Source organism: Dipodomys merriami, unplaced genomic scaffold (genome assembly GCF_024711535.1).
Source record: "Dipodomys merriami isolate MVZ:Mamm:240054 unplaced genomic scaffold, mDipMer1.0.p SCAF_34, whole genome shotgun sequence".
Classification (NCBI taxonomy): Eukaryota; Metazoa; Chordata; class Mammalia; order Rodentia; family Heteromyidae; genus Dipodomys; species Dipodomys merriami.
This window is the reverse complement of record NW_027204937.1, coordinates 10,938,276-11,010,364: the sequence shown is the minus strand read 5'-3', so window position 1 is coordinate 11,010,364 and position 72,089 is coordinate 10,938,276. Positions and strand designations below refer to the sequence as shown.

The 72,089-nt window shown below is 42.2% G+C and overlaps 1 protein-coding gene and 1 pseudogene across 1 annotated transcript; one reads left to right on the top strand and one right to left on the bottom strand.

Annotated features, from left to right (window-relative positions):
- Positions 1-30,097: 30,097 nt before the first annotated feature.
- Positions 30,098-32,769, bottom strand: LOC138803526 (selection and upkeep of intraepithelial T-cells protein 8-like; annotated as a pseudogene).
- A 9,999-nt stretch (positions 32,770-42,768) lies between these two features.
- On the top strand, positions 42,769-66,036 carry Slc5a9 (solute carrier family 5 member 9). The gene is made up of 15 exons (XM_069987284.1): positions 42,769-42,929; positions 46,894-47,095; positions 48,743-48,814; positions 50,584-50,688; positions 50,963-51,127; positions 52,204-52,309; positions 53,139-53,219; positions 53,512-53,717; positions 53,855-53,990; positions 55,005-55,112; positions 56,104-56,254; positions 58,170-58,338; positions 59,762-59,977; positions 61,332-61,500; positions 65,488-66,036. The coding sequence occupies exons 2-15, from the start codon at positions 46,934-46,936 to the stop codon at positions 65,694-65,696; spliced, it is 2,055 nt and encodes a 684-aa protein (XP_069843385.1). The 5' UTR covers positions 42,769-42,929; positions 46,894-46,933; the 3' UTR covers positions 65,697-66,036.
- Positions 66,037-72,089: the final 6,053 nt, after the last annotated feature.

The window sequence follows — 72,089 nt, the reverse complement described above, 5'->3', positions numbered from 1 at the left end:
TATTCTCAGTCCAATCCCTCCATCTCCCTTCTGTTTGGAACACTCATGTTGACAGATTCCTCAGGTTTCACTTTTAGTTCTTCTTCTTCTCTCATGATATGCAGTAATATTCCTCTTTCTATCACTATCCTTTTCTTCATGGTTTGCTAAATATAGATGTCCTGAGGAATGTGAGTTTTAGGCCTGTACATCCACCTGCCTCCTGAACATCTATCAGAAAGCTCCATGTTCCTGGTCCCAAACTGAACTTGTTTCCCTCCAGTCTGCTTCTCCTCTTCCAGCTCAGTTGTTCAGTCAGAAACCTGGATGTCTTTCCTGACTCCTCCCTCTCCCTTACTATTCTAATATCTCTGTAACCACCATGACTTTTTGAATCATAGGATCTTAGAATTATAAATATCCTTATTGCAGATTCTTTTCCCTCCTTACTACTGTTGGAGTCAAGGTCTGACAAGTACAAATCTGGATTACCATACCATTCTTTAACCTAATTATTTCTACTCAGAGCCATGCCTATCAGAGTCTTCCACATTAGACTCTAAGACCTCCTCTTAAAACAAAGCAAAAGAGCACAAGCACTGCCACACCACATCTATAGCCCTTCAATGTCTGCTCCGTGCTTACAGAGGAAAAGTGGATTGAATCATGTCCCTCCCCCCAAATTATGTAGAAGTTTTTAACACCTGCTACCTCAGAATGTGATCTTATTTGGGAATGGAATATTTGAAATTTAACTAGTTCAGATTGAAGTCATAAATAAGTAGGATGGGCCTTTGATTTGGTAAGACTGGTATCACATCAAATGTTGTATGCAAATGAGGCATAGATAGAAGATGGCCATGTGCAGAACAAGCAGAGAACCGAGATGGGTCATCACAAGCGGAGGAATGCCTGGGCTTTCAGAGAAACTGGAAGGGATGAGGAAGGATCCATCTCTAGCACATGCTCTTGCCAGGACTGATTTTGGATGTCAGTCTTTAAAATCTCAGACAGTAAGTTTCTATAGCAATGTATTATGGTTCATTGTGGCAATCTTTTATGAGAAGCTCTAGTAAACTAACACTGCCTTTCCATGATCCAAATACCAATTATTTTTCCAACTATCTCAATTTCCTCTGCCAGTTGAGATCAATCACACTGGATTCAGGACAGTTCTCTAATACACCATATATCTGCACACTTTTGCTCGTGCTTGCTCCTCTTCTTTTCCATCCACCCATCCCTTCTCTGTGGTGTCTTCCCTTTGCTTTGGTAGTACCTTACATGTAGCACTTATGACCTGTCTTGCCCCTGTGGCCATGGTGTCTTCGGGGACAGGCTCTTTGCTTCTCTCCTTTACCCAGTGCCTCATAACGAAGCTGATCTCCCACAGTTCTGGAAGAATAGGTTTGAGTTTGGTCATGGTTTCTCCCAAAGTTTATGATACTGGTGGGTGGTGGATGCAAAGCACTTCTTGCCCACCTCTCCATCGGGTGGCCAAAGAGTGTCCTACCCTGACTTCACCTGTCACTAAGGGCTCATCATTGGGCATGAGGTTTTTCCGGGAAATGGCCTCCAAATCACCCAGTGCATCTCCTTCACGCTGTGGTCCCGACACTGCAGCAGGCCTGAGGAAGGAGGATCCAAAGGAAGAGATTTTTGCATGTTCTTTGAGCCGACGCCTAATCACTACCCCTCTTCAAATGAAAAATGTAGAAAACACTAACCAACTGTTGTTTAGTGACCACCCCCCTCCAGCTTCCACCCCTTTTAAAATAAACAGACTTTTCAATTAGGAAGATTTGTCACCAGGGACAGTAATTCTGTGTCCTACCAAAACAAACACACTTGTAATTAGTTTTATCCAGGAAGAAAATTAACTCTGTTTATCTTAGCATAATTAATCACTGACCTCTTTCTGTACAGGCAGCTTGGGGGAGGGCAGGGGAATGGAGGGGTGTGATCTACAGCAGAGGGGCATTCCGGAGCCCATCTATCTCTCCTCTTAGTTACACAGCTGTCCACATGAGTTATTAGAAATCATATTCCTAGCCAAGAGTAGCAGTGTTACTTGAACAGGGATAGGAGAAACATTAAAGAAGGCTGTGGTTTTATGGCTTCTGCCTGGAGACGTTTGGATAAGTACATATCAGATGGGCATGAAGGCCTGCTGTGGGCCTCAAGATGCACTTGTCTTCTGTGCCTTCCACCTTGACCTCTAGGAGTCCTGGGCCAGGGAAAAGTTGCTGCAGTGGGTCAGGAGAGAGGCTAGTTCTCAGTTAGGGAGGAGAAGCTGTTGGTGTAGTGAGAAGGGCACAGGCTTTGGGGCCATAGAGCTGAGTTCAAGTCCTGACTAACTTCCTATACCTGTGCAATCTTGAGCAAGATACCTTGGTCCTAAAGTTAAAAACAAAACCAATCAACCAACCAACAGACCAAACAAAACCACCACAAAACAGTTAGAAAAACACAACCAGGGTGGAAAATTGGGGCTAGGAATCCGTACCTGTTAGCCTGAGTGAACTGACTGAGACTCCAGGGGCAGAAGGACAGAAGGATGCAATGAAAAGTTGTCCTCTTTATTTCTTTAGATCTACAACTGAAAGAGACCCATTACTGTGTGTTGGACTCTGCAGTAGGCCCTAAAAATAATAAGAGAGATCAGTCATGACCCCTGGTTCTCATGGGGCTCCTATTTATGGGGAAGGAAGAGATAGGAGAAGAGAAGAAGAAAGAGGAAGCAGAGAGAGAGAGAGCTAAATAAATGGAGAAAGAGGGAGAGAGAGAGGGAGAGGGAGAAAGAAAGAGACAGAGAGAGACAGAGGGGGGAGACAGACAGAGAAAGAGAGAGAGAGGAGAGATAAACTGATTATCAGTGCTTTAGTTCTTTACCATAAATGTTGAGCTGAAGGATGCAAGCCAAGATGACAGAGATTCTGATTTCCTGTGCTCTGGACATTGCAGTGGATGAACAATCCGTCACTTCATCTTGAGGATAACTCTAGAGATAAGCACAAGGAAGGTGGACTCAGGGACAGAGTTGCTGCCGCGCAGTGGAAAGGTGCTATGCCTGGGACAGAATCCAGTAGCCTGGGCTGTGTCAGCTTCACCTCGGAAGTCCTGGCTGAGTTTTCATGGCTGGTGTCCTACCCAAAGGCCTTGAGTCATGGGCATGAAAGAAGCACAACCTTAGGTCCTAGAGCAGGAGTTCCCACAATTCACATCCTGGCATCTCGCTCCTTGATTCTGCCTTTTCTGAACCAAGACCTCTTTGCAGGAGGATAATTGTAAACAACTATTAAGCAACTACCTAAGCTGATTCCTATGTTCTGACCATCTGTTAGAGTCATAAAAAGCTACCTGTGCTCATGATGTAGAGATGGCTCTTCTCAGACGAGTACTTAGTGCTTAGTGCTTGTGTGTGGGGGGGTGGGGGAACGTCCTCTGGAAAGGAGGAGAAAAGAGCTATGAAACCAAGGAGGCCACAGTCGTTGCTAAGAGGCATGAGGAGAAGGGGTTGGGCCAAGCCCACTTGATCAGGGTCTAACAGGCTCCCACTGGGCTGAGTTACCAGAGTCAGAGTGAAAGGCCAGGCACTTACTTTGAGTGTCATGGCCCTTCTGGTACCTAGAACGGAAGCTGTGTAGACTTTGGAGCAGTGGACAGCTATGCAGGTCACTTCCCAAAGCAAGAGGAAGCTCCCTCTGCCCATTCCAGACAAGGAGCAAGACAGCTTTGCTGATGCACATGTCATTGGCTGGATGGAACAAGAGTTGGTAAGAGTCAGGTTTAGTGCTACTAAAGACTCTGGGCTAGGAAGCAACCAGCTCTGAGGTTGGATTGTGCTGGCCATGGCAAGGGTGCAGGAGACTCCCCACATGCTGAGAAATCGCAGAGGGAAATGTGTCGGCATTGTATTCTGGGCCCCATGTTTGCTGAGGGTAAGCTGTATGAACTTGGAAAACTTCCCTCCTTTCTCAGGGTCTTAATATCATCAGCTACAAAATGGAGATGACAACATCTAGCTTGTAAAATGTTTGGGAAGGTTAAAAAAAACTACTTTAGATGCATCATCTCATTTAATGTTCTCCTCAGAAATAAGGTTTGTCAAGTTTACTGCCCAGGGAGAGTGAAGGATTCAGGTAAGTTGTTCAAGATAAATTAACTTCCCAGTGGCAGAATCAGATAGGAATTCAGTTCTTCCTGATTCTAGAATGATTGCTTTGGCTGTTTTTTTTTTTAGGAGTAGATGAATGAATGAGTGAATGAAGTAGTGAATGAGAGCTCCCATGTATAAGCATCTACCCTCTGAGGTATTTCTGATACCACCATTGCCTCCTCTAGAAATGACGTAGTTTCCTGTCTACATTTCTGCTGGCTGGGCTGGGGGTGATCTGTCAGAATCCCCTCCTTGCTGCTGGTTCTGGAGACTGTGGTAGCACACTAGTTTCTAGAGTACAGGCTCTAGAGTTGAGCACGTCTAATTCCCGTGTTGCTCAGGAAACCCTTTGGGTGGGAGCACTTTCTGGGAGGGAGATACTGTATGATGATGGGATTTCCTAGGATCTGAGGCTTCTTGGGGTCACATAGGTAAGCCCGAGAAAGGTCCAGAAACTTTCTGAATTTGTTACTATTCCCCCCTTCAAGGCTGTAGCCAAGCAGAGGGGCCACATCACTGAGCCCTTGTGGGAGAGAAAAGGAGGAGGTCTCAGGAATGTTTTCATAATGCAAAATTTCCTGGTAAGAATTTCATAATCAGGATTTAATCCACAGGAAACCCAGGCAGGACTCCTTGCTGTTCTACCCAGCTACTGGCCTGGCTCCCCTGGGGCTCTGTTCCAGTCAGGAAACATTTGTCCAGCAGGTACTGGGTGCCTGACATTTAGCTAAGGATTCAGGGGTGAGGTGGAAGGAGATCATGGGCTCCAGGAGTTTTTTAGGCTGTCTGAAACTGGGTGGCAGGGAAATGTGTGCATGTGTTCACATATATCTGCGCATGTGTATTTATGCGTCTCTGTTTATGTCTGTGCATGTGTGTGCTGGGAGGAAGAAAGGAAGGGCATAGCATGAAAAGGATATCCTTAATTTCATCCCTTAAAGGGATCAGAGACTCCCCCTATTGGTCAAGTCCAGCTGTGGGGGATCCTGGTGGATCCAGACTGAGAAAGGGCATGTGACTGCTCACTGGGGAAGTGGTTTGAGCTTCCCTGGGGAGGGAGGGTGAATCTAGGAGTTGGAATCTTTTTTGAATGCACTAATTGTACACAATAATGGGTTTCATTTAGACACTTCCATACAATTTCTACCCCTTCCCTTAGTCCCATTTCTCCCAGCTCTCCTTAGCTTTCATGTTTTTGGTTTTGGTTTGTTTTTAAAATTTAGATTCTGCGTAAGGGACAAATGTGTGATTTTTGTTTTTCTGAATCTGACTTGTTTCACTTAACATGACCTTCAGTTCCAAGTATTTTTCTACAGATGACATCCTTTTGTTCATCTTGATGGCTGAATAATACAAGATAGTGTGTACCCATGTTTTCTTTATACATTTGTCTGTTAGTGGGCACATAGGCTGATTCCATTACTCCACTATTGTGAATCGCACCACAATAAACATGACTATGTGGGTGTCTCTATTGTGTGCTGACTTTTGATTCCTTATGTATATATTCAGGAGTGGTATACAGCAGATTATATGGTAGTTCTATTATGTAGTAGTTATTTTTTTTTGAGGAACTGCCATTACTCATTAACTATTAATTAACATTTCTATAAATAATGCTAAGGGTTTCAGTTTCCCTACATCTTCACTAGCATTTATTGTTATATTTTTCTTTATAATTGTCATTTTACGGAGGTAGAATTGAGATGGAACCTACATGTAGTTCTTATTTGCATTTCCCCAGTAACTGCAAACATTTTATTTCTTGTCTCTTGGACATTCATTTTTTTTCTTCCTTGAAAGCTGTTTATTTAATTTTCTTGATCATTTATTGTCTGAATCATTCATTCTTTGGCATTTAATTTTTGGGGATCTTTATATATTCTGCATAGCAACTCCTTATCAGATGAATAGATGACCATGTTTTTTTCCCATACTTGTAGACTATCACTTCATTCTGGTAATTGTTTCTTTAGGCAGTGCAGAAGGTTTTAAATTCGATGCCATCCCATTTGTCAATTTTTGCTCTTATTTCCTGGAGCTACTTGAGTCATGCCAAAAAAGTTATTGCCTATGGCTATATCTTGAAGTGTTTTCCCATAGTAGCTTCAATGTTTCAGGTCTCCTCTCTATAAAAGACCCTAAAACACTATTAGAAGATTCATAGATCTTCCCACACCCCCAACTTCAAATATCTGGGTTTGAGGAGCTCAGTCTTTCATACCAACCACTCATGGGAACATGATCAGTCAACTGGAGGCAGTACCAGGGAGCCTGACAGGACAGCATAGGGTGACCTGCTGCTTCAGAGGTATGTGCCAATAGGCACATAATATTCAGACCATGTTAGCATCCCCCTCTGCAGCCCTGGCTGCCATGCTAAACCAGTCACCTTCAGGACTGAGGACGGCAGACTGGGGCCATTTTAACAGATGTGAAGGGATTTATTGTTCAAGTCCAATGTGCGGAAGATTAGGGGTCTCTGACAGGCAGAAGCATGATGGAGAGCCAAGTTTTAGCTTAAAATGGGAGCAACCTTCCTGACAACAAAGGCTTTAAGGCACGGAGCTTTAGACCTGAGACTGCTCCCTAGAGGCCCAGGACTGCTCATCACTGGAGCTGGGAAGCCAGAGAGGGGAGAAAAGCAAACTGCTGCAATTGCTGGAAGGCTGGGGCTCCTGCCTCAGTTTGTTGGCTAAGGAACAGTCTGGTCTTTAAGGATTGGTGAACAAAGGGCCATTTGTGGCAATGATCCTCTCATAATCCTAGCATGCAGAGTTTACAGGTTGGTCCCTCCAGAGGGTACTACGGAATGCATTGCTTCCCTAGGTGGAGGTGTGCATGCTTTGAGTTCAAGCTTTCCTTGCATTATGTGACTTATCAGAAGGAGAAAAGAGAATTCGATGAGGACATAAGAAAGTGGATATGGGAGGGGTAGAAGGGCACCAGAAGATGAATCCACTTCTGACTGGGCTTTCCCTGTATCTTGCACACTTACATATTTGGCCACATTCAATCCTCACACCACTTTCTGGGTTGATGGGGGGTGAGCTGTCTGCCAGTAAGTAAGGCAGGCTTGCTTGCTGGCTAAGCCTACTGTAGGAGTGAGGGGGATGGACAGGGAGAGATGGTTGAGAATGTTGGAAGGGGTGAGATTGATCAAGATATATTGTATTCATAAACCATTTTGTTAAATGGCAACTCCTTGGTACAACTACTTAAAGATAATTTTAAAGAAAAAATTTAAAAAGAAAAAGAAATATAATCATTCCTCTGCAAGAACTCACCAGCATTTGTGCTTCCTTACAATGTCTTTCTGGAATGCTGAGAAAGTCTCTAATGGAAATGAGATGAGAAATAAGAAAGTAATCCAGGAACAGGCTTTTGTATCACATAACTGATGAATTAGTGGATGAGGCCAGGAGGCAGGGGTGGATTGTAGGGAAGAGGGAAGCAAAGGAATAGGTATAAGTAGACCCAGCCCTCCTAGTCCTACTTGGGAAGTCTGTCCAAGTTGCTTTCAGCTATGGGGGCTCAAAACCCTTGCTTGCAGAAACCTGGGGTTGATTTATATCTGTTTTTGTTCATTCTAATGATCTTTTTGATCATCTGGGAAGTTTAAAAACAAACACTGTTAACTGGGCCCTCTCCCTTGAGATTCTAACCTAATAGGACCGAGGTGAGGCTGATATATGATTACTTTTAGCAAAGCTCTGCACTCCAGAGTGCCTCCAAAGGCTGAGAAGGATGAAGGCTGGTTTTCTGGGCCCATCTTGTTCTTGTTTGCCTGTAATTCAGAGACTGTTTCTGAGGAATTCCACTAACTATAATTTGTATCCTGCCTTAGCAGATGATGCTATTTTGCCATTAGGACAATGGGCTGATATTTGTCACCAATAAACCTAAACATAGATCTGGAGGTTTGCATCCATAAAAGAGATCCCAACAACAGGCTAAAGGAATATGATTTATCCCTTATGTCGCTAATGGAATTAAGTATGCATTATAGAGGAAGCTGCACATGGAGATACAAATTAGTAATGGCAGTCTACCTTCCAATTGCCATTTGGTTAAGGCGGCCATTGTGTGATTTCAGCACCTCCAAGCCTCCTTATTCATGTGGCCCACTCAAGTCTTCTGGGAGAGAAAGCACAACACACTCAGGAGGTGATTCAAGGCCTCTGGACTTTGTCACATCCGCAAGCACTGTGACTTCACTCCCACCACTGTTCATTTTCTCCATGTTCTGTGCATGAAATTTAACACTGATGGGGGACAAGGAAAAGGAAAAACAATCTACATCTTAGGCAGCTACACACATACACACACACACACACACACACACACACACACACACACCAAGCGGTTCCTGTAATGGCAGGCATTATTCCTAACATCACCACTCACATAACAAAAGAAAAAAGTAAGGATTCTGAGTCCTGTCTATTTCCACACTTTAGTTGGACACTCTGTCCACTCTGTCCAACTCTCCCTCCGTCTGTCTCTGGCCTGGTCACTGGCTGAGCATTCACAATGAGATTGCCCACTGAGCCCAGGTGAGGCTGGATGACACCAACCCTGGATTGGATTATCAATATGAACAATAACATCAGTAACAAGAGCCATGGTTGATGGAGTCCTACCATGTCCCAGATGTGACTCTGAATAAATACAGATACTGCCACCTTTTCTCTTCATTGCTCTAAGACCTATCTGCCAATAATATCTACCATCCCTGACTTTTCTCCAAAATTGTGTGCTGTGAAGGGTTTGATAATGTTCCCAAATATACTTGGTCTAATCTTGAGTATTGTTAAAGGAATTGAGATTGATGTGCTTTGGATAAATTTAGCCCCTTCTCCCAAGTAGCTAAACCTTAGGCCAATTTGCAAAGAGCGGTCTTATCTAGCCTTAAAGCATCCTGTAACAGCTATTTCATTTGTGAGTGTGTGTGTGTGTGTGTGTGTGTTTACTTTATGATGTTTTGTTTGCAGAAACCAAAAGGAACAACTAAATTGCTCGGAGAAAAAAAATCGAAGGTCTATTTCAAGGTGACAAAATTTCTACCAATTTTGCAGCTGCTGGCAGGTTCTTTTGATGAAAAAGAATGTGAGGCTCTGTCTTCTCTGGCAGTCTATCCTATATGTATGTATACATTCGTGCTTCTAAAAATTTTACAAAGTAGGTGAGTTGATCTCACAGTTAGAAATTTGGATTGCCATCATAATGCTAGTGTAAGCCAGCAATTTCTTTCCACTCTGTTTCAGTCATTGTATTGGGTTGTATAGGAATAATAAACACCATTGTAAATTCTTTATTGTGAGACTATGGAGGAGGCTTTATTATTTCATTCAACATACTGGGAAATCAAATGTCAGAGAAGCTCAGTGAATTGCTAATGTGTCAGTGGTTGGCATAAATGACAGCACCAGGATTCAACAGCACATCTTCCTGACTTCCAAGCAACAAATGTTCACCTGTCCTGAAGACAGCAGGATGTTCTTTTCCAGGCAGTCACATTCTGAAATAAAAAGTAAAGTACATGAGAGAGATGCCCAAGGGGGCCCTGCCAGGGGGAGGGAAAGGGTGGCTACTGGCCATTGCCACCAAGGGCCTAACTTGTGAATAAGAAGAGTCACACTGATGACCACAAACTCTGGCACTAGAAACTACGGCAAAGAAATGAACTGACAAAATGTTAAAGGAAGTACATTAGGAGAATCAGGAGAGGGGCAGTCCTGTGTTTTGCAGTGCTCACAGTAGGCAGAAGCAGATTTGTGACTAAGATGTGAAAAACTTACCAGTCATGTAAGACCCATCAGGCTATGAAGAAAAGGTTTCCTATTACTGAGCCATTTCCAGCTGCAAATTTCTCTCACAGCTTTGTATGGAGCAGTCATCCAACATTCTGTAGTACTAATTACTAAAGGGAAAAGGAAAAGAGGTTCAAAAGTAAACACATGTCTTTGTAAGACAGAGGAGTTAGACTTTCTGGTCAGCTAGGAGCCACTGAAGCAATTGCCTTATGCAATTGCTACTACTAGCATCATAACTATCCTCTGCACCATGCCAACTAGAGCTGGCAAATATTCCAAGGCTCTGCTTTACATCACTACTTTGGGGGCCTTACAGGTGGGCTGGCCAGGGTGGGTACCTGGCCCTGCAGCTCTATGAATCTTGAGCGGAGGTCATTACAACTCTTGCATTCCAAGACGTGAAGTCATGGTTCTTCCTCTTGCTTGCGTCCTCAGTATTAGAACTGACAGATTTGGGGTGGTAGCATGGGGAGTCTTACTTTCTCTAGGTACAGGGCTCACAATTTTTTCATCTTCTTCATCTTCCTTTTTCTCAGGAGCTTCTTTCTCCAAAGTCTGGAGGAAGGCTTAGAGTTCTGACTCACAACCCTGTTTCCTGCCCAGTTGTTTCCCAAGGCCTTTTAAGGTCCATCTGTGAATCTTCTCCAGGCGAGGAGGTGTCATCTCAGAAGAAAGCTCTGTACCATTTCCTCTTTCTTACCTGTCTCCATCCTTGACTCTACTTGAAGTTCTACTGGAGCCATGCAAACCTGTCATCATCATGCAATTCTGAGAAGCTTGCTGGCATTGCAAGCCACCAGCCTGGTTCTCTACAAGGGTTATAAAAATCAGTTCCCTTTCCCAGAACCTGGGCCTTACTAAGGTGCTGGGCAGAGCTGTTGGAACTCACCTACTGGTCCAGTGGTTGTAAAGGCACCTTCAGGAGCTCTGCTTGACCAACCCTTATAAATTGCCCCAGCTGGACTTGCCCAGCCAGTGTCATGTGGCCAACCTCAGGAGCTGCTCAGCCTGGCCTGGAAGAAGGAGCAGCCCTTTCAGAACTTTACCCAGACACCAGTTTCCTGCTGGCTCTGGGTTAGAAAGTAGGGGCAGGGTAGAGGTGGTCAGCACTATTTGTGGCTCTGAAAAAAACAACTGCTACCTTCCTAACTGTGTTTGGTGATCTGTTTCTGAGTTTTCTTCCTAGCCTCAGAGAACTTCTCTGGAAATGTCAGGAATAGCTTCTGTAACTACAGAAGCAGGATTTTCAGGAGCCAACTGACATCTAGAATTGTCTTGGGGCAGGTAGAAGTGGAACAGGCTACTGATGTCTCACCTGATTAAGTTGGTGTTTTATAAGCTGCTGCTGGGTATGTTGCTGGGGAGTTTAGTATGCCTTTTGAGAAGTGGTGTTAATTGTTTTTGTACAAGAAAATAATATTGGGAAGTTCTGTTGCAAGAGTCTGATCTATCTATCTGTCATCTATCTATCTATCTATTTATCTATGCCAGTCCTAAGGCTTGAACTGAGTGGCTGAACACTGTCCCAGAGCTTTTTCCCTCAAGGCTACTGCTCTACTACTTGAGCCATAGCTCCACTTTTGGCTTTCTGGAGAAGGGTCTCAAAGTCTTTCTTGCCTGTGATCCTCAGACCTCATCCTCCTGAGCAGCTAGGATTAAGGCATAAGCTACCAGCACCTGGCTTTAATTTATTTTGAAAGACAAGTTTACTTAGTTGGGATTACTGATTGCCTTATTTTAAGCTGTTGCCTCTAGGACATATTCTAATAAAAGATTTCTCAAAAATCCTCAGAAAACAAAACAAAAGAACAAAACAAAACAAAACAAAAAAGTCCTGTGAAACTGTTTTCACCTCTAGATGGCACTCGGGTACCTTTCTAGCTTGTAGATGCTTCGATTTCAAAGGCACACAGATTGTGGTCGATCTAGCAGCTGTCCAACTTCTTTTCACTGTGTGATACAGTAACAGAGAAGAAAAGTACCTTTCTTTTTTTAATTTATTATTAACTCATTCTCTCAGCCAAAAGAATGATTTGAAGCTGTACTACCATCCTGGCATCCTGTATTATAGATAGATGAGGGAGACAGCAAAGATGCCCTTGGGACAATCCTTCAAAGCCCACTGTTGGTGTGTTGGCCAGTATTAATCAACCATTCATAAACCTTGTTCTCCACAGATACTTGTTCTTTTGTCAGATGAGTCTCCTTCCCAGTTTTCTGCAAGACCTATATCCTCTGTTCTCTTTGAGCCAGTGCTTTTTGATACACCAGCGGAAGACCTCAGGTATCTCTGTTATGTCCCCTTCCATCTCAAAAGGAATAATAAATACACAGAATCCACAAGGAGGTAAGACTCAGAAGTTTCTGTCCGTGTTCTCTTTTAACGTAATCATTGCATTATTCTGATAATTGTACACTGTGGCATAACCAGTCTTAGCCGTAGGCTCCTCCAGTATGGAGTAATATGTATGAAAGGGGTAAAAGTTACTGTCTGCTCTTCAAGGAGAGTAAGTGGACATGAAGAGGCCAAAATGGGAGAAACAACCTGTTGTAGAAGAGATGGACAAATGATGGCAATGACTTTGACACTGTCATAACCGTAGAGGTGGGGAGGGGTTTCTACTTTCCCAAGACAAGGCTGCTATTCCTCCGCTCCCCAGGCGTCACAGACGTGTTAGGGAGACAGCTGATGCTGATTTAGAAAAGATTTGTTGTAATGATAAATCCTGACATGTGCCCTGCTTGTAAACTTGGCTCATTACTACAGCATGGTACCTTCGGTGCTATGTAAGTATTATAAGCAATCTTAGTTTTTTGGCCATGCCTTGAATTTGGTAAGCCCAAACAAGTTTCTTTTCAGACTTAAGGCCAGCAGATATACTAAATTGATCCCTAGTCAACCAGGCTCACAACCATGCTTGCATCTTGTAGAAAGTCTTAAGAGATCTTTGTGAAGCCACTTTCTGCACGCACGCAGTGGCCAAGTGCATCTAGCATAAGTTCCTGAAGTGGTTAGACCTCCTTGGCTTTACTCACTGTGTCTTTAGCCTGCAGCTAAGACCACAACAGCTTTGAGAGACCAGACTAGATTAATACTGATTCAACGAAGCATGTAGTGAGTTGTTATGGATCTTCAGGTGATCCAAGAAGATCTTACCGAGGATCACAGACAAAAGTCTAATGACTGAAGTTTCAAGGGTTTTGATAGATGCACATACTTATGTATTATCTATTTGTCACTGTTCAGAAAGAATTGTACTTAGGTTTCCCTTATCTGCAATAACTAGTATATATCTAGGACAAGCGGAAGAGGTCAAAAGCTATGTAAATATGACCATATAACCTGATGCTAAGTGAAATGAACCCCAAGATTTTGTATTTGTTGATGTTCCTTTTAATGTACTTATAATGTACTGTGTGATTTTTTTTGTTTCTCTTGTATGTTCTTCCCCCATGGTACAATCTTTGTTATCACTGTATTTGATTCCTGTGTCCTGCATCTTGTATATACATTTTTCTAATTTGGGGAGGTGAGGGGAAATAACAAAATGCTGAAATAAGGATACAGGATGACCCATTGTACCAATTAGATGTACAAGACAGTATGTTGAAAATGAACTTTAAAACTTTGCTGGGGGGGGGGGGTTGGAGGGGAGTTGGGGAGATGGGGAGGAAAGGGATGGTAGGGGGAAAATAAAGGAGGGTGTAACAATGTTCGATAGGAAATGGACTCATTACCTTGCTCATGTAACTGTAACTCCTCTGTACAGTATCTTTACAATAAAATATATGTATTAAGAACAAAAAAAGAATTATACTCTGTATCTTACTTATGTAACTGTAACTCCTCTGTATATCACCTCTACAATAAAACAAAATTAGGGACTGGGAAGGTGGCTCAGTGGTAGAGTGCTTGCCTTGCATGCCTGAGGCCCTGGGTTCAATTCCTCAGCACCACATAAGCAAAAAGAAAAAAGCCGGAAGTGGAGCTGTGGCTCAAGTGGTTCTAGAGCACTAGCCTTGAGCTGAAGAGCTGAGGGACAGCGCTCAGGCTCAGAGTTCAGGCCCCACGACCGGACCCCCCCCCAAAAAAATAAATTAAATTAAATTAAATTAAATTAAAAAATAAAGATCACTTTAGTTGTTCCACTTTGGGCAATTATGAATAAATCTGTTATAAACATTCATATGTAAGTTATAGGATAGACCTAAGTTTTCATCTAATTAGAATAAATAGTTAAGAGCACATTTGCTTGATTCTATTCCAACAATGTATTAAGCTGTGAGAAGTTGTCAAAGGACTGTAAGAAATTGTTTTTCAACATGTACCATTTTAAATTCTTGCAAGCAATCAATGAAGAGTCTTATTGCTTCACATCTTTATTATAGCACCCAGTATTGCCAGTTTTTTATTCTAATAGTATTCCATTATTATTTGAATTTAAATTCATTAATGGCAAATGAGCATTTTTATATGCTTGTTTGCCATCTTTATATCTTCTTTGGTGAGATAGATATTCCTTTCTTTTGACAACTTTTAAACTGGGTGATGATTTTTTCATGTTTAATAAGTGTTTCCAGATACTTGTCTATAAGAAATACATTTCCCCCTCCAGAACTTAATCATGTGGTTTTTATTAGTGTATGCTAACTGTGCAACAGTGTCTCATTATATTTCCATACATATGGACTTTGATTGAATTCACACCTACATTACTATTTCTTTACCTTCTTTCCTTCGCCTTTTTAATAGTTGAATGAAAATAGTACAATTACACTCACAAACACAGACACACAGACACACAGACACACATAGAGACACAGACAGACAGACAGACAGACACACACACACACACACACACACACACACACACGCCCCAAAACTTAAAAAAAGAAAACCAACCAAGACCCACTTTTAGCAGAAGGACAGAGTTAGTTCAAGTAGTAGGTTGGAGAACGTTGGTTCTTAGCTGTTATCTATCTGGAGACAACCTTCTGTTCCTTGTGACTCTTTGCAATAATGCAATTTAATCAAAGCCAGCAAAGGGATACATTCCTCTGTAAGCTTTCCCAATCTGGCAACTAACTTCACCAAAGTCAGCAAGGGAGAGAGTGCACTAGCACTCTCTATTAATATATAATTAACTATAGAGGTGAAAGTCCGTTAACAAGGCTGTCTATTGGCTTGATGAACATAGATAGGCCGACCCACACTTGGGGGAGGGATTACACAGGGAGTATTTGCAAAGTGTTGGAGCCTTCATAGGTTTCATCTCAGCACATATCACATTTTTGCATTTCTTTTTCTTACATTGGCAGACCGTAACTTCATTGTTGATTCTTATATGCACACCAATAGTCTTTTTTCCCCCCATACAACTTGAGGTATGAAATGCTCAGGAATACCTGAAACTCGTTAAAAATAGATAGATTCGGAGCCATTTTGTCAAGCTAGGCCTGCTAGGGCCTCTACTTAGCCTATTTACCCTATGTTTAATCCTCAGGCTACTCTTGAAGAAGGAAAAAGGAACTTTACCTATTCCAAGGGCTCTTTATCCATCTTGGGCAGTCATCTCTGCTACAGGTGGCAGAGCATTTGTGGACCTGTTCAGTGGATTGGAGGACATTGTGGCCATTACCAGTCCTCACTGCACTATGGCCACACTCCAAGAGCCTTGCATGAGCTTCTGGCAAAAAGAGCCTGCCCAGGGAGTCCACGCCTTTCATCTGTCATACACTGTGAAAGCTAAGGAGTAAACATTACTGAGTCTACCTAGAGTCCACCTTCTGGTATTGGTTGAGAAATTGTGCAATGAAGATGCTCTGTTCATGCATAGATCTACCTAGCAAGAACTTCTATATTCCTGTTGCTCATTGAGAAAAAGGAAAATTTCCCAATGTAAATACTTGATCTAAAATATTCCACTTTTGAGTTATCATATTGTTCTCATCATGAGTTTTCTGATTTCACAAGGAGTAAAAAAATACTTCCAACATTTTACAAAATGGTTTTGTCTTTCTTTGGACTTCACTAGGATCCTAACAAATCCACAACCATGAAACAAGATTAGGAAAAAGAAGAGCCACCTCTTTAGAGTGCCAACTTAAGCACAGTCCTTGAAAGTAAAATGCTAGAATGAATTGAAAACATTCTGCCTTATAATATACACATTCTTCGTTTAATACCTGTTGATATATAAATTCCTCTTGTTCCCTGGCAAAAAATGAGCAGTGTTTTAGAATAGACATTGAAGTTCAAAACAAAACTTTTTAAAAGAGTGTTGTCCCATTTCTGTCTAATGCTGTGATCTGCTGTGCTAATTCTGATACCCATTCATAGATATAAGTCTGAAGTTGGTGTAGGAAAACCTGAACTTATAATTCATGGAAATGAGTTTATGAGAATGAGTAATTAGCATTAGTTTGTTATCTTAACTTAGAGATATTATTTTACTTGCCAATAATCTTAGATATTGGAGTGAAACTTGAATTGAGAATATGACCAACAGAATGATGGGAAATGTTTTGTTGAGATTTATGAAAAAGGTAGATGACTCTTTGTAAATCCTAACAAGCTACTTCCTCCTGTATAAGGCTCAGCCAATGCTGTCATTTTTCTACTCTGTGATACATTATACTATCATGCACCTCCTGGCTGACTCCCAGAGTATGCTTTTGCCATGGTGCAGAATCATGAATTATGTTAATCTTTTCCATAAATATTTAAAGCCCTAGGAATTTTGCCTAAGAAAATTAGTTGGTAAGGATAAAACAATGTGTTGATTGGTTGTTTATCATACAGTGATGAACAATAATTTTGAAAATTAAGATTATGTTAGGATTAATTTATAATCTTGAAAACCAAACAGATAAATTACCTATTAGAAAGAACTTATCTGAATAAACAAGGACATACAACACATGGCTAAGAAAAAAAATCTCACTTCCCTTAGTCCACCCCCTAGCTATTTTTCTAAACTCCATTCAGCAAAACTCCTACTTTCATCAGGATGTACCTTTTACTATTAATTTCTGACCACTCTGAGCCCGGATTATTTATACACAGAAGAGAAGAACAGATTAATATATCTTTCATACATTTTTAAAAGAGGAAAGAAGCTAGGCACAAGAGCTCACACCTGTAATCCTAGCTACTCAGGAGGCTGAGAGCTGAGGATCGTAGCTTAAAGTCAGCCACGGCAGCAATGTCCATGAGACTCTTATCTTCAATTGACCTCCAGAAAACCGGAAGTGGCGCTGAGGGTCTCAGTCTTAAGCTGAAGAGCTCAGGAACAGCACCCACAGGATTCAATCTCCAAGACTGACCAAAAAAAAAAAAAAAAGAAAAAAGAAAAAAGCTAAGGGACAGCCCCCAGGCCAGTACATTGATGTCACTGTGATAATAACTTTTGGGATATGATTAACATTTATAACTGGAGACTCTCAGTAAAGTAGATTATACCTAACTATGTGAATGGACCCCATCCAATCATTTATAGGCCTTAAAAGAGCAAAGTCTTCCAAGAAACGAAACAAGTCAGCATTTGGACTCAAGGCTTTCCTGGCTATCCATATTGCTGGCCTTCCCAGCAACTTCAGACTTAGCAGCCCCTACAGGTGTGCAAGGTAGTCTTTTAACGCAAACTTGCTTTCTAGATATTGTACACATCTTATTGGATTTGTTTCTCTGAAGAACCTTTCCTGATATAATCCCTTGGAGACAACTGGACTCAGCTCCACGGAAACTACCTCCCTAGTGGGAGTCACTAACTACAGCTGCATTTCCTACCCTACTCTAAACCAAGAGCTAAAAGGCAGTCATCTAGAACTCTGACAGAAATCATTTCATCAGGCCCAAATTTGTCTCTCTTTAGTATTGGCACTATCCAAGCTTTGCAGATTTATTTTCATGTTTTGTATTTTGCTTCTTTGCCCAGCATCTGCTCATTCTTTCACAATGACAATGTTGGCTGTAGCTCATGCATTTAGGATATTGGTATCTGTCTTGAAAGGTAGTCATCAGAATTAGAGCCAATGTTTATGCAATGCTTAACACTCTGAGGCCATGAGTAGATGCTCAGCACATAGGAGCTATTAGCATTCATTACATTTCTGTGCAATTCAGGTCCTTAGGTAACCACCAAAGGCTTTAATGATCAAAAGACAATTCATTCAACACTTTAGTTTTAAATTTTCACCTGAATTCAACTTTGGCTATTCATTGCCACAGCAATGTCTTATAACTTTTCAGTTTCAAAATGATGCCTGCTCCTTAAAATGACACAGACTTACCAAAAACCCATTTTATATATTTCAACGAGGGAAAAGATTTCTTAAAAAATATTCCTGTTATTTCCACCAGAAAGAACTCCCAAACATGAGTCTCTTGACAGTAATGCTTTTCCTATGTGTCTGCTCCTGGCAGAATGTAGTACCCAACTGTATGATGAAAAGGTGTATTTTGCTCAAAGTACTGAAAGCTGAATATTTGAGATCAGGCATCTCCATCTGTCTACAGCACACTATATGGATCATAGTGAAGGGAGCACCTGAAGAGGAATCACATGTTGAGACAGGCTGGGATGGGGTCAATCTTACTCTTTTTATTTTTTAAATCCCTCTTATGAGAACTAGCTGGCATGCCACGAGAACAATATAAATCCTGAGTATGACACTAATAGCCTAAACAAAGATAGGACTCTTAAAGATCCCACTACCTCTATATTACCATACTAGAGATCAAATCTCTGGATATACAAATCTTTAAGGAACATATTCAAACCATATGAGCAAAAGAATGCAAAGTTTGTTATGTATGATGAGTGTTTTAGAGAGGTAATATATAGCAAGTGATGATAGCAGTTCTGTACCAGAAAACTGAAGCTTTCCAAGAAAGATCGTTCTTATGTGTCCTTATCACAGAAAATGGAAAAAAAAAGTTAGTGACAAGAGCCCACTCATGGTGATTATTTCGTGGCATTTATGTGAATAAAATAATATGTATACCTAAAGAGGCAGTTTTAATTTACCAATCATCTACATCCATAAAGCTATAAACATTCCACACTGAATTTTATTAGGTCTTGAGCAGGGATTTTCTTCACTTCTCTCAGGGTTTGGCTGACACATTGATGCTCACAAAAACATTGTGTTTCTGGCAGTTACTTGGTTTGATATGGCTTGCATCTGCTGATTCACTATGAATGAAGCTGGTTACTAGCTCTGCTCTACTCTGATCATTTCTCATGACATAGTAGTATTGATTATAGTGTTTATGGAAACTTGGAGGGAGTAATGACACATTGAAATTTGGGAATTGGTTTAGTCATATAAGGGTGAATAGTCTAATACTTTTCCTACAATATGGTAGTGGCCATCTCAGGTCCTATTCTGTAATCTTTTAAAATGTAATTTTCCCACTATACTGGCTGGTGATCTGCTTTGAGAATGGAAATTTGCCATTGAGTAACTTTGGGAAATTCATACAGATAAACACGTTGACTCTCACTATCAATGCCGAGTGAGCATGAATGTGTTCCATGAATTTCCATCAATGTGTTCTTTGACATTCATAGAAATAGGAGACTCAGAGGAAATGTGTTCACACTGAAGATAAGAATAAGGGGTGCTCCTTCCACTAGCAGACAATGATGTTTCCTTATGGCCAGCTTTATTTAAACTGTTCTTCAGATTTAATGTGCTGCCTTTTTCAGAAATTTAAGAGTTTGGCTGGCAAATAGCAGCTAATTTGGTAGCAGGTCATTATAGAAAAGACACATTTATATCTTACTTATGGACATACATTTATATTACAAATAGGGGCATGTTTCTTAGAATAGTATGCTTTTTTGCTATCTCTAATAGTATTTCAAATATATATTATATAATATATTTGATATAATATATTGTATATTGTAGTCTATATATGTATTATATATTATATATGTTATATAATATATATTTACCTAGCTCCCAATGCAAGCTATGCCTGTAATACCTCCTCAACAAGAGAAAATATAAGCATAGTTACTACAATCTTCTTTCAATAACTCATAAAGCTGTAACTAATATTTATAACATTTTTCTATTCCCTGATCCAGCATCCCCTTTCTATCAGTGGTACCTCAGCTGATTAGGTTTCTTATTGGATAGGGAGTCAAATCTTCCTTCTTATAGTATTGGAGTCTTTACTTTTGTCCAGTTTTTTGTTGCATTACTATAGCATCTAATAAACATTTCTTACCAAACCCGAAGTAATTATATTTGTACAACAGAATCCCCTAGACTTCAGGTATAGTTATCCATGCTTTGTCCATGTCTAACTCTTTTTGCTAACTGAAGATCAATCTTTTTTCTTTGCTTGTTAATTGAATGGCACTGACTGCCCAATTTGGCATTGCTCAATTTCCATGTCACCTAGATAAATGTTGCTTACTCATGGGAAGTTATTCCTTCTTTGGGAAGACATTTAGACCTGACATAATTTAAATATTGAGGGGATGGATTATTTGGCATAATGGTAAGAAACTCCTCACCATGTCTAGAAGCTATGAATTTTGATAATGGAATAAAAAAGCACCACATATTAATCATTGCTTCTATGAAAGGGCTACATCTTTAGGGAGGGTGTTGCATCTTTGTGGATTGTGCACTCCTATTGGCACACCCTTTGTACAACTACTTAAAATAATGTAAAAGTAAATTAAAGCAAGTCTACCCCGGTGGTCTATATGATTATCTAGTTCTGTACAGAGCAGCATATGGTAAGACCTGTCAAGTCAATAAGTGAGAACTCACTTCTATATTTGTTTTGCTAGTTTCTTGATCAGAAACAACTTGATGTGCAATACTATGGTGACAATATGATTTTGTTATCAGTCTGTGCTTGAATTGTTGGCAGAAGTGTTGTAGCCTAAGAAGGCAGGCACATAGACAGAATGATTATCTAACTCAGTGAACACACCTTGCTCCTCTATAGTAGAAAGGGTCCAATATAATGAGTCAATAATGGTTGAAACTCTGAGGTTTAGTGATTAATCAATACCATTGATAATTGTGAAATCTGAGATTTCAGTAGGCACAAAAAGTAGTGGAGAGGGAAAATATATTTTGTTGAACTTTATCACATCATCATACTTGTTTTACACATGATCCCATTAAACAAAACTAGAGTTGTTCCAAACATAGGCTGATTAACATTCACAGGATGAAAGTACATAGTTTCCTCAGGATTAAAGTTTCCTTTCCAATAAGCAATTTTGGATAAGCATATAAATAATTCACAAGTATAATCATACTTTGTGCTCATCTTAAAAGGTATGTTTACATTTCCTGCACTACCTGTCACTCCAAGGTGCTGACAAACTAACCAACCTACAAACTGATTTCCAAGAAAGAGATAATGTCAATCTTCATGCTCATCTAGTATTTTATTATTAGGTGGTTGTATCACTCAGAATCCAGTGGTAATCCAGAAGCTGATTTTCAAAAGGAGAATAGATATTTGCAAATAGTGTTTTGCCTTTTACCTAAAGTTCTTGATACTTACATGATGCTTATTTTTTAAGTGTCTCTAAATAAATTTGTATTGGAACTTTCTCATTGGACTATTGTCTGTTCATGCTTCTCCACTACAAGGACCAGGATGAGTAGTAACACTAAGTAAAAATATTCATGGCAAAATTAACGTAAATATCAGTGCATGTGGTCTAAGTATATTGAAATACCATACTGTACACCAAAAACATGTACAGTTTCATGGTTGATAAAAATGGAAAGATGCAGCTACTTGGGAGACTGAGGCAGGAGGTTCACTTGAGCCATGGAATTCAAGTCAACAGTCAGATCATATCTCCTAAATAAATAATAAATAAATCGTTTAAGGGAATGAAAATGTCAACTACCTTATATGATCATATACACAGTATACATGTATTGAAATTTTATATAGTATCCCATAAGCTTATACAGCTAAAGTCATAATTAAGATGAATATGTATAATTATGTCTGTAATCTAGCATTTGGAAGATAGATGAAAAATGATCATGGGCTGGAGGCTAACCTGGGCCAGATAGTGAGACCTTATCTCAAAAAAACCCCATACAACTTAAAAATAAATGAAAGGTAAAAAGATTTAAATTCTTATTATCTCATCTTTAACGAAAAGAAAGTTTGCTATTATAACAGTAATATGAAATAACTTTAACGATTCAGTTGAAGTAGCAGTTTCCAACTCTAGAAGCTTTCCAGAACCTTCCTTAGGTATCACATTGTCCTCTATAAGCTGTTTTGCTGTGCAATCTGCTTATCCTGAAGGAAAGTAAGAAGCATTTATTTTCAAATGTCACTTATCGAACATTGTGTCAGAATACCTGAAAGAAACATTTTTAAAGGAAGAAAGATTTATTTTGGTTCTTAGTTTCAGAGTCCATGTTTGGCTGGCCTAATTGCTTTTAGGCTTATGGCAAGGTAGAAACGTGGTAGAAAGATATGACAGAAGAATGCTGCTGCCTTATGGCCACCAGAAAGCAGAGAGAGACAGGAAAGAGCTAGGAACAAATTATAGACTTCAAATGTATGCACCTAAGACCTATTTCCTCTAACAAGGCCCTACCTTCTAGTCTCTAACATACCCTACCTTCTAGTTTCTAACACACCCCAATGATGCCATCAAATTGTGAATCAACCCAATAAATGACTCCACTGATTAGACCAGAACACTCATAATGTAATTGTCTCTCAATGATTGGGGTCCAATCCCTCACCACATGAGCCTTTCAGTGGGATACTTCATGTCCAAACCACAACAGTACACCACTGGACCACACACGCTCTTATGCATTGCATAGTGCAAAATGTATTAGTGCACCTCTCAGAGTCTCTGAAGTTCCAACAGTTTCAATATTTCTTGGCCATGGCAGAAGTCTCTTCTGAGACTCAACACAAACTCTTACCCCTGCATTCTCCCATAATAGCCAGGCAGGACAGAGTTGCAGGGCAAGTCTTTGAAGAAGAAATTCAGTTGGATGATCTGATTTTGTGGCTCAATATAAAATAAAACTAAGGCAATGTGCTGCTTCTGTGAAGATACTTATATAGATTAGTGAAACAGTAGAGGGTCAAGAAATAGACCAAATATTTCACACTTCGTGTCTTAGAAAAAAATCAGTAATCAGTACAATTCCATTATTCTGGCTTTATAACACTGTTTTGATTATTACAGCTTTCAGATATACACAAGATTAAATAATGTTAAATTTCCAATTCAATTCTTAAAAAAATCTATATCCTGAACTTGTTCATAAAAGCATGTATGTACGATGTCAATTTCCTTTTGGTATACCTGCTTAGACATTGAGATCAGGTTTATAGAAAAGTCTTGAAAGTAGTTTTATACATAATACAGAATCAATCTATTAACTTGATACAGCTTTTCATTTACATGGGTCTTTCTCTAGTCAAAGTCTGGTAGTCTTCGTGATATAAGTCCTAAATTCTTTACTTACTTTAGCAAGTATAGCTATATATCTAACTTAGCTATTACCAATCTAATCTGACTTAAAGTTATGTCTAGGCACTTTTAGTTGTAGTTAGAATCAATTTCACTACTTGTTCCAGAAGCTTTTTTTAAAGTTTATTTCATTGTAAAGATGCTGTACAGGGGAGTTACAGTTACATGAGTAAGGTAATGAGTACATTTTCTATGGAGCATTGTTACCCCCTCCTTTGTTTTTTCCCTACCATCCCTTCCCTTCCCTACTTCCTGTACTCTTTCCCCCTCCCCGAAGTTGTAGAGTTCATTTCCAGCATAGTGTCTTGTGAGTATCATTGTTGCAATGGGTCATCCTGTGTCCTTGTTTCAGCATTTTGTTATTCCCCTTGCCCTCCCCAAATTAGATAAATGTATATAGGAGATAAATGTATATACAAATACAGAGACAACAGGGGATATACCATAGGAGGAAGAACATACAAAAGAAACAAAAAATTACATAGTACATTAAAAAATACAACTTCAAAGAAAAATCTCTTGTATCCATATCTTGGGGTTCATTTTGCTTAGCATCATCATATATGGTCATATATACATAGCTTTTGAGCTTTACTGCTCATCTGCTAAGATTATCCTAGACATATACTAATTATTACAAATAAGGGAAACCATGGGACCTGTGTCTGGCTTACTTCACCTAAAATGATTTTTTTTCCAAGCCATTTCCATTTCCTAACAAATGTTGCAGTGTCATTCTTTCTGATGGAGGCATAGAATTCCATTATCTATATATACCACATTTTCTTGATCTTCAGGATAAACACAGAGAGCCAGAGAGCTGAGCATTCAGAAGTTGCAAGGAATGCCAGTGAGCTTTACCGTCTAGTTGCCATCTTCTGAACACTGAGAGATCTTGCCCTGTTCTACAGTCCCAATTGCCAGTTTTTTGGTTCACTGGGAAATTCTTTTTATATACTAGCTCCTTAGTCAAGAGACTATTCTCCTCTCTCTTCTGCTGCTTCCAGCCATTAGGAGGTCAGCACAATACAATCAATAGAGTCTCTAGCAAGTACTGGTGTTACTTCCTGTGCCACAGCCCTGGATTGAGGAAGACTTGGCACATGTCAAAGGAATTCTCTCAGTTTTTAAGTTTAATCCCCAGCATTTACTGTAGCACCTCTCATTTACTAATTGAGTGCAGACTGGAAAGAACTAGTGGCATGTGCACAATTACTTTGTTCCTCATTTTTTTTGTCATTCTTATTCTAAGTTGACATTCTGTTCTACCTCCCCATTTACATAAATTCATAGTTTAGATCAGCTTGAATTCATGGGTCATTTTGAACAGGTACATATCATTGTTATATTACTTATTTTAGCTTAAATTAGCCTAGTTTAACTAGTAGGAGCCCTAGATTCTATGTCTTCATCTTATTCTTAGTTTAGATTCATCTTTTCATGCTCTGAATCTGGAATCAGTTATTTGTCCAAAAAACACTGGTTCCATTGAATACAATGCAATTTAGAGAATTGTTGTGTGGGTCCTATGTATTCTCAAAGATGCTAGAGTGCTACTGCCTTAAGGTGCTCTTAGTGGGAAATCTCTTGCTATCTATCTATCTATCTATCTATCTATCTATCTATCTATCTATCTATCTATCTATCTATCTATCTATCTATGTCTATAGTCTATCCATATATCCCTTCACTCACATATTCGTGTGCACATGTAGGTGTCATTACTAGGGCTTGAGCACAGTGCTAGCAGTCTTACATAGCTCTTTGCTCATAGCTACTACTTGAGCCATTTGAGCCACACTCTCAGGTGTGGGTTTTTGTTAGTTCATTGGGGGTAGAGTCTCTTTAACATTTTTGCCCAGGCTGACTTTAAACCACCATCCTTAAGTCTTAGCCTTCTGAATAACTAGGACTACGGGGGTGAGGCTTCGATGCCCAGCTTTATTTGACAATGCCTTTCATTTTAGTCTTATTTTTGCTCATTAAAAAAATGCTTGATGAGTACCTTAGTATTTCACTTATATTTACTTGCTTATTTTCTGTATACAATATATTTCTTTTGTAGGCCCATTTGATTTGGAATTTCTGATCTTAAAGTAGTCTTCACATTGAAGGCCTACGAGCCTGCATTTTATGTGTATAAATTAGGGCTAGACATTGGTGGACCTGGTTTAATAGCAACTACAGAGCAAATATGATTTTAAGCTTATCTTGAGGATAGAATTTACAATGACAGTACTAACTTGAAAAAATTCCCCTGTCTTCCATAAATGATTTTTATTTCAAATGCTTTCTGATCATAAAAGAAAACCACTGGGTCAATTCTTACAACTTTTGTGATCATGGACAGTATCATTGTTACAAATATTCTCTATAGGTTAAAGCCTTTTACTTTATATCTCATGTCTGATCTCCTCTACAGAACTTTAAGCTCATGTTATCTAACTCCTAATCAGCATTTTTACTTCTATGTCTTACATACATGGTCTTATTTCCAATAAGTGATTATTGTATATTTTCCCAAGCAGGCAAAAAGTAATTTTTATTACGCGATTTTATAACTCTGTAAACTTGATTATTTGCCTTTAGTTTTTTTCCCCATACACCAAATCTATTGGTATGTCCCATCAACACTACTTGAAAATATTTTTAAAACCTTACCCACTTTGCAAAGAAATGTATGAACCTGGAAAAAGTTATGCTAAGTGAAGTTAACATGGTAAGTTAAAGTTAGGTTAAGTTGGGTTTAAAGTTAGGTTAAGTTTGTTTTTCTCATATGTAGAAGATAGATTTACTTTATAAATATAAGCAAACACATATAGGTTATATACAAGTACACACAATTATATTGACTAAACTGTGGTATTTTCAGGGGTTGAACTTAAATGGTATAATTCCTTAGGAAAAAATGAATTCATAGTCCAACAAAACAAATACTAGAAAACTAGCATTTGAAATTTGGTGAAGGGGTCAAGAAGAGGAGATAATAGACAAATGAAGAGAGAAAGGGGTGTAGAATGGATTCATAATATTCAATGCATATCCTATGAACTTTGGAAAATGAAGGGGAATAATTGGGTTGGGAGGGCTGGGGGAGAATGATGAAATGAGTGACACTGATCAGGATGAATTGTACTCATAAACTTATTTGTTGAATGGTAACCTTTTGCACAATTACTTAAAGATAATAAAAATGTCATTTAAAATAAACATGAATGCCAGGAAACTAAAACATGTTTTGTTAGCAAGGAGAGGGCAAAGGGAGAAGGAAGCAGATGAATGGACAAAGGGTGGGTAAATAAAGTTATTATATTCAATGTACTTTATACAAAAAAAAGAACCAAGTAACTTGAAGGAATAGATGGGATTGGAAAAGAGGGGGGAGAACAAGGGAAGGGGTAGCAGTGATTAAGAGGCATGGCATTCATAATCTGGCTTGTGGAATTAAAGGCCCGTTGCATAACTACTTAAAGTAGAAAAAAATAAGAGACATGGAAGGGATCTTGTGAGAAGTGAGTCTGTGGAAAGGACCAGGTACCAGTCCAGGTTCTAGTCCCAGACCTACTTCTTTTTTTTTTTTTTTAAATTTTATTTTATTTGTGAACATGCTGTACAGAGGGGTTACAATTGCATGGGCAGGATAATGCATACATTTCTTACCAAGCACTGCAGCCTCCTCCTTTGTTTACCCTTCACATCACTTCCCAGCCTCCCCCCTCCCCCCCAATCCCCATCCTTCTCCTTCCCCCTTTCCCCCTTCCCCCCCCCCCCCGCACCGACGTTGTAAAGCTCATTTTGGACATGACAACTTGTACTTCTCATTGTTGCAACAGGTCCACCTGTATCCTTAAACAACTGGTTTTTCCCCATCTCCTCCACAAGTTATACTGACATCAAATATAGTGAAAGCAGGGGTTATACTGTGGGGGAGGGACATACAAAACAACAAAGAGATAATCGTATAGATGCATTAGAAACACATGCATGAAAGAAAAAAACATTAAAATACATATCTAAGGGTTCATTTTCCTGACATCACATTATCTGACCTTTTCTGCTTGACTCATACATATAGTAGATATTGCAAATAAGGGAAACCATGGGACCTATGTTTCTTTGGGCCTGGCTTACTTCACTTAATATAATTTTTTCCAAGTTTTTCCATTTCCTAACAAATGGGACAATGTCATTCTTTCTGATGGAGGCATAGAATTCCATTGTGTATATATACCACATTTTCTTGATCCATTCATCTACTGAGGGGCATCTGGGTTGGTTCCATATCTTAGCTATGGTAAATAATGCTGCAACAAACAGTTGTGCTGGTAGCTTTAGTGTGGTCTTGTTTGTAAACATTTGGGTAAATGCCCAAAAGTGGGATTGCTGGGTCATAGGGGAGTTCTATGTGAAGTCTTTTGAGGAACCTCCATACTGCTTTCCAAAGTGGTTGAACAAGTTTACATTCCCACCAATGAAGTAAGGTTCCTTTCTGTCCACATCCCCCCCAGCATCTGTTGTTGTTAGAGTTCTTGATTTTTGCCGTTCTAACTGGAGTGAGGTGATATCTCAATGTTGTATTGATTTGCATTTCCTTTATGGCTAGGGATGTTGAACATTTCTTCATGTGTCTATTGGCCATCCTTCTTTCTTCTTCAGAGAAGTTTCTCTTTAAGTCTTTCGCCCAGTTATTTATTGGGCAGTTGTTTCTTTGCGGATTTGTTGTTGGGGGGTTTAATTTTTTGAGTTCCAAGTATATTTTAGATATGAGACCCTTGTCCGTTGTATGGCTAGTAAAGATCTTCTCCCAATCCGTAGGCTTTCTATTGATCTTGCTAGCTATGTCATTTGCCCTGCAGAAGCTCTGCAACTTTATGCAATCCCATTTGTCCAACCTTTCTTTGATTTGTTGTGTTTCCGGGTCTTTATTCAGAAAATTTCGGCCTGAGCCAAGGAGACCTAGGGTTTCTCCTATTCCATCCTGTAATGTTTTCAGAGTGTCTGCTTTGACTTCAAGGCCAGACCTACTTCTAACACCTCCCTGATCTTTGGAAGCTCTTTTTGCCTGTCTGCTTCTGTTTTCCCAAATGCAAAGTGAGTGATGAGGCCAGGGGAGTTCTTATACCAAAGGTCTATGAGGGGACTTAGAGACGAGAAAGCACTCAAATAAGCCACAAGCAAGTTTATTAAAACACAGATTGAGTTTCTCACCTCTGATGCTGCTATACTAAACAAACAAACAAAAACACCTGTACATTGAGTTTGGATGCTGAAAATTTTCTGGAGATGATATTGATGATTTGATAATAATGTAAATATGCTTAGCTACACTGGATCATACATTTAAAATGACTAAAATAGTGAATTTTATGTTAGGTGAATTTTACTACAATAAGAAGCAACAATTTACAAAAATGTTGACTCATAGAAGTAAACAGAAATTACCCAACCTTTCTTACCTCCTCTCTACTATAGCAGAGATCATTATTAAATAAGCCTATCTTGTCAGGGAACTATTAATTTTATATCTCATAAGATATATAATTCATCTAAGAGTATTAGAGAAGTTTTTAAGAGAAAAGCCAGACTACAAAAAGACTCTATGATAAAGTGACATCTGAAGGCACGTTTGTCCCCTGCCCCCTTCACATGATTACTTCCACAATGAACCTTGACTTTGTCCACGGAGATGCTGGCTATGGGTATCTTTGTTATGTAAAAGATGCAGTCTATTCCTGAAAGGTCATCCATCCATCATGCTGAGAGAAAGAGAGAGGGGGGGGGAGAGAGAGAGAGAGAGAGAGAGAGAGAGAGAGAGAGAGAGAGAGAGAGAGAGAGAGAGAGAGAGAGAGAGAGAGAGAAATGTATTTTCCTTCCATATTGTACTTACTGCTTATTTTACCAGTTTCTCAATGGCCATACAAAAACCCTTTTCATTGAATTTTCAAAAAAAAAATTTAAGTGATACTATTAGAACTGAATATTATAGGAGACTGAGCAGAGCTTTTGCTTCCATTAACTATGGGAAATTCGCCATAGAAAAGCAACACATACATGATTATATTCATTAATAAGATGAGAAGACTATAAGAAAGATCAATGGTACCATTTATGCTATTGAGCTACAGTCTTCTGAAACTTACAAATAAATAGCACGGAAGTCTAAGGAGATAAGGAACATTATAAATTGGCAATATGTATATTAATTGTGATTTGTCATTATTTCTGTCATAATAATTTTCTTCTGAAGCCCTCTTTTTAGGAAGCGACTATGATTAAAATACATTATATACATTTACTAAGATAGAATAGTGGCATCATTAAAATTCATTAAAAGAGGGTAGTAAGAATAAGAGAGAATAATGGGGTATGATAAAAATACATGCCAAAATTCCCCAACAAAACCCTGTAGTATTTTTAATATACATTAACAAAAAATGTAGTCATCCTCTTAGCACCTGACAACTTCTGTATCACCAAACCCATAATCATGTTAAAGATTCAAAAGGAGCTTGGTAACACGGTAGGCATTTTAACATAAATGATCTCATCAAACTTCTCTTTATGTTTCCAGGATGACAGCTAAAATCAGGACAAGCAAACACTTGTTAGCAAACTTACTTGTTCGCTTCTCTTTATCTGGTAGAGTTAGAAACATAACACAGGTTTCTCAGAAGGAAAGTCATCTTCACATGGAATAATCTGGCTCCATCCTGTGAGCAGTTTTTGTGAATGTGAAACAAGTGGCTCACAGCTGTCTCTCCACTCCGTGTTGAGGCCATGGGAACCAACCTTCCGAGTTACACTCCACCACTCCATGAATACCAGGAGCCTGAACATGGATCTGTGTCTCCAAGCCCAGTGCTGAGGGAAAAGAAGTCTCAAGTCCAAGAGACTGAGATTGGACTAGACAGTTGAAAGGAAAAGTCTTACTTGTGTGTTCTGCAGTCTCAGGTGTGTGAATCTAATAATCTGTATTTCATCTAGAAGTTAGACACATAGGTTACTCTGCAATGCCAATTTATTATGGTGTGTACTTTTGCAATGGATGTGAGTTTTTCTCTTGCTACTTGTAATACTTGAAAAATGTTAAATATGAAAAAGCCAAGAAATAACTAATTTTACATATATATATATATGAAGAGAGACTATACAGTGAGATAATTTATATGTGTGTATGTATATTTGTTTATATATAATATATAAAGAGAGAATTTTCATATGTTTTAGCTTCTTACTTCACAGTAGCGATGGTACACGGTGTACCACAAGTAGATTTATCTGCCATACTTAGGTTCACGCTGGCCTCATTGCTGAAGTTACTGTCTTTAAATGAACACTGCCATGATCTATCATCAGGAATGCTGATGTTATGAATTCTAAGAGTCACTTTGCCCTCTCTAATGGCCTCTTTCACGAACTCCATGTGACTCCTCTATTCAGGGATAGCTTCTTTATTCATTTCATGGCCATCTCTGTGAATGGGCCAAGAATGGTTACCCCTGAACCAACGAATCTCTGCATTCTGCACTGTGTGGTGGGAGCAACTGACAGCTGAGCTCAGCCTGACCTCCTGCTTTAACTGCCAAGCTCCCATAGGAATAGCCTTAATCAACTTCTTTATGGAGGAAGAATGAAAATCAAAATAAACCAGAAACCAACAACATCACTGGTGCTAGACTTTGCTTGGAAGGTATGTCCCTTTGTCTGTCCTATCTGGCTAATCTAAAGGTCAGGTTCTGATTATACTTCCTTAAATGTAAGCCAATTATCTTATTTGAGAAAAAAAAACGCTACTTCTTTTTAGAATATATTCACCTCAGTCAGGCATGGTGAAACACTCCTGTCATCCCAGCATTTATGAGGTCAGAGGCAAAAGTATCATGAGTTTGAGTCCAGCCTGTGCTACACAGTAAGTTCCAGATCAGCCTGGACTGTATAGTGAGACCCTGTAAAATATAAATAAATAAATAACCAAAATTTTTAGTCTATTTTTGTTTGTTTTAGAAATTTCTATTTATTAATCACAAAACTCAAATACTTTTCCTTCAGCCATGTCCACTCAGTCTACCAAAGGGCCCATCTCTTCATTTCTGCTACAGTGTTTTTCTAATCTATTACATGACTTTTGTTCTGTTCTACAATTTCTGCATCTTTGCTTACATGTTACATGTCATTTCTTTGTTCCTTTAGACTCCATTTAAATTCTATAACATATTCATTCTAAGTCTGAACCTGATAAATCCAACATCCTGAGCATGTCTCTGGTTTTGGTCATTAGTTCCTTCAAACTGTGATTTTTGCTTTTCAGTATAGCTTGATTTTTTGTTGAAAGTCCAATATGATGTCATGAATAAGAGAAATATTAGAGAGAGGATTTTAGTGATGTAGTAATAAGGTGTGATGGAAGGAAAAGTATTCTATAATTCCATGATTTGGTTGTAGTCTCTTAGTGACACCCACTTGGGGTGTGTGTGATCTTCTCACAGTTTCTCCCTTGTAAAAGGAAAGAGGTGGCTGGAGTTCCATCTTTCCCTTCCCCCAGATTAGCGAGGCTATGATATGTAACTCTAGTAGTAAGTTAGCCTGTGGGAGAATTTCTCTTAAGAATAAATTTTAATTTTCCAGATGGTTACTTTTTTCCTCCCTTTGTTGGAAGTACAAAGGAATATTTCTCCAACTATTCATTATGAGAAACTGGTTGAAACTCTCGAAGTAAAAGGTACCAAAGAGTGTCATCCAGCTCTCTGGAGGTTTTAACTCTTACTGGTCCACACAGAACCTCCAGCAATTCAATCATTAGAGTTCTGGGTTTCCTACTCTAGTATTAGTACTACCAGAAGTTGCTATACATAGATTTCTACACATTTCTTTCTCTCCAATTTTCAGAGCAGTTATTTCTTCAAATTATTATCTTGAAGTAGTTGTGCAAAAGGGTTTCAAGTTATATGTCAGTGTGTGATCAATATCATACTTCTCATCTTTCTCACCCATCTCTCCAAACCCCACCCATTCCCTCAATGTATCTAGTTCTATTTTCATCTATGTACGTTGAATATTATAACTGCATTTGCCTCTCCCTTTCCTCTCTCTATTCACCCTCTCGCCCTGTGCTGTATGATTGTCCTTCTCTTGTGGACCAGAGAAGAGTTGCCGACTTTCAGCATCTTCTTTTCAATATTTTTCTTGATAATCTGTTGGAAGGATGCTAAGCTCCTCAGTGCTAGACAGAATATTAGCAGTCAACCCCAAATTCTTTATCACTGAAGAAGAAGTACATTTTGCTCTTACCTGAGAACTCTGTCATCACTTGCAGGAAAAGAAAACACACACAGATAGAGAAGAGACTTTAGGCTTCATCACATTTAGAAAAGTTCCTGGAATAAGGTTATAGAAAGTGAGATATGTTCTTGTCTAGATACACAAAATGAAGCCAAGGTTCAGTAATGTTTAGATTTGTGTTCTTGAACAATTGAGAGGAGGCCAAATTGTGGTTGAATTAAAATTGCTTGCTAGTGATTTATATATCTCAAAAAATTAGACATTGCTGAATTATTTTTGTAAATTTTTAGTGAATCTGGACTTTAGACATATGATAGTAGTTTTCTGATAGTACAGCTAGAAAAGGTGGCACTCATCTGCTTACACAGAAAGAAAACTAGATATATTACAGATTATTTTATTGTGCTTATTTTATTTTTGGGTGCTGGTACTAGGGTATTCTACCATTTGAGTCATATCTCGAGTTTGGCTTTTTGTTGGTTAATTGGAAAAAGAGTCTTGAGAATTTGTCTGCCTGTTCTGGCTTAGAACCTTAATTCTCACATCTCAGTTAGCTAAGTAGCTAGAATTATAGGTGTGAGCCACTGGCACCAAGCTAACTACTGAATTTAACAAACAAAAATCATCTGAGATCTAATGTTAAAGGCAAATGACTAACTTAAAGTTAGAAAAATGCCTGCAAAAGGAAACATGACTTAAAGAATTGCTAAAATGTAGAAAGGAGCTACATAAATCTGCAATGAGATTTACTCACACGCTTAAACAAATTACTACATGTTGTAGGCACACTGGGTTTACTTATAGTTATGTCATTCAGGAACTCAAGCAGTGACAGTTTGGATTAGGAAGAATTCTGAACAATTTTTCTCCTGCTGCTGAAAACAGGAATAAGGGTCACAATCTAATCCCCATCCTGTCTTTATCCATCTTCCCTACAAAATTAAAACCTTAAAATCCAAGGGAAGTGCACCCAAAACTCATTCTTTAGGCATTAGAGGAAACTTACTGTAGCTTGTGGAGAGGAACTGGAGAAAACAAAAACAAACACCTAACCTTTAACTTGGATGGATGTCTTAGTCCGTGTTATGTTGCTATATCAAAATACCTGAGAATGGCTCATTTGTGATAAAGGATGTTTGTTCAGTCTTATTGGCATAAGAACAAAGCCAGCCCATACCACCTAACCAGCTGCTGTGTGATGGTCTTCGTCTACTCATAAGGTTTGCTCTTTATAACCTTTATTTGGGCCCTAGGTCTTCAAAGCCCCATTACCACACTAAAAATGTTTCCAACATTTGGATTATTGAAGGACACATCACATCCATACCAGAAGTAGAACAATACAAACACATGCTTAGCCTAGCATGGCATCTAAAAGGGGAAAGAGGAAAAGTTTAAGTTTGAGACACTATGCAGGACTAAGGCTGAGACTTAGGCAAGTAATCAGAAAAGTCTCAACCCCAAAACACTAACAAGTGCTAAATAACAATAAGAGCATAATAATAATATAATAAATATAGTTTAGAAGGGCTTTGGGAAAAGTATATTCTCGCCAGACACTGAAAACAAAAACAAGATTGAAAATCAAATAGGTAGACTAAATTATAAGAAAGGATTAGAAAGTAGATGCTTTGGGAAAGTAGCTATTGCTGGAGCTGCCTGGAACCTAGTTATTATACTAAGGGCTCCTACAAGAATAGGGTTCATCTCTAGCTTTACTCTTGGTTAGACTAACTGAAGTTCCACAGTAAATACTTAGGAAAAGGGCATGTATAAGCATAAAGTGTAATTACATCATCTATAACTTATAAATTGTGTGATAAGAAAACAAGAAATAGAAAAAATCAAGAGTATACACAGTCTAAAGGGATAAATCCAGTCTGATATACAAATCATATATGTGTGTGTGTTTTTATATATGTATGTATTTATATAATTGTGATTTTAAGAACCAATTCAAAAGCGATACTCATGAGACAATATGTTGGAAATGAAACTTACAACTTGGAGGGAGATGGGGGGGAGGGAAACTGGGATACAAATGAAGGAGGGGGGTAACAGCGTTTGACAAGAAATGTATTTATTACTTTGTGTATGTAATAACCACTCTGTACATCACCTTGACAATAACATTAAATAAAAAAGAATAAATTTCTGGTACTACTCTATGTTTCCTCTGAGTTCTTTTATAAAGAGGCTGTCAGAGTGAGACAATTCCTGGAACACAAAAAATAATGCAATATGAATAATAAAATTTAAAAGCAGATTGCCTCTCTTGAACTCTATTGAATCACTTCACTGCCTGTTAGCTTTCTAAGTTTCCAAGATTGTCAGTTCATTATGGAGTTAGAACTAAAGAAGCCCTAATGCTGCACTTACATTGTCCAGAAGTAGTTTTGTCCCCAAACACCATCTGCAATTTATTTACTTATTTGAGCTCTAGAATTCAGAAGACATTTCTTTCCAGGTCCTTTATGAAGCTCCTTCAAGCCTGTAGGTGGTTTAGCAAGATTCCCACTTTGACTATCAGTCACACCCTTACTAAAGCCAGAGAGAGGGAAAGACAGACTGACAGACAGACAGACAGACAGACAGACAAGGACAGAGACAGAGACAGAGACAGAGACAAAGAGACAGAGGGAAATAGAGGCAGAGGCAGAGGCTGAGACAGAGACACTTATTTACCAGAGTTTCTACTTGTTCCCTGCCACTGAGCTTTTCTCTCCTCTATTCTAAATTGATATCCTTCACAGAGAAAAGAGCAAGGTTCTATCTTACACATTATAAAATCTCAAATGCTCAAATATGTTTTTCAGCACACCTTGCATCACCTGAGACATGGATATATCATTTTTGCACAGTCTTGTTTGAACACAACGTGGATGCCTAGGACCTTATCTGAGCGGAGACATTTTTGTCTATGTATCTTTCCAGTGTCTTTGTTTAACATGCTAATGATGGCAAAGACTTATGGGAATCCTCACTCATGTTAATAGTTATCTAAATCACCAATGTAAACATCATTTAGAATTTTCTCCTTTTCCAGAAGTACTAAATATCACCTTTTCTATGTTCTTCTATTTCAGTTCTGTTTTATTCTAAAAAGTTGTGCTTACAGTTTAGGGGAGGACACAGGGAAGCACTTGGAAATAATTCTAGAGCATGTAATTTTTAAAAGATGCAGAACCTTGTCAACGTTTAGGAAGTTACCCATAAGGATAATTGTTTATTTTGTTCTAAAAGGGGCATGAGTATCACAAAATGCAGATATAAAATGATATATGCAGAACAAAATTTGCAATGTGAAGAGCAGAGAATGACAGACAAACCCTTGATTTCTCAATACACCTTAGAAATCTGTGGTTAGCCTGAACATGGCTGAGCCACATTCATTGTGGCCAGTGTTCTGCTGTTGAGCTAACTCATATCCTTTAAGCCATCTCTTGGTTAAGCTACTGAGTGATTGAAAATAGGAACATGTAGATTTATTCCTTAGAAAATTCCTGACCTTTGGAGGATCAGTAAAGTTTTCTTTCTATTGTAAGTCACTGCTTTAATAATAGTGAAAGGTTATTGCCGGGAGTGGGGGTAGATTTTATATATTCCTAAGAAGAAAAAAAGTTATTCACTCACACCACCAAGTTCTACCTACATCCCAAGAAGAGATCACTTATGGTTGGAAGATAGTCCTGTTGCAAGTCTTCTTTGAGAATTTTAGGAAGACCTGAGTTTCTCATTACTCATTTTATTCTCTCATCAATAGAAGCATCAGAATTACTTGATAATTTCTAGGGTTTTTTTTGGGGGGGGTCCGGTAGTGGGGCCTGAACTCTGGACCTGGGCGCTGTCCCTCAGCTCTTCAGCTCAAGGCTAGCGCTCTACCACTTGAGCCACAGCGCCACTTCCAGCTTTTTTCTTTTTGCTTATGTGGTGCTGAGGAATCGAAGCCAGGGCCTCATGCGTGCAAGGCAAGCGCTCTACCACTGAGCCACCTTCCCAGCCCAATTTCTAGGGTTTTAATTGAAGATGGCTGACATCTTGAGGCTTGTAATCTGATCTACGGATGTTGTTAAACTTATTTAGGTCATCTTTATGTGATTACTAGCAATGATAAAAACTTCTGTTAGCCATTAAGGGTTTTCCTTTGTGGAACTCACATAAGAAAAAACTTGTCTAAGATAAGGTTCCTAGGAAACCGACTAAGAATTCTATGCAGGATCTTCATTGAGTGTGTAAACTAAGAATCAAGACAAAAATTCAAGTGTAAGCATTAAAGGGGGGACATTGACACAATATATTCATAACTACTTCATTGAATGGAACTTCTTTGTACAACTATTTAAGATAGTAAAATATACTTTTAAATGCAAGCAAAAGAAGTAGGATTTATCAGCAAAAAAAAAATCTGAGGATTACAATGGAGAAGAAATTAAGACAATCTGAAAAAATGAAGCTGGCCCCTTGGCCTAGTCCAGCCAAAAGGGGAGAAATAAACTCTTATTCCCCCATGAGAACCTGTCTTTGGTATAAAATGTCCTGCATATAAAGAGGATGCATACATTTTGATCAGGCAGCTTGCCAATGGAGGACATTTCGCAGAGTCATTTAGCTAAGAAATTGTATCTACCAGGGCTGCCAGCATTGAGGAAGAAATGTCCCAGTCCTGGAGGGAGATGTGAAGGACTGCTCAGAGCACCTACAATATTCCACCCAATGCACTTCTTAATCTTATAGTGAGTTTGTTAAGGACTCCAGATTTCACCTGCTCCTAATGGCATCACAGTTTTTCTTATGGACACAATCCTTACCTCATTCCTCACCTACATCTATTCCCCTCACAGCCTTTCTCTGAGTCTTAGACAGGTTGCCAAGCATGTGTCTGTGACCTCTTCAGTTTTCTTCCTGATAGCAAATTATTTATGTCAGACAACAAAGAACTCAAAATAAATCCCAGTTCAGGCCTGACTGAACTAAAGAGACACAGGTATATTTTGCTAAACAGTAAAGAAGTAAAGTCAGCTTATAAAATTCATTTCAAAAAACCCAACAAATGATGTGCCAAAAGTCAGCAGAACTCACAAAAGGCAGAGGAATAGTTGAAATTTAACCAGCTACTATATAGAATATTTTATGAAAACATGAGGGGTTCTCGGAAAGGTTATACCTTAGTATGGGGCTTGAATAATCCCTAGCTTCATAGCCCCTGCCATACCAAACTTGAAAACAGGACATTGAGAAATCTAACTAAATTGAAAATATAGACTTTATTAGCAAACGAAAGCCTAGCACTCCATAAAATACCATTAAATTAATATATTTGGAGACATAATAATTCCCAATCTTCAGCAACCAGAAAAATGCCTGGTTCCATGGAGGAAAATTTGTTGCATGACAAAGAGAATCATATTTAATCAGAAATGATACAGAAATCAGTGATTAGAAAACTGCCAGAAACTACTCATTTAAGGACATATAAAAATACAGTGAGAAGATGGGCATTAGTGGCTCATACCTATAATCCAGCTACACAGGAGGCTGAAATATGAGGATTGTGGTTCAAAGCCAGCTAGGGCAGAAAAGTCCCCCCCTCCCCGCTTACATGACTGAGATTTACTATTAACTTGAAATCTTCCATTTGTTTCTTCATATTTTTCATTTATCTCTCACTATCTGTGTGTGTGTGTGTGTGTGTGTGTGTGTGTGTGTGTGTGTGTGTGTGTGTCATTTCAATGGATGGACTAAATAATAGTTTTCTGAGAATAGTAATCAACAGACTTGAAGATAAATCTGATCTATTTGAAATAAGAGAGAGACTGGGAAGCTGATTATTGCTTTTGGAATTGAACCATGAGATAAAGAACAAATCATGTATTCTCTGAACTGTCTTATGTTTGTACTAAGGATATAGTTACTTCACATCTTTGCATGAAAGTACAGATCCTCAGATTCTTTTACAGATATCCTAAATTGGAATCTTCCCAAGTGTTAAAGAAAGAAAGATCACTGAGCGCAGGTAGTTCATGCCTATAATCCTAGCTACTCAGGAGGCTGAGATCTGAGGATCACAGTTCAAAGCCAGCCCAGGCAGGAAAGTCCATGAGACTCTTATCCCCAATAAACCACTCAGAAAACTGGAAGTGGTGCTGTGGCTCAAGTGGTAGAATGTTAGCCTTGAGCTGAAGAGCTGAGGAATAATAACCAGGCCCAGAGTTCAAGCCCCACAACTGACCAAAAAAAAAAAAAAAAAGAAAGAAAAGAAAAGAAAAGAAAGAAAAAAGAAAGGTCAAATGTTTTTTAAAGAACCCAAATTGTCCCTAAAATATGGACAAAGGCATGATTATTCCCAGCAGCAGGAAAATGCAATGCAGAAAGATGATTCTGCAGTGTCCTCTACATACTCCAAGGAAAAGTTTAAGAGTAAACTACAGGTTTTCTTTCTCCAGAATTATTGGCAGAAATTTATAAGATGAATTCTTTGTTGCTTTGTATGTCCCTCCCCCACAGTATAACCCCTGCTTTCACTGTATTTGGTGTTGGTATAATTTGTGGAGGGGAAGGGGAAAAACAAATCATTTAAATAGGGATACAGGTGGACCCATTGCAACAATGAGAAGTACAAGTCGTTATGTCGAAAATGAACTTTACAACTTGGGGGGCACGGGGAGGACTGGGTGGGGGTTCAGGGGAAGGATGGGAAGGAATGGGAAGGGGAAACAAAGGAGGAGGCTACAATGCTAGATAAAAAATGTACTCATTATCTTGCCCATGTAATTATAACCCCTCTGTACAGTATTTTCACAATAAAAAAATAAAAATAAAAATATAAAAAGAATTATTGGCAGAAGTATTGCCTCTGGGTACCATGCTTGCTTCCTTTGGGAGTTATTTGGGGCTGAAACTTAGTGGTCATACATATTTTGATCATGTGCACACTAATAAATTCAGTCAAATCTATACTCCCTTATACATTTATATTAACATCTAACTTTTCATTCAAGCTAAAATGTATGATTTATTAACACAAAGCTTAGAGGAAAATGTATTAACTCAGCTATAGCCACCTCTGAATGCTCATCCTTCCAGCAAAAAAGACCAATCCCAATCCTAGTAGGACATCTTTCTTCAGGATGATTTTGCATAGGCTAAATGTAAAGATAGAACCTGAGGTTTTTCTCCTGACACTCAATGTGAAGCCTGCTTCATGGCTCCATCTTGTGTTTCATTCTTGCTATTACATGTCAATGTAAGAATATCTGTAAACCATAGTTCCAGGGAAATGTTGGAAAGGAACGAGTGCTGTGAGCATCCACGAAGCACCTTAAGAAGCAACACACTCTCCTAATCATTGTCTCTCCACATCGAGAGCTTATGAAACACACCGAGATTTCTTCTTCATTTTCCATCTCATGGAAAATCACAAGTCACAGGGTATTCACCCTCTTCCCTCTTCCTGATCAGAGCCACATAGCATGCCACATAAACAATCTCACTTCAGTGCTCACAGAAGTCAGGAGACCTGGTTCAAGCCTTACCCTGTCACACAGATGACTTTGGACAGGTGATTTGAAAGTTCTAAGCCTCAGTTTCCCAACCCTGGAAAATGGGGTTACTCATGTGAGAAGAGAAACAAAGCTTTCTGATTTCAAAGTCCGTAATGTTAGTGGTATAATACAAACCCACATCATCAAATGAACCAGTAAAGTAGTTGCAGTGTAGAAGTAGTAGTAGTAGTAGTACTTTTTCCTTCTTCCTCCTCCTCCTCTCTGAGGGTTTAAACTCAAGGCCAGCCTACTGACTAGGCAGGTGTGATCTTGACACACCCCCTCCCAGTCCTTTATACTTTATTTTTCAAATAGCTTCTCACCTTATATATGTAAATTCTCACATTAAAATTTCAGATCTCATAGTCTGGTCCATGACCCTCCTGTTTGTACGTCCCACATTTGGAATAATGAGTACATCCTACCACATCCAGCTTTATTTTACTGATTGAGATATCGCAAGAATATGCTGAAGCTGACTTTGAACTATGACCCTCCCAATCTCCCCCTCCCGAGTAGCTAGGATTTCAGGGTTAAGCCAACATGCTTGGCATAAAATTCCTCTCCCAAGGTCATGACTTAGCCCAAATTCTCTAGTTCCGACTCTTGTCGCAGATGACATGTGAAAGCCAGAAGAAAGCTAACACAGGGTCATGTACATGTTTCAAGGGTTAGTTTCCTATCTTTGGGGTTCAGAGAGTTGCATGTGCTTACATTCTTACATCATTTATTACCTAATGTTCTAAACAGTTGTTTGAAGAATAGGCAACTTCCTCAATCAGACAGTATGATCTTGACAAGTATAGAGTCTCAGTGGTCTCTGAGCCCTACTACTCACAAAGCATCTCCACTCACCACCTGTTGAGGGAATTATAAGAAAGAAGTTCAGACTCTGCCCGTCCCCAGGAAGCTCAGGTACAGGATGATGACCAAGGAATAGTTCTAATCTGATACCTGAAAGCCTTGGGGGTCCATCTAAGTCTTACCATAAACTCACTCTAAGACCTTGGAAAAATATGCTGACTTTTCAGAAGTTCCTTCAACTGGAGAGTGGGGGTAATGCCTCCCCTCCTTAAATAATACGCAAGTACAGTGGGATACAGTAACGAGGGTATTGTGTCACCTAGACTATGAAGTGTGCTAATAGAATATAAAGTGTCCTCCAGAATTTATTCTCTGCTCGCGAATTTTTTTTAAGGACTTGGTGTGTGCCTCAAGTGGTAGAGTGCCTGTCTAACAAGAGCAAGGCCCTGAGTTGGCCCCCAGTACCAAAGAAAAAGGGAAACCATGGACTAAAACAAATGTATTTTTGACAAGACACAGGATGCCCCAAAGCATGACATTTCCTAGTCTTCCATGTAGCCAGATAGTACCACACAAGTTCAGAACAACAGAATATTAATGACATGTCACGTTACGTTCAATAGGCAGAAAGTGTTCACTGAGCTATGGAGGCAATGGCTGGAGTTTAAGCAACCATCTTAGATATAAGCTGTAAAATGAGAGAGCAGCAAGGTAAAAGTAGATAAAACCTCTTAAAATGTTTGAACCCACTCTATCAGTCCTGCTCTTTCCGTCTCAACCTTAACATGAAAAATAAAAACTAAAACCAACAAACAATCTGTTTAAGGTACTTTTAGCTTTGATATTACCATCAAACTTAATCCCAAGAGAAAGGAGCAAGCTAGAGGTTGAATGATATTACCCAGCATCCCCCTCCCTGACGCACCTAATTGAACTGCTATTTACACAGCAAATGCCCCATAGAAATGCTGAAGAAATTTGAGACACTGGTATCTGACCCTGAAAACCAACAGGGATAGTACACAGCTAACCAGAGTATGAGTTGGTGGAGAGCTGGGAGAAGGAGGAATGCCACACACTGAGTGGGAAGTGAGTGGGATTGGGGATTGAGAGTCCAGACCTAGAAAGCCTTTACTGGAGATTATAATCAGAGCTTCAAGTCCCCAAACCACACTGGGAAAACAGCCAAAAGCTGCAACTATGATCTCCCAAGTTAAACTTCCAACTAGTCTGCCACCTGCTGGTCTAAATGAGAGAGAGAGAGAGGGGGGGGGGGGAGAGGGAGAGAGGGAGAGAGGGAGAGAGAGAGAGAGAGAGAGAGAGAGAGAGAGAGAGAGAGAGAGAGAGAGAGAGAGAGAGAGAGAGAGAATATTATGACTGTCCTGCCTTAGCAAATTTCAAAGACACAATATGGTTCTGTTAAGCATACTGTACTTCAGAGCTTCAGACTTCCACCTTGCAGTTGAAAGCCTGTGAACTACTCCTGTCTTGAGAAACCTGTTTGCCCAGGTAGGTGGGAGCAACACCTCACTCACACTGAGCTATCTCCCTCCCCACCTGACCCAAGAAGCTTAGAGAACTCACAGGCCAAAGAAAGCGCTCTGTCCTCCAGAGCAATACTTGATAGCAGGGATAAAACTGTCTCCCAGAACTTCAAATCCTGCAGATTAGAGTGAGGTATCAGGCCTCCCCTGCCCCTTACTGTAGGGGTGGAGCCAAGGCTCATCTACAGCCTTACCTGGGGATCAGAGTGGCTGTCAGGCCAGGCCAGAGCTTCACCATGCCTCAGAGCTGCTGCCTGAGAAGAACTTGAAAGGTTTTGTCTGGGTGGAACACACAGGTAGGAGTTAGACCTGTTCTGACAAGGATTTGTTCTTAGTGACTGGAGCATGTAACTCCCCTACATTGTCCTTCCTGTCTTTTCTCTATCCTTTCTTTTCTGCCACCATTTGCCCACACAACCTTCCTTTCTATGGGAATTAAGCATGTAGCCTGTGCAAACTATGATCTGGATGTGAGAGCCCCCAGATGCTTGGCAGTCTGATTGGTTGGGAAGAGGACACAGAGGAAGACATCAGGTTTTTTGCCCTGCCTCCTTAGATAGTCCGTTTTCCCCCTGCAGGACCTGGCCTTGCTTCTCTCTCTTTCCCCAGTAGGGGAGCCTTCTACAAAGTTGGTGTGTGGCCTGTCTTGTACTCTGGGAAGTGGTGACCCTGAAGCTGTGCAGTTCTGTAGCCTGGGCAGCCTGGCAGCCTAGCATTGATGGTACTTAGTGAGTGCCTGAGGAGAATCACTGTCTTTGGCTTTGAATACAGTTGAACACAGACATGTGCCAATTTAGCATTTCCAGGTACTGAGATCGGCAGGTTAGTAGGGTAGTGACAGGGCAGGGAATGGGGGGTGAGTGTAGCTCACACTCAGGGGGCCTCCTGTTCTCAGTCCAACCATTTTTGAGCCCTGCTCTGATCTCCCGTGGTCCGAGGGGAAGGGATGATGGTATAGAGTGGCTTTAGAAAGAGCTTAGCCCAAACTCAAAATTCAGACAAGCCTCACACATAATAATAACTGATGGTGTATTGAAACCCCATCTGTGATGTGATCTAGCCAATACTTCTGGCACATATTCACAAACATTAATCTCTTTGCTCCTTATTGTTCTGGATGTGGAAGTTCCTGGCAGAAGCTGGGCTGAGAGTGGTTTTTCAGGAAGGACTTGACTGGTAGGCCTGGTGGAGGCCTGTGGGAGGTACACAGGATTATTCTTGGGCTGAGGGGTGCTACAAGGGGGCAGAGGAGCGGACAGGCAGCAGCCTGAACGGGGCTTCCTCCTCCTGGGGGGACAGGAAAGGCTGATGCTTCTCATGGCTGCTCCCATGGGTTTCTCAGCCTGGGGATTGCTCCTGTGCACCTTGGGCTCAGCACTGGGTCCTTGATACATTGGCCACTTCAATACTTCCCCTGCTTCTGGAACTTGGTGTTTGCTAACAGATTCTATCAGCTGAGGTCCAATCCCACTGGAAGTGGCCTGTGGGACTGGACCTGCAATGATCCCCACAATCTTCTTTCTAGACACGACCTACATGTAGTGTATAAACACACACAGACACACACACACACACACACACGCACAGACTTTGCCCAACTCCAGAATGCAAGCCAACCACAAAGCAGCAACCCCCACCCCCCAGTCTCACCATAATTGGACCCTGAGTCAGCCGCAGGCTCCCCCCCTTCCCAGGGCTCAGGTTTGAGTCAGACCATGGTCCGCAGTGAGTCCCACTGTGTGGGAACAGCCAAGCTCCCCATCTTTCCCTGTGAGATCCATCAAGCTGAAACATGGGGACAGACACATGCAGCCCCCATGCCCATCTCCTTTTTGGGGGGAAAACACAACAAAAGAAACGTGCCTAAAGAAACATGTACAGAATCTTTTCATCTTCCTCTTACAGGGTCTTTGGATCTGAAAATCCAGTTTTTAGTATTCCCTTTGCAAATCTGCACCTTGTTCTGGCATTTCCATGTAGTTTTCTATATTTCTCTGTACTTTTTAATTGTAGGAGGATATGAGGTAGATGCCAATGGAATGAGCTGTATTCATTATGCTGTGCAACCAGTGCATCCCCATACCTCTTTCATCTTCCCAAACTGAAAATTCTACCTCCACTAGGCACAGATTCCTAATGCCCCTTTAGCCAGGTCCTGTAAGCCACCATTTGTCTTTGTCCTCTCTGTGGCCTTGACTCCTCTAGGTACTTCATTTGAGTTGAATAAATTGACAATTATCTTTTTGCGACTGTATTTAGCATGAAGGCTTTGAGGCTTATCCATTGCTAGTGTATCTAAGAAGCTCTTAAAGCTGAATAATAATCAGTTCTGTGCATGCATTCCCTCTCTTGGCTCTCCACTAATAGATACTTGAGTACCTCTTCTTTTGGCTATCATCAGTAGTGCTGCTATAAATGTGAGTGTGAAAATATCTCAAGACCTTGGCTTTAGTTCTATAGACCCCAAGTGGGACTTTTGGGTCACAATAATTGTATTTTTTTGAAGGCCCTACCTTACTGTTCTTTTCTTCCATAGTGGTTGCACCATTTTATAATCCCTATGCACAAGGGTTCTAGTTTCTCCATATCATCACAATTTACTTCCTAAATTTTGTAATGGTAATCCTGAGCCTCTACATGGAAAGTTGATCATGGCCAAGTCACCTTTCCCCGGCAATTCTGGGTCATCGTGGTTATGGATTATTGGCTGATATTCAGTATGTCCTTGGTTGAGAACAGATCTCCCCTATGTTCTAGGTCTATTTGTCCCAAGCTGGCCATCAAGGGATCATCTTTTCAGCTTCTTCTGGTTCGGATGACATTCCTTTACTATCAACCCATCAGTGCATTTTTCCAGAACCCGTGCAGCTTTGCCCATACCATTTCCTGTGGTTCACTTATTGTTTCTTACTTATAGTGAGCTGAGACACAAATAACCAAGTATTAGGTAAAGTAAAACTGAATAAATCCTGCAAGGGGAGGGAGCAAGGAAAGGCAGGACTCACTGAGGTGTCAGAGATTGGGGCTTCTGAAAATCTCTCTTGTCTATTTTAACGCCACTTCGTTTCTTTCCTGATACTATGGGGCTCTAGGTAGCCAACTCAATTGGAAAGCTGACAGATGTGTCTTAGATGAGTTTGGGAAGTGGCTGCTGTTTGTTCAAACTTGATGTTTTAGGATTAGGTAAACTGTACATGGTTTGGGCTCTGAACCCCAGTCATCTGTGAGAAGGTGGTTGGGGACCCAGAGTGGGGAGTACAGGTGGAAGGACCCTAGGAGTCCATATGGCCTTCTTGGTAAGGAGGGCAAGAAGGGGTGAAGGACTCAGTTCTCGTCTCCTTGTTACATTCCAATTCCCTTCCTTGGAAGAGTAATGCTGTGGCTTTCTCAGTGGCCTGAGCTCAGACCTGTCTCTGGCTCCTCCTGGATTAACACAGATCTGCCAGCCTGCTGCCACACCCTTATCCCCCAGTTCTGTCAGAAGGACCATAAGGCCCTGGTCCTTCACATCTTCCTGATGAGGGTAACCCTAACTTTGATCTTCTTATCCCTTTCATTTATCTGATAAACTGTCATTCACCTTTAAATGTATATGAAGGACATTTCCTCTACAAATCTACCTCACTGTCTTTCTCTAACTCAGTGGGTACTAGATTCTGCTGAGCCCTGTCTCAGATGGCCCTGCTCTGTTCCTTGGAATCACCTTTGCTCTCTCCAAGGCCTCATTCTACTGTATTCATGAAGAAGGAGCACGGGGGTGAGGGGTGGGGCACTCAGGGAAGAGAACCATGACATCTCACTGGGTTAGAAGTAGGATTGTGTGAAGCTGCAGCCACTTTGCAATAGTGTAGGCAAACTCTTTTTTCTTCTTCCCTTTGGCCAATCCACTGGGTGAAGGAAAATCACATTGACTAAGAAACTTGGTTTCCAGTCCCAGATCCACCTGTATTTTTCTGGGCCTCCGTTTCCCCTGCACACAGGAGGAACCTGAGCCCCTTAATTCCTAAAGTCCTTCCCACTCTGAGTTGCTAGAATTCTGCTCCTTTCCTCTTCCTGCTCTTCTGAAGATAGGAAAGGTGTGTCTTCATGCATGGAGGTAGGTATTTACATGTGTGTGTGCATGCATGTGTACTGCCAGCAGGGAAAGAGAGGGAGTCTTGGAGGATAGGGTACTATTGTATTTAGGGAAAAAGTGGCAGAGATCTTACATGCCAGCTTTCTCAAAGGCTAATGGTGTGTGGGGCTGTTTAATCATTAAAGGAAACCACCTCAAAGTCCAGCCTGCCAAGAACTGACACAGATGAGAAAGGAGATGGCAGCCATGGATCCTGAAGCCCCAGCGAAAGGAGTCAGACCTGGGACAATGCTGCGCTCAGCATCGGGCTCTGATGCGAGTCTACATGCCTACGATATCGTGGTGGTGGTCATCTACTTTGTCTTCGTCATTGTTGTGGGGATTTGGGTAAGTGAGACCTGAGCCTGGGCCTTCTAGGGAGGCAGAAGCCAACTTTTACCTTGAAATAGGACATGGAAGAGGGCCGAAGGAAGCAAATTGCAGAAGCACAGGGAAGAAGGGCAGAATGAGGCCCAGAGATGTTTGCTGGAAACCATACAGTGAGCCTTGACTCCTCACCACCTGTATCTACACCTACCACTTGGGGCCTCGACCATTCCAAACCCCTGAGCCTCACTTTCAAGCCCATATCTCTATCTCAAGATCCTAACTTGGAAGATATCCCATAGTCCTTTTAGTGTCTTGGCCAAGTTGCTATGGCTCATGTGTTCTCGGTGAAGGCCACCAGGCAAGCCCCAGGGGCCCTCTGCTCCTTATTGCTCCATGAGCTGTAGTGTTGTCAGCTGGTGACAGACTTTGAGGTCAGGAGCGCCTGAGCCCAGATCTCCACCCCAGCAGTCAGAACCACATGGGCCTGAGGATGCTGAAGTCTCTTAGTTTTCTCCTGTGGGCAGAGAAAGTAAGGTTGACACTGCAGAAAGTTGTGCTCACTCTGCGACAGGACATATCAACACTTGGCACGGTGCCTGGCATGCAGCTGATGGGCAATAAACCGCTTCTGCCATCAGTAGACCATCAGCAGAGGCAAGCACTTTCAAACTGCTGGGAGGCAGCCTGGAGCCCAGCCCTAGCTGATTCCTTCCTGAGTTGTGCCTAGGTCAGGAGCCCTCTGTGGGCTCCCGTTCCCTTCCCTGCAAGGAGAGGTGACATCTCCTGAGCAGACAGGTACTCAGCAGCTTCTGGGAGGCAGCCAGCGTGAGGAGCTCCGGGGCAAAAACTTTCTCATCCGTGAAATAATTTGTGCTGTTTGTATGTCCTCCAAGAGGATTGTAAGTGACACGGGGGAGTTCAAGCAAAAGCTCCACACATGCTAGTCACTCCTAGTGACTAATGACTTTCCTTTCTTGCACTTCTTCTCCTTCAAGGATCTCTCCTAACCCAGACCTAATCGGAGACCTTTGCCTTCCACTTATCAGAGTACTGTAACTGCTTCCAATTCATTCTCACTACTCAGCACCAGCCCTCACCCCATGCAAAGAAAGCTCTTGGGTTCCTTCCTCTGAGCTGGAGGCCTTGGGTGGGGCTCAGTGCTGGGCTCTTACCCCCATCCAGCCAAAGGAAGCCTAGAGCTGTGCAGTCAGAACAACCAATGCTTCCATCACAGAAACCTGGCTAGGAGGAGGAGAGGGACAAGCCCAGGGAGAGCCTGTCATTGTACCCTTAGATTGAGATTCCAAACCAGTTCCTAAGAGCAAACATGGGGGGCAGGGGGTGAACTTAAAGGGGACAGTAATTACCATCAGAAACACTTAAATGGCACTTTGCCATTTGTGAAGACTTTTGACATGGTTTATCTCCTTTTATTTTTTCATCATCCTTGATCACACCAGCCCTGGGAGATGGGTATCAAGGCTCACAGAGACAAAGTGACTTTCCAAAAGCTCACAACTTAAAAGGGGTGAAGCTGCCAGCCCTGTTCCATGCCAGTGTTCGTCTTCTGAGTCCCCACAGTGTCTGTACCAATAGGCAAGGGATCTCTAGCAAAAGCTAGAGAGAACCACAAGAAGTCCTGACCTCTCACCATTTCCTTTCCAGTCGTCCATCCGTGCAAGCCGAGGGACTGTTGGTGGCTATTTCCTGGCAGGGAGGTCGATGAGCTGGTGGCCAGTGAGTTGACCTTCCTTTCCTCTTCCGGGGTGGGGACGCTCAGATCCCGCTCCCTAACCACTCCTCTTCTTATTCTCTCTTGCCTTGGCTAAGGACATCTCCCACTGGGACTCCCAATGCTGGACTCCTCTCTAGCCGCAGTCACCCAGGAACCCCAGTGGCCTTGCTCACACTCAGGCCTCCCCTGGGCACCTCCAAGGTAGTGGTAGGGGGTCCAATGCCAGGCACTGGACCTACAGATATGGGTCTGGAATGTCCTTGTTCTAGAGAAGCTCCAAGTAAGCTGGGAGATAGAACAACATTGGCCCAAGTTGAGCTGGGGAACTTGGGAGAGCTTGGAAGAAGCCTCTGATCTTGATATATACACGCCACCCTCACACCCTCACATGCAACCACGTTCACATGCATGCATGCAGATTCTATGACCACACACTCATATGCTCACCTGCAGCCCCTCACACTCACATGCTCACGCTCATACACTCACACACTCATACTTGCACAGTCTCACAATTACACACCCACACGGTCACATAGCACACACTCTCACAAGTCTCACATACCTGTGCTCTCTCTCACATCCATTCACAGGTGCAAGTTCCCTCACAATCCAGTCCCACCCAGATCACATTCTCCCACACTCACATGCTCACATACTCACACTGCAACTACACACTCCTGCTCACACATCATGGCTCTGCTCAGCCAGTGTATCACAATCATGGCTCTGGAAATAAGTCAAGATGAGGAGAGAAGCCCAAGAGGAAGCAGACTCCTCTGTCCAGTTCAAGAGAATGCCCACGAGTCAGGCTGACGGCCCATTCCACTCAGAGAGGACAGAACTCTGGGTCCCATGGGAGGTTTGAGGAAACTACAGGCTGGTAAGCAGGAAAAGGGTGCAGAAGAAGGGGGCCTAGGTAAACACCCCCCAAACCCAGTACAGACACCTGTGGAGAAGCATGGATGCATTGCCTACCTTTAGGTAGGCCAGACTGTGAACTGGGCCACATGCATCAAAAACATGGGCCAATCTAAGGCCACATTCAGAAGCAGCACTGGTGCAGGAAGCTCAGTGGAGCAGTGCTGGGGTTGTGTGTCTAGGTGTCATCCAGTCCTGGGACTGTGCCCTGAAGGGAGTATATGTTTGGGAAACAGGTCAAGGAAGCCACTCCTGCTCAAGAGAGACCAGAGGGGTCCTTCTCCCAGGATTTTCCTCTGACTTTGTTCATGGTACCTAGCTGAGACCCAGAAGTCCTGGGAAGAGTTGGGAACAAGAAGCCATGGGCTGGTGGGTGAGGTGGGCATGTCTCATTGCTCCAGGGGGAAGCGAGCCCCAAGCTCTCAGCTGTGGTGAGTGCTTCATCCAGCTCTTCCTGAGGGTGTTGGAGTGAAGGAGGGAGTGAGGGCATGTAGGTGCATGTATATGTTCAAGGTGGTGTGCGTGCATGAGTGTGCGTGGGTGTGAGTGCATATATAAACAGGTGCATGTAAGTACTTGCATGCATGTGGCTATGAATGCATATGTAATGGGGCCAGGGGCCCCTAAGGTTGCCATTAGGATCTGCACAAGGACTGGTGTAATTTGGGAAGATTACCACCCCTTCCTCAGATTCGGATGGATATTAAGTATATCTAGCATATGGAAAGTCTCATACAATGCCCAATAAATGTCAGCCCCCTGCTTCCTCCTCACTGCTTGTCGTCCTGATTTCCAGATTGATTCACATTAACTCTGGCCCCTGACCTATGACCCCCACTGTGCCTTGCAGATTGGAGCATCTCTGATGTCCAGTAATGTGGGCAGCGGCTTGTTCATTGGTCTGGCGGGGACAGGGGCTGCCGGAGGCCTGGCTGTAGGAGGCTTCGAGTGGAATGTAAGAAAACAGACCTAGCTGCCCCTGGATAAGGAGGACCTGAACCCAGCCCCTTCCCTGGCCTCAATGTTGAGAGAAACTTTTATAGAGAACCCATTTAAGAAATGAGGAAAACAAGGCCTAGAGGAGCCAGACTCACCTGAAGTCAGCGAGTAGGCCAGGGATCAGGTTCCAGGTTCTCTACCTCGCTGCTCAGGGCTATTCCACAGTAAGAGGTTACTCCTCCATTGCCATCTACAACAATCTGGATGCCTTCTTCTCCCTGTTCTCCCAGGCATCCTGTCTGCTCTTGGCCCTAGGCTGGATCTTTGTTCCAGTGTACATTGCAGCTGGTGTGGTCACAATGCCACAGTACCTAAAGAAGCGATTTGGAGGCCAGAGGATACAGGTGTACATGTCTGTTCTGTCTCTCATCCTCTACATCTTCACCAAGATATCGGTGAGTACCACACTCCAAGGTGGCTAGCGTATCAAAGGCTTAATACTGAGAGGAAGCTGACAATCACAGATTGGATAGAAGAAAGTGGGGAAGGAAGGAAGGAAGGAAGGAAGGAAGGAAGGAAGGAAGGAAGGAAGGAAGGAAGGAAGGAAGGAAGGAAGGAAGAGAGGGAGGAAGGGAGGGAGGGAAGGAGAGGGAGGGAAGGAGAGGGAGGGAGGAAGGGAAGGGAGGGAGGGAGGGAGGAAGGGAAGGGAAGAAAGAAGGAAGGAAGGAAGGAAGGAAGGAAGGCAGGGAGGGAGGGAAGGAGGAAGGGAGGGAGGGAGGAAGGAAGGAAGGAAGGGAGGAAGGAAGGAAGGAAGGGAAGGAGGAAGTAGGGAGGAGGAAGAAAGATGAATGGAGGGAGAGAAATAAAAGAAAGATAGAAGAAAGGAGACTAAGATCTACCTGCTTTCAATGCATGCAATGGGGAAGTCAAAAATTTAGTGCTAGGCATTTAAGTGAACAACGTCCCTATGTTCTAAGTACTCTTGGTTCCGAGTTTCTTCATTCCCTTATATTTTTATTGATTCTTTTTCAGCAGCTGTTCCTCAATTGTTTAGAATGGTAGTGTTACTGATAATGTGATTTCAGATTGGGGAAGGGCTTCACTCTGAAGTCCTCTAAGGCTTCCTCCATACTGGGTCAGCTGTGGGCTCAGGGAGTGGCTGGCTGAGCCTGTGTGTGACAGGAAGCAACTTGCTGAGTTCCTACTCTGAACTCCCAACTTTCTGCTTCTCCACCCTAGCGTTACCTTCACCTCCTCAGCCTTCAACTTTATTTCTCATCAAGCCTTCGTGGATAGCTTATGGCTACTGGTTTTCTTAGCTTCAGAATATTCTTTAAATATGCGTTGAAGTATTAGTGGCCCTTTAGCATCTGTAGGGTCAAGTACTCCTCAGTAGGGTACTTCAGGCTCCGAGTCTTTGTGTGATGAAGGCTGAGGGCACCTGGTTTGTCAAGCAGGTAAGTGAGGCACCTAGAGGAGCCATGCTGAGGACCTGGGGTGGCCTGGATGTATGGGTCCTGGCTCTTTGCAGACTGACATCTTCTCTGGAGCCCTCTTCATCCAAATGGCCTTGGGATGGAACCTCTATCTCTCCACAGTAATCCTGCTGCTCGTGACAGCCATCTATACCATCGCAGGTAAGGCAGACAGAAGGTTGCTTTAGGATGGAGAGTCAGAGCGAAATAGAAAAAGAACTATTGACTGGAATAGACATAGAGGGAAAGACTGAGGGACAGAAGCAGAAAAAGGGACATAGAGACACAGATCCTGAGAAAGAAGGAGGGACTGAAAGAGAGAGGTGCAAAAATAGAAAAACACAAAGGAACAAATCAAAAGACAGAGTGAGAGAGAAGAGGAGGTTGGAAAGGAGAAATGGGGGAACAGAGGCAGGCATAGGCAAGGGTAGAGAGATGCTAGGAGGTGTGACCAAAGACCAGCCACACCAGGGAGAATGGCAGGGGAGGGATCAGGGAACTGTTCTTGGGATTAGAACCACCATGCACCACACTGGCCAGGGCTACAGACCCAGGCTTTCCTACTCAAAGGAGCTCACACTAAGCTGAGAACCAGGGAAAATAGCCCAGGACAGACTTGCTTATGGCTATGTTGGATTTGAAAGATGGGAGTGATTAGATAGGTCTGGGAAGGGAACCGAAGAGAACATTCCTGGTGGAGCTCACAGCATAGCTCAAAGAGTGGACTTGAGCTATCACTAGCAACAAGCTTTGACACCATGGCTCTGGGGCAGATGCTCTAGGAACAGAACACTACATCTGAGCAAACCAGATGGTGTCAGCATCTACTTGCCCAGAGTGGGCTAGAGTATGATAAGGCCAGTGACACAGACCACTACTAAGAAGGCTCTGTGTCTTCTCTGGTCTCCCCAGAATGGCCAAACACAAGGTAGGCTGCTAGAAAGGACCCTTCATTGATGCTGACCGGTGTGTCTTCTCCTTGAGTCTTCAGGAGGTCTCACGGCAGTGATCTACACAGACACTCTGCAGACAGTGATTATGGTGGGTGGAGCCCTGGTCCTCATGTTTCTGGGTAAGAAAGAGATCTAAGTTTATCTCAGCCTCGCCCCTAAATTACTCTCTGATCTGTCTTCACCACCTTCATGGCATGCCTGGAACTTTCTAGAGCACAGAGTCATGTCCCTTCTCTGGCCAGGATTCCTAGAAGTAGAGATTTCTCTACTCCTAATCCTGAGTCTTAAGCTTAAACTCCCTCGCCCTTCCTCATTCCTGTTCTTCATATCAGTTCCCCGCAGAGCCCTCATGGGACTTGGGGCAGGTAGCACAAGCTCAGGGGTTTTTCTCTCACGGTGTCTTTCCCACAGGCTTTCAGGAAGTGGGCTGGTACCATGGCTTACAGCAGCAATACAACCAGGCCATCCCTAATGCCACAGTCCCCAACACCACGTGTCACCTCCCCAGGCCTGATGCCTTCCACATGCTCCGGGACCCTGTGAATGGGGATATCCCTTGGCCTGGTCTCATTTTTGGCCTGACAGTGCTGGCCACTTGGTGTTGGTGTACAGACCAGGTAATGCTCCTAGGTAGGCTTGTCCTGGCACACCAGAAAGTGGAGTGGTTGTCTGGATACGCCGAAATCTGGACTTAATTTAAGTTTATCGTGATCCTATCTCAACTGAGCAGCCACCTCCACCACTACCATTTCAGGTCATTGTGCAGAGGTCTCTCTCTGCCAAGAATCTGTCGCATGCAAAGGGAGGCTCAGTGCTGGGGGGCTACCTGAAGATCCTCCCCATGTTCTTCATAGTCATGCCTGGCATGATCAGCAGGGCCCTGTACCCAGGTAAAGTATCGTCTTACTCTTTGGGCACAGGGATGCAGGCCTTGTGAAGGGTTTCCAGAGAAGGTGTTTAGGAGGCAAGATGGATCAGAACAGGGACCAGCAAGCCTGTACCTTAAGATCACATAAGAACAGCTGGACATGTCTGTGGAGATGGAAGGATTGCAGTTCCAGGTCACACCAGACAAAATGATGATGAAAGATCTCAAAATACTATTTGATCTGGTGTTGTTATCCAAGTTACTTGGTAGGTGAAAATAGGAAGGTCATGCCCAGGCAAAAAGATAGTAAGACCCTCTCCCAGAAAACAGTCTAGATATGAAGGGCCATGTCTACAATCCCAGCTACTCAGGAAGTCTAGATCAGCCCAGGAAAATAGTCCCAAGGCCTACCTGAAAAATTAAAGCATAAAGAAAAGCTCAAGGTGTGGCTCAAGTGGTAGAGTGCCTACCTGCCAACCATAAGGCCCTGAGTGCAAAACCCCAGTTCTATAGGAAGGAAGGAAGGAAAGAAGGAAGGAAGGAAGGAAGGAAGGAAGGAAGGAAGGAAGGAAGGAAGGAAGGAAGGAAGGAAAAGAAGGGAGGGAGGAAGGAAGGAAGGAAAAGAAGGGAAGGAGGGAGGGAGGGAAAAGAGGGGAGGGAGGGATGGAGGAAATTATATAAATAAGACATTGCTGGCCAAACATTTAAAAACTATTGAAGTAGAAAACAAGTTGTATTTGAATACCCTTTTGAAAATCCTTTATCACTTCTTTATATGGAAAAAATTAAGACTTTTTTACCCTGTCTGAGGATATTTATCTTTACCAAGATCCAAGTCCTAAAACCCCAGAGAATCCATCAAGCTTTGCAGTGTGGTACATGAGCAAGAAATTTGCAAGAGCTCTCGCCCCTTGACCTTCTAAACTGTGTCAAGACTCTCCAGTGAACACTTTCCTAAGTGTCAGAAAGCAAATGTCAGCCTAGTCTTAGCAGGCACAGGATCATGCAGCTCCAACTGCCTTCCCTTTTCTTGTAGATGAAGTGGGCTGTGTGGACCCTGATGTCTGCCAAACAGTCTGTGGGACCCGAGTGGGATGTTCCAACATTGCTTACCCCAAGCTGGTCATGGCTCTCATGCCTGTGGGTGAGTTCCGCCTTTCACTTCACCTGTCTGCCTCCTCTCATCCCTGACCCAAGAGGGATTGCAATACAAAGAGATGAGAAGGGGGAAGAGAAAGACAACTTCTGTATCCCCCACACACACAGAGTCACGCTCCCTCAAGCATTATACAAATGCTGTGTTGGTGATGCAGGGATAAGAGGCAGGTCCCTCATCCCAGGTTTATGCATCCTTTTAGATTCATGTAGAGAACAGTAGAAAGTCACTCATGTAGCAACCTGATGGGGACTAAGCAAGCTCCAAATAGGCATAGTCTGAGGATTGTCAGGAAGAGAAGAAGTGGAGTTGAGTCCCAAGGAACATCTTGGGCAGAGCAAAGGGTCATGGAAAACACTTTTGCAGAGAGATGTGTGTGCAAATCCTCAGGGAAAGGATACCACACAGTGTGAGCTGAGAGAATCCAAGGGCATGCTCAGCAGCAAAGTAGAATATCTCCATGCTGGAAAACAAGCAATGGAGAGCAGTGGGCATGTTCAAACCAGAGCATTGGTGACTGGCTTTGCACTTTGGAAGAACACGGAGGTTAGTGAGGAAAAGCCTTGGGGTGAGGGCAAGGAGATACAATGGTAAATGGCATTAGTGATGTGACCAAGCCTATAGCTTTAGAATTGGAAAGAAGGCATTTAGACATATTTGTGAGGTTGCACTGGAAGGAGCCGATGACTGAATGCATTTGAGGGATCAGAAAGATCACCTAGGTGCACACACTATGTGGAGTAGGTGAGGAAATTTGAGGCCCAGGGAGTATAGAGGAGTTACTTAAGTCCACAAGGTAAGGCAAAGGCAGAGCCGGGTCTAGCTTTCTGAGTTTTCAGCTTCCTTATCTGAACTGAACAGGAATTTCCCCAATGCCTTCTTCATTCTATCCTCATCCCCAACTTCTGGCTCTGTATGCTGCTTCTGTGATCCGAGAAGGATCCTAATTGCTGTTCACTCAGGCCTTGTGTCTCCCTAGGTCTACGGGGCCTGATGATCGCCGTGATCATGGCTGCTCTCATGAGCTCCCTCACCTCCATCTTCAACAGCAGCAGCACCCTGTTTGCCATCGACATTTGGCATCGCTTCCGCAAGACAGCGACAGAGCAGGAGCTGATGGTGGTGGGCAGGTGTGTTGGCCATCCTTCCATCCTCCAGAGTGAACCTTCCCTGTAGGGCCCTTACCTCTGTCTTGGGTTCCCACAGGCAGCCAGGTGTGGGCTCCAGCTTGGCAGTCAGAGCATCAGGTCATTCTACAAATGACTTTCTTTATGACCCACACCTCCAGACCACTTCCACTCAGAATGGATGAATAGGGGAATGGGAGATGACACAGTATGAGGTAAAAATGTGTAGAAGAGTGTCAGCTTATAGCTTATTACAATGGACTTTGGGATCAGCTGGGGAATTTTACTTATTTAGTCCACCCATGTGCCACACCCTTGTGGTGGGAACACAGGATGGGCCATGTGCCCTTTGACCAGGATTTTGCCAGCACCTAAGAGAAAGGTGAAAACATGATGGGGATCTGTTTTTTTTTAAAATAAGTTTTTTATTGTGAAAATACTATACAGAGGGGTTACAGTTACATGAGCAAGGTAATGAGTACATTTTTTACCCAGCATTGTTGCCTCCTCCTTTGTTTTTCCCCATATGATCCTGTCCCCTTAACTCCTCAACTACACCCCCGAACCCCACCTAAACTGTAAAGTTTGTTTTTCACCATAGCATCTTATACATCTCATTGTTGCAATGGGTCCACCTGTATCCCTATTTAAACATTTTGTTTTTTCCCTTCCCCTCCCCAAATTATACCAATATCAAATACAGTGAAAACAGGGGTTATACCATGGGGGAGGGACATACAAAGCAACAAAAAAAATCACATGGTACCTTATAAATACATTAGAAACAATAGCAGGGGATCTGTTTTAAAGAAAGTCTTCTCCCAGTGATGCAGAGCCTTGAACACAAAGAAGTAGAATTTGAATGTTATCTTATGCTTTTAAAAGCACAATGTGATAGATACCTTTTCTTATTCTCTATAGGCCAGGGTTTTTAGATTATATAGTATTTAAGGGTTAAGGGGTCCTTTCTGCAATCTCTACTTCATAATTTAAGCCCACCCCTTACTTTAGTCTCTTGCCTGAAGGCCATATTCTCCCTCATCTCATTTATCGCCCTGATGTGTACTCAGTGTTCCTTCCACCTGAGTGCCTTCTGCATTCATGAAGTTCTGTAGCCTGTGCTCTGGTAGAGGAAGGGCTCATCACTGGATATGAGTAGAACAAGGATGGGGAGATTAGGAAGATGACTGTCACTTGGGTAATCCTGAGAGAAGAAAAGTGGGAGGGGAAAAAAGAGAGAGGAGAGGACAAGAACTTCCAAAAGAAGGACCCCCTTATTTCTGCACACCGTCTGCTTGACGTTGCTGCAATTATTTAAATCAATTGGTGGGATTGTGGCGTCCTCTGCTGGATAGCTGTGTTATAGCACCCAGCACATCCAAGACAAGTTTTTCGTGAATTTGTTCATTCTGCGCATTTATAAAATCATACGTCAAGAGTGTCTTGCAGACTTAGTTTTGAGTGAGGACCAGTTGAAGGGGACTCTGGAGAAGAGGTGGAGACACTGCTTAAACTCAGTGCCAATGTAAGGCTAGAACCATTCCCTAGAAAGGAGTTGTCTTGAGTAGGGCTGGGAGGCAGAAGTGGAAAGAGAACCTAGACAGTGTCCAGAGATCACTCAGTGGCTGGCTGGTGAATGGATGGAAGGTACTGGTTAACCCTTGAAGAATAGTTAGGAAGTACAACCTTGCAGTCATCCATTACATAAACATAAGCATTTTAAAATTTTAATTCTGGAATTCTGATTTCTAGGGTCTTTTAGCAGCCTGAAATTTCTACCTCTTAGTGTCTGAGATTTCTATTCCAGTGGCTATGCACCCCTCTTTTCTTCCTTCCTGGTTTTTCTGCATGACCTTCATTCTACCCTGCACCAAGCCTAGCACATTGAGCCTTACAGTGCTTCGCGCTGTCCCCATAGGGTGTTTATCGTGGTCCTGGTTGTCATCAGCATCCTCTGGATCCCCATCATCCAGAGCTCCAACAGTGGGCAGCTCTTCGACTACATCCAGGCTGTCACCAGCTACCTGGCCCCTCCCATCACCGCCCTCTTCCTGCTGGCCATCTTCTGCAAGAGGGTCACAGAGCCTGTGAGTGCCTGCTTCTCCTCCTCTCTTGCTGTACAGCAGGGGCACTGGAGTTGATGATCTGTGGGTCATCTGGTTTGAGGGACGTTGGGCAAGCCTAGAGCTTCCCTAAGCTTCCAGTCTTTAACTACTGTCATCTGATCTAAATTCATCCTTTTCTTAACAAACGTTTATCAATCCCCTTATGGCAACTGCGGGATGTGGTGGCTAAGAAGGTTCATGCAGGTCATCATCAATGAGCAAGCAGAGAGGAGAGATGATTAAATAAGCCATCATCTGTTGGGAGAGTACAGAGCACATAGCTTTGGGAATCCAGGAAGGAGAGTAGGAAAGACTTCCTGGAGGAAATGACATCTGGTCTGAGATTTGAAGGATTAATGGGAAGGAGAAAGTGTGCTGGACAGAAGGAATGGTGTGTGGAAATTCTAGACACTTTGAGGATCTCTGTCCCACCTCCAACATTATATTGTTCTGTATAAGCAAAGTCATACCATGGCAATGGAGGTGATGATGTGTAAACTTACAAGGTTTAATGTAACTGCATTAAAACCTAGCAGAAATCTTGGAGGAAGCCAGAGATATCAGAACTGAAACCAGGGTTACTCCCCAGAGTAGGAGGAAGAGCCAGGCCTAAATCAGCTGGATGAACTGTAAGGGGTATCGTAGACATGCCTTCACACATACATGTGACAGCTCAAGGTCACCCCAAAGGGCATCATGGTGGTGTGGTTCTTTGAGGCACCACCCAAGAGAGGTGTCTACTGTTTGCAGAGGTCTGATCTTGCTGATAATTATGACACATAAAAGGACCCAGATGAATTCTGAATGTTACTACTTATTTTAGAGTTTTAAAGCCAGGCTCAATATCTCACGTTTAAAATATAATTATCTGATCTATTTATGCCAGGAATAGGTAAAGGTTAGGGATAAATGGAACTATAACAAATGGAAGATCTCATTTCTTCTTTCTTTTCTTTTCTTTTTTAGAAGAGAAAGCCTATATTCTGATTTCTGACCTACTATAGAAAGCTGGAAAGAGGATCCTAGCATGTCTTGCTTATTTCAAAAGTGTATCTCTTTTATCTAGATGTTAAATACCTACTGCTTGTATTTATCCATTTCCCATTTCATTGCATGTAAAAAAAACCACTCCAACCTAGCCAGATTGAAGCATTGGGTAGTCATTCAACATAGAGACAGAATTTCAATCCTAGTGAAGTTCTGAAACCCACACCCTTTCAGTGCACAACTCTACCTGTCTTTTAAGTCAGACACAGACTATATTAATGAGGAGCACCCAAAGATAGACTTGCTGAACAGTGTCATAGCCCGTGGGAGGGAAACTTAGGGACAGAGCATCCTTTAGCTTCCTAGGATTTTCCCATCTTGCGTATCACTCCTGCTTCTGTCTACCCTCTCTCTATAGGGAGCTTTCTGGGGCCTCATGTTTGGTCTGGCAGCTGGAGTTCTGCGCATGATCCTGGAGTTCTCATACCCAGCGCCAGCCTGTGGAGAGGTAGACAAGAGGCCAGCCATTCTGAAGGACTTTCACTACCTGTACTTCGCCCTCTTCCTCTGTGGGCTCACTGCCATTGTCATTGTCACCATCAGCCTCTTTACAACGCCCATCCCTGAAGAAAAGGCAAGTGGTGTGCTCATGCCTGGAATCCACCTCTGGGTTTTACCTTGCTGGGCTATCCTTTCTGCTGATGCTACATGACTGGCCTTGGGAGGGGAAGCTAATTGGGCCATGATTCCCAAGTGAAAGGAAACTCTTACATGGGTGAGGCATATGGTTTAGGTAGTATAGTTCCTGTCTAGCAAGCGTCAGATTCTGAGTTCAAACACCAATACCACTAAAAGTAAGAAAGAAAGAAAAAAGGAACTCACTCAAAAATTACTCAGCGAGTTCCTATTGCATGTCTGTGCTGGGGTTACAGAAGATGAATGGTTCATGCTAGTAACTGTCCACCACAAAGACATGTGTCAATAAACACTTTTTATACGAAGAGGAAATGCAGAGGACCAGGTCCAAGGGGGGAGGGACCAGGCACAGCAGGGTGGGCAGTTTCTATGTGGGACCCAAATGTAGATGCACCAACAAGATCATTCTGAGTTGGACCTTGGAAGAGTAGGGGCATTTTTTAAATGATAAATGAGAAAAGAAAGAGAATTTACTACATGAAGATCAAACATACCTCCCTCAAGCTTATTGAATTCCAACTCCTTGAACACTGACTTACAGATGCATGTGCATTTTTCTCTTTTTCTGCCTCTCTCTCCCTACTCCACCGCACCCCTGTCCACTAACTCTCTCACCAGCAAGCACCTCCAGTCCTGGGAAGGCCACCACCACCACCAAGGAAGGAACCAGAGCCTTCTTCCTCTCCCACACCTGGCTCTTTCAGTCACTCATCAGCATCCATAAGGATTCTTTCCTGGACTGAGGATGTAGCTCAGTGGTGGAGCACTTGCCTAATATGCATGACACCTTGAATCTGAATTTATTCGCTAAGAAAAAGAAAAAAGACTTCCTTTCTACCCATTAGCTCAAGCACTATTTCTTGCTTTACTTTTCCAACAGCCTCCAGACTAGACCTGTTTAATCTACCCTGAGAAGTCTGGAAAAATTCACTTCAGTCTGTAGTGATTCTCCATGGCCTTTAAGAAGCTTTGTTTTTGTTATTGTTTTCATATCAGTTCCCCTGCCTAAACTTCAAAGGCTTTCATGAGAAGGCAGCTACATCTCTATCCAGCCTCATTCTGTGAGTTCCCAGGTCTCTATTCCAGCATCCAGCACAGATCTGGTGGAGATAGGTACTCAGGAAAAGTTCATATTAGAAGAAAATGGCAGACAGACAAGGACACAATCTGATGCCTGACTCCTAAGCCCCAGTTGCTGCAGCTCTGATGGCCTCCTGTGAATGAGCCTCTATTTCTATGTCCAAACATTCTCCAGAGACACTGACACCAGCCAGCATTTCTTCTCCCTCCAGCTTGCTCGCCTGACCTGGTGGACACGGAAATACCCCACATCTGAGCTGGAGAAAGAGGACTGTGTGAGCAAGGAGAACACCCCAGGGTTGGCAGAAAGACCATCTAGGGTGAGCTCTGAAGCAGGAGGAGAGGAAAAGAGCTCTAGTCAGGACCAAGAGCAGCATGGAGGTAAGCTGAGAGCATGCCTGAGAGAAGGGTTCACAGAGGAGCAATGAGGACAGACCCAGTGTAGGCCTCCCAAGGTTTCATGTTGGGGTGATGTTGGATAGAGGTGTCTCCAGAAACCCAACGAAAGCCACCCTCCCTCCACTTCTACATGACCGTTGAATTGTTTGATAAGACAGTTGAGTAAAGCAGATGAGAACCAAAGTACTGCCTTCAGAAGTGGTAAAGTGTAAGCTGGGCACTGGCACTCATGCCCGTAATCCTAACTATACTGGGGGCTGAGATCCAAGGCTTGTAGTTCAAAGCTAGCCTGGATGGAAAAGTAGTCTGTGAGACTCTTATCTCCAATAAGCCAGCCAAAACCCAGAAATGGAGGTGTGGCTCAAATAGTAGAGTAACAGACTTAAGCCAATGAGAGTGCAAGACCCTGAGTTCAAGCCCTATTATAGGTGCACATGTGGCGTGCTGCATGCACGTGCATGCATGCACACACACACACACACACACACACAAATACATGCACACATGTAACTAATAAAGCATAAGTAGGAAGTACACTTTCTCACACTGAGCCTAGCATTAGACAGAGTGCATTAGACAGAATTCTAATCAGACCATCAGACCCCACCAACAGCACCACCTCTAAACGACAGTGGGGCTGAGCCCAACAGGAACTCTTTGCCTCTTCCCCTTGTCAAACCTATCCATGGGAAAAATTTCATCACTTGGCTGGATTAAATGAACCTATTGCAGAAAAATCAAAGAACATCACATTTACTGAGTTCCCACCACATGGAAACATCAGAAATAGCAAAGAAACATGGGCCCTGAGTCCCCACTGCCACTTCATTTATTCGAAGAGGCTTAACAAATCTAACTACAGTCACACAGAAGCATGATTGTCCCTCATGTTTCCACACACTGCTCCAAAGCCATGACAGTTCCTCTGTGGGTGTCCTTGAGCTGCTGATGGTCATGTTCAGTGTGCATCTTGGAGGCTCTTAAATGTGTTAGCATAGAACATAAACTAAACTTTAGGACCTAATGGGGCCCCTGTATACGTAATGAAGCCATAATTTCCTGTCATGAGATTAAACACCAACATGCAGATATTCAAATGACAAAGTGACATTATGAGATTTCTCAATTGTTTCTTTCTCTGGGGGTGGGGGGGGGGGAGTCTAAACGGTGGTATCCATTTGCAACTTAAAAACCCAAGTCAATTTCTCTTGTCCTTCTGAATTGGAAAAGTCAATGAAATTCAAGTCTTGAGTTTGTTTCCTGTCTCAGAGACGATTTGTGTGCCTGGATAGTTGTACCCAGTGCTTGGCATCAAGGTTGGCAAAGCTCTATTAGGCCTCAAAAAAAAGTTCTCTACCAGCCCTGGGATGACCAGCTTTCTATAACTTCAGTGAATTAAAAACATAGACAAGGAAGTGGCAGTGGTTTGGTGGCTCAAGTGGTAGAGCACTCACCTTGAGCTGAAGAGCTGAAGGACAGTTCCCAGGCCCAGAGTTCAATCCCCATGACCAACACAAAAGAAAAGAACATAGACAAGAGAATCAGCATTGTTTGCAAGATTTTCTACTGCTCAGTTCAGCCTTGCTGGATCCTATGTTGTTCTTGAGGCCTGAGCAGGCTACCACATTTCTAGACAGCCACTAGCCTATGAATGACATTATAACCTCCAGAATTTCATCAAGGTGTGAGGCTCAGAGCTTCAGTAAGGCCTATGGATAAGAAGCTGTCTACAAAGCTGTTGTAAACACTCACAAACTTCCATGGTTTCACATATGTGGCCTCACTTCAGAAAGCACTGTCCCAAAGACCAAAGTCCCCTCCCTGGCTCTTACCAGTTGTTCAAGCTTATTTGGCAACCTATTCAAGTTGTATGGCTCTTGCAGCAGATGCTGGCATCTCAAAATTACTTCTTCCGCTTAAAATGCAGGGATCGGGTCCAGGTCTCTAATGCTGATGGCCTGGAAAGACCAGCCTGGGATCATAAGCTCTGTGTAGGTGAGACAGTCATCAAGGCAGGGAGGATAAAGGAAAGAAGGAAGCTGAAAAGTGTCTCCCAGAGGGAAACAGGAGGGACTGCCATGGCTGCACTCCAGAACTGGACAGACTTATGCAGTGACACAAACAAACCTACTCCCTGCTGGTCTTCATGCCCAGGATAAAGCCACCCCAGGAGCAGCAGAAAGGAAACTGCTGCTTATAGATGGCTGCTCACCAAAGAGGTAAAGAGGGCATCTGATTAAACAAGCTGTCGGATGACAGATATCCCCGCCCATCCCAATCACTTCCAAGAAGGACAGAGATGCCAGCTCTTCTGCAAAGGCTCCTTCCTGCTGAAAGAAACATCAGGAACAGGGAAGAAGTAGCCCCCTTAAAGAGGGGGCAGGCAGGTGTAGGTCATAGAGTAGAAATTTGTATGTTTAAAGTTTTTTAAAGTTAAAATAGAGTAAACCTGAAAGAAGTACATACATTCCAGATCTAATGTTTAGACGATAATGAGTTACTGCATTCCACTTCATAACAACTTAGGCTATGTGGGCTCTGCAGGTATGTGACTTTAAGCAGGCCTCTCCCTTTTTTTCCTCTTTCCTTCCTTGCTTCCTTCCTTCCTTTCTTCCTTCCTTGCTTCCTTCCTTCCTTCCTTCCTTCCTTGCTTCCTTCCTTCCTTCCTTCCTTGCTTCCTTCCTTCCTTCCTTCCTTCCTATTCTTTTTGTGCCAGGTTTAGCACTTGAACTCAGGAGCTTCACCTTCACTTGGCTTTTTCCTTCAAGGCTAGAGTGCTACCACATGAGCTATGCCTCTACTTCTGGCTTTTTGGTGGTTAATTGTACCTAAGAGTCTCATAAACATTTCTTCCAGGGCTAGCTTTGAATCATGATCCTCAAATCTTGGCCTACTCAGTAGCTAGGATTACAAGTATGAACCACCAGTGCCCAGCTGGTTCCTCCTTTTTCTGAGCCATTTTTTGTCCTCCAGAATGGGGGAGCCAAGTCACATGGGCACTAAAACTCTTGGACTCTCTGATGCTCTGGTATGCTAAACTCACCAGGTACCATGTCCCCAAGGCACCATGTTCCCAAGCCATTTGATAACAAAGCACTCTGTCTCAGGGATGTCCTTCCAGTCTCCATGAATGGCTTTTAAAAAAATATTAATTTGGGGGGGCTGGGAAGGTGGTTCAGTGGTAGAGCGCTTGCTTTGCATGTATGAGGCCCTGGGTTTGATTCCTCAGCACCACATAAGCAAAAAGAAAAAAGCCGGAAGTGGCACTGTGGCTCAAGTGGTAGAGTGCTAGCCTTGAGCTGAAGAGCTGAGGGACAGTGCCCAGGCCCAGAGTTCAGACCCCACAACCGGATCCAAATAAAAAAAAAGAATAAAAAATATTAATTTTATACTTACTGTGCTATCTGCTAACTTTAAACACTGCAAACAGTTACTTCCTATATTACTACTTGAAACTTTGCTTTTGAGAATTGTGCTCCTTTCACCCTCAGATCAGACCCTCTGCCCACCCTGAGGAGCTTTGTTTGCATACGACCTCACACTCATCTGAAGCTTTAGCTGGCTCCAGGGCCCAGTTCCTGGCCTCCAGCACAGGGCCCTGCTCCATAGCAGGGGCAATCATCCAGTCAAATGCTTCCCCCTTCCCAAGGGAGAGAAAGATCCCTCTGTGTGTCCTCATTCTTGACTTGTGCTCTGAATTGAGATAATGGTCGTGTCTTTCACCTTTACACACCATCTGCCTGAAGCAAGAAGCTTCTGCCATGTTGTTAATTTGGATCCTATGGCCACACTCAGAATGCAGCCTGAAGTCCCCTGCTGCGCACCGAGCCTGTGGTCCTGCACAAAGTGCCCCCCTCCATCTTTATGTGTACTCCACCCCTTTCATCATCTTCCCCCTCTCACTCCTTTTCCATTCTTATCTTTCTCCCCAACTCACCCTCCCCTTCCCCTTCTGCCTTTGTCCCCCAGCCCCATGCAGGTCCTGGGGAAGGCAGCTCTGGGGCTGGCTCTGTGGGCTCTCTGGAACCCCACCACAGGCCCAGAGCTCAGCAGAAAAGGAGGAACTAGAGAAGAAGCTGACCAGCATTGAGGAGGAGCCGCTCTGGAGAAGTGTCTGCAACATCAATGCCATCCTCTTGCTGGCGGTCGACATCTTTCTTTGGGGCTATTTTGCTTAACTTCATAGACCTGGCCTCAGCTCAGGCTGATTACACAACCCAAACCCTACCAACCACCAAGACAGCCTCTCCTCCTTACCTTGCTATCTAACCTGGAAACTATCGAGGTCAAAAATGTCAGATCCCCTGAGGAGCATCTAACTCAGCATGCCTAACACGTGGAGAAATGGAGGTCCAGAGAGGGCACTAAGTTTGCCTCGCACCACACAACATCATTCACATTGGGTTTTTCAACCTTGGCTATTACATTGTCTTACATTCTTACCTCTGAAACATTATTTCCACAGTCTTGGTGAGTCTGCTCAAGAATCTACTCTGTATGTGTGTCTTCAGATTAAAATAAAAAACAAGTAATAAGATTTTGTGAAACTCCAAGTGTATCTGTGCTCTCTTATTTCCCTTGTCTTCTTTTCCCTTCTCATTCTCCTACCTCTCTCTGTATGCATATCAACTCCAGAAATCTATTGTCAATGAGGGCCTATAAGTTTCATTGGCGACTCATTGGATCCAAGGTGTGAGTGATGGAATTTGTGATGGCAGATAGTGTTTGGAGCAGGGAGCATTTGGACCGGGGATTCTCCTGGGCACTAATTAAATTCCATTTCTTTCTATTCTCCAACCCAACATGCACAAAATTTGCATGGCCTCAACCTTAGATTCCAGTTGGAGAGAAAAGACTTGTTGAAAGCAAGAGGAACCAAGACACTCTCTTCTATGCCTGTGGAAGGCCCTGCAAGGGAGGCACTGGTAGCCTAGCAGCCACTTCACGAAGGCTTTTGCCCCTGTCTTTGCTGCCACAAATCCATGTGCACCTGAATATACTTTAATGGCTTAAGTGGCTGACTCCATGAAGCAAAGGTGCCCTAAACTGGGTCAAGGTCTCACACTATACTGTAATATCATCTCCCTCCTGCATGGTGTCCTCCAAGGAGGCACAGCTACCAACAACCATAACCGAAGTGACCTCGTACCCAGTACTATCAAGTACCAATCCGATTCTGCTGAATTAATAAATTCTCCCAAGCCCTGTGGACTTCGCACTGACTCTTCCAAAGGGATTTGAATCAATAGAGAAATATCTGGAGTGAGCCCAATGATAAAGACCCAGGTAAGGATGGTTTTCCCCCTCTCCTTCCCAAATGCATGCATAGGCTACTCCTGCTCTTCTCTGATCCTTGTTAACCCTCATAGCCTTTGATCATCTTTGCTAACTACTTGCTCATCGTGACTTCAGGCAGAATATATTCTATTCCTCTGAGGCACAGACACAGCTTTGTCTCTGAATACTGCCTGTTGTTGCTGCTACCTCCAAATTTTGGGTTCCATTGACCTTTAGGTCTCCACCTGTGTCTCACCTCAGTTGTCTACTTGGCCCAGAACTCAGCTTCTCTCCCCCCCCCCACCGGCCTGCCCACTTCCCCCACCACCACCAAACTATGTGTACAGCAGCCATTTGTCGGTCACAGACTGTAATGAAGGGATGAAAACACAGAAGCACGAGCTAAGATTGAATATAGTCATTCTACTTCTCAGTAGTCCTCAGTAGCCTGCTATAAGGATTCTTTATGGGTTTTTCCTCTTTCTCCAGCTTGGTGGGGGCTTTTACCCTCCTGCAGCACTGTAGATTTTCTCTGCTTCCTTATTTCTCTACTTCTGGACCTTGTACTCAGGTGCCCTTCATATCATGTGGAGTCTCTGCTGGGTCTCCACACCTACCTCATCTGACCCAAAGCTTCATGAGCATGCTGCTGAGTAGAGTAGGATGACAGGAAGGACAGCCATCTCCTTCTTTATCCTTTTTGTCTGGAGCATTCCTAGTAATCCTCACATTTCAGCTCTTTTGTCCCAAGAGAGACCGTAGTGTCCCAGGCATGAAGCTCAGAGTAGATGAGTTTCCAACACCCCACATACCATCTCATGTTCCCCTGACTACCTTCTAAGCTGCTGTCAGAGTAGGGTTTTGTATAACTATTTAATTGATATTAATCTCATCTCCTAAATTGTGAGCTCCCCACAGAAGGTACCTGATCCATGGTGGGTGCTAAAATAATATATGCTATATTATTAATAAGTAATGAGATGAGAGAATGGGAGGGAGGGGAGGAGGAATGGAGAGAAAAACAGCCAAAACACAAAGGTGGAAAATCCTGACATACTAGGAACAAAATGAGTTGGCTATGGCTGAAGAATGCACTTGGACAAAGTCATCACCAGTCTTTATGGTCTCTTTGTACCAGTGAGCAAAGGTATCCTTCTTCATGGCAGATATACTTCTTTGCTACAGGGTTATAGGTTTCAGCTGGAGATCAGGCTCATTTCTCTCTCCTCTACTTCCCCCCCCCCACCACACACCCCTCTCATGGGTCCCTAGTCAGGTATGTCAATGCTTAGTCCTACACACTGGTGGCCCAGTGATTAAGAAGTAAGCAGGCATTGGCTCAGGGACCAGGTTCTTAGCTGAATTTGGGTCTTTACCATCATTTACCAGATAATTTCATCAGCCCCTCAACTCATCCTTCTGCTTTCTGTCTCTCCTTTTCTAATTGCTTGCTATAGAAAAGTGATCTTCCTAAAAATAATATAAATCTTATGTATTGTCCAATTAAGATTCTCTATAGATGAAGTTTTCTATTAGGGCATAAGGACTTCCAAGAACTGCTACAATAACTCCAAGGATTTGAGTCCTCTTGTTCACTCCAGACAGAGTGTCCATGCCACCCAGTGGTTAAGGAGGAGTCTGGAAGACTGGCCTTCTGGAACAAAGTCTCAGCTCTGCCATTTGCTAACCTCATGAAATTGGGGGACATTGCTTTGAGGCTCTGCCCTAGTTTTCTCATCTACAAAATGGAGATGATAATTACAGCTATTTCTTAGGGTTGTGGTAAAGATGAGATGAGTTAATGCAAAAAGAGAGTATTTTAAAAGGTGCCTGGCATGAAACTGAAGCACTTACTACACATTAGTGATTATTCCTGCCATTAGGAGCAGGTGAGAGAAGACACAGGGAGGCATGACACTACAGAGTAATTCCATTTTGGAGCTAATATAACTTGCTGTCAGAGCAGAGAGCGGTAGCAGTTAATGCTACTGGGGGGAATTAGGCAAGGGAATTTCTGGATCTGGACTTTGGAGGATGGGAGTTTTCTCAAAGAAGTCGAAGAAGGTTTTGGAACAGCATGTGCTAAAATGTTAAGGAATAAAAGTTGGTAACAGTTTTCCCATAACATAGGAATGTTGCCTAATTTGTAAACATCATCCCTATGTCTTTAATTTCCCCTTGTAAGTCCTGTTTTGTTTTAGTCTCTTCTCTCTGAAGACAGAGCTGTGAGATTGATGAGGGATGGGAAAGCATGAGCATTTGGCCACACTATCAGTGCTTTTTATTGTATCCACTAGGCACACATAGTCCTATTTGCCTTGATTTCCTCTTGAAATCCTTTGCAACACTATTGAGGGTTTTGCTGAGTGATGCTCAACTTCTAGAATAAAACAGGCTGTTAAGGGCTGGGAGCTCACACAACCAGGCACAGTTCTGAACCAATGGTGAATGAGGTTGGTGGAGAAGCCTGGCTGGTTTCTTGTCCTCAAATGGTATAAACTCAGAGGCTTGTTTTCAACCATCTTGCAGAGTATTTGCTCATAGCTTTGTTTTACAGTAGTGGACCATAAGAACAGGGTTTTGGAATTCATTTGGAAGGAGATATAAGGACAGTGCTCAATAAATGTCTAAGGAAGGAGTAAAATTTAATTTTCCCTATATAGTCACCTGTAGTTCTTGCCACCAAAGTAAATAATAATGGGCGGGATCAGCATAGATTTTGGAGTTATGAAGAACTGCTGCAATCCAGAATTCTGCTGGCTAATGAGAGAAAGGACTTTGAAGACTTTTCTAACCAGGCTGGCTCCATCTTCCAGGTCTCAGCTTTTAGAGTCTCTACAATCACAGGCATGCGCAATTCTGCCCAGCTCTAAGCTTAATTTTGCTGCTACTTGCATTGTGACGCTTCATTCTTTCCTCAGTGACAGGGTGGGTATAAAGTTTTGACCCTTCTCAGCATAGCATCCTATGCTTCTGGTTTGATTCCTCAGTGATTTGAAGGTAGCAAGAGGGAAGGTGGGTTGGTGGCAGTTGACATGTAGCAGAAAGTGAGTCAGGTGTCAGCTGGAGTGGCAACAGCATCAACAGAAAAACATTGAAAAGTTGTTTTTCAGAGAATTGAAATGGATTTGCCATGAGCAATAAAAACATTAAACAGCAGCCATGGCTTGTGAAAGGACGGTGTTTAAAAACAAATAGTGCTCTTAAAAATACCACAAAGGAATGTTTTTTAAAGTGATTTGCAATTGAGCTTGGGCCACAAAAGCACTCAGTTTAACACAAGAGACCTACAGCTATGTCCCTGGGTGTGAGAGTTCCATCAGTCAGGAGCAGGCAGAAAGTGCTAGAAGCCTAGTCAAAAGCAGTGTCGGCTTTCCATTAACCTCAGAGGAGTGTCGCTGTACATTTCTGGCCGTAAGATGACTGTAATTTCTTCCTTTCTTCAGGGTGAAAAGTTGAGAACTTTAAAGGTTATATATAAATATAAATCCTAGAGACTTAAATTGAGGTAGTTACAGTTGGCTTTCATATTTCAAAATCAAATCTCAGCTTTAGCCCAGATTCACAAAGTAGAAATGTCAGACTTTTATTGTGGTCTTATATTAAATCTGCAACTTTCACTTACAGAGAGAAAGAAAAAAAATTCCACTTTTATATCTCACCTCCTGAATAGAATATAAAATCTTTGGTCCATCTCTCAGTCTGGTTTGTATGTAAATTTTACAGTTACAGATGTTCAGAATGGGAGAAGCCCCAGAAGTGGTTAGTGTAGCCCTTGTTTTCTTCCAGCCCTGGTCAGAACTTGTCTGAATGGATGCTCCTAGAGGGCAGGTTCTAGCCCCGCCTCTGCTACTTACCTCCTGGAATGGGGATCTGATGACCTTCTGAGACAGAGCATCTATCACTGGTCCAATTAGAAAATTCTTCCTTTTATCAGCTAAACTAGACATCCTTGCAAATTCCAACCACATACAAACCGAACAATATGAAAAGATTACAAGTGAATTATTTGCTTCAAAATGACATCCCCAGTATTTGTGACTTCTTCCTAAAGGAATATACTCATGAAACTGGACACTTGTTCTAGACTAATAACATTGACAATTTTTTAAATTTACATTTTGGGCTGGGAAGGTGGCTCAGTGGTAGAGTGCTTACCTTGCATGCATGAGACCCTGGGTTTGATTCCTCAGCACCACATAAACATAAAAAACCAGAAGTAGTACTGTGGTTCAAGTGATAGAGCACTAGCCTTGAGCTGAAGAGCTGAGGGACAGCGCCCAGGCCCAGAGTTCAATTGACAATTGACAAAAAACAAAACAAAAAAAACACAACCAAAAAAAATTTACATTTTGCTTAAAAGAGTACATCAGCCATCTTGCTTAGTTATCATCTTTATTCAGGGATGTGGAGTCATTTACAAATGAAGAAACAAACAGAGTAGTAAAGGACTGTGTCCAATCCTGTCACTTAATGACCAGATGGATCCTTGAACTCAGACTTCTGATGTCACATTTGATACTGTCACCACTGAACTCTTTGCTTACTCAGCATTCTCTGTGGATATTTTTTTCTAGGTTTATAGAATGAAGACCATCCCCACTTTTACCCCTCTCCCCCCAAAAAGAAACACTCCTAATGAAACAAAACCAAGCCAAACATTGCAGCCAAATAAAAAACAGTTACTACAAGGCACTGCAATAAGGACTTGAAAGGAAAAAGAAAGAGCAAACACCTGGGAGAATTGGGGAAGGCTACACAGGAGAATTCTAAATTCTACTTTGCAAGTAGAGATGTTTGCAAAGATCATATTCTATACAAAAAAGTTATAAACTAAGACAAGTGCAGGGGACAATATCTTATGGGAGTAAGAAAGAAGTGGCTGATGTAGTTGAAGCATAGCCAATTAGGTGTATGAAAGAGGTGAGCCTCGAAAAGAGGAAGCAGCAGTACTAAGGACCCTGAAAGCCACAATAAACTGGGCAGCATCATGTAGTATGAAGAGTGTAGAAGGAAGAAAAGGCAACACGTAAGTACCAACAGCATCTGATTTGTTTTATTAATGTCATTCTTTTTTTTGTTGGTCATGGGGCTTGAACTCTGGGCCTGGTTGCTGTCCCTCAGCTCTTCAGCTCAAGGAAAGTTATTAATGTCATTCTCAACATCATTTGTGTAGAATAAATGATAGAATTAGAGGTTGCAAAGGGATGTAAATATATGAGGGATGTTGGAAAGGTGAGAAAAAAACACAGGAGAGTACTATTCAGCCATGGAAGGGAATGAAATAGTCAAAT

What these genes read in the sequence shown, in the direction of transcription:
- Slc5a9 (XM_069987284.1), top strand. Translation starts at nt 46,934, where the DNA reads ATGAGAAAGGAGATGGCAGCCATGGATCCTGAAGCCCCAGCGAAAGGA. An exon ending in CCTGGTCCTCATGTTTCTGG is followed by an intron (nt 53,220 to 53,511) that starts GTAAGAAAGAGA and finishes TCTTTCCCACAG; the next exon opens with GCTTTCAGGAAGTGGGCTGG. An exon ending in CGCCCATCCCTGAAGAAAAG is followed by an intron (nt 59,978 to 61,331) that starts GCAAGTGGTGTG and finishes TTCTCCCTCCAG; the next exon opens with CTTGCTCGCCTGACCTGGTG.